This window comes from Thalassophryne amazonica, chromosome 3 (assembly GCF_902500255.1).
Source record: "Thalassophryne amazonica chromosome 3, fThaAma1.1, whole genome shotgun sequence".
Taxonomy (NCBI): Eukaryota; Metazoa; Chordata; class Actinopteri; order Batrachoidiformes; family Batrachoididae; genus Thalassophryne; species Thalassophryne amazonica.
In genome coordinates, this window is record NC_047105.1 from 31,369,247 (window position 1) to 31,441,335 (window position 72,089).

Below are 72,089 nucleotides of genomic sequence, written 5' to 3' on the forward strand. Positions count from 1 at the left end.
ACAGCAGCTGAAATGGAGAGTGGCTGGTGTCTCCCTTAGAAATAGGGTGTTAAGCTCGGTCATCCGTGGGGAGCTCAGAGTGGAGCCGCTACTCCATTGTGTTGAAAGGAGACAGCTGACGTGGTTCGGGCATCTGGTAAGGATGCCCCCTGAGCACCTCCCTAGGGAGGTGTTTCAGGCACGTCCACCTGGGAGGAGACCCTGGGGAAGACCCAGGACTACGTGGAGAGATTATATCGCCACACTGGCCTGGGAATGCCTCGGGATCCCCCAGTCAGAGGTGGTTAATGTGGTCCTGGAAAGGGAAGTCCGGGGTCCCCTGCTGGAACTGTTGCCCCTGCGGCCCAATCCCGGATACGCGGTTAAAGATGGGTGATGAGTAATTATATAGATTTTTTTAATACATCTTGTTGACTGTGATGGAAAATTTTTTCTCAAAAATTTTTCATGTTGAAATAGGTTGATTTTAAAGTTGACGTGAACCCGAGAAACATTTGGAAAATGTTTCAGCGCACAAACTTCGCGAACGCTGGTCTTGCTTCAGTGCGACACTGATTCAACCTTTGACCCCAAACATTGGGAACTACCTTAAACGTAGCACATGAGATGTTAGCAGGTCGACCTGCTAACATCTCATGTGCTACGTTTAAGGCAGTTCTCATGGCGGTGCAGTGGTGTTAGGGGTGATGATGTCATAAAGTGCAGATGTGGGGGGGGGGTTGCTTCAGAGGAAACCCATCCTCACGTGTGCTCGTCTTTGACGCACGTGTTGTCCAGACTTGCGACATGCTGCAAAATGTTCTGTGCTTTCTATTAATAATTAGAAAAAGAGGAAGTGGGAGCAGCGAACTCTTCCTCTTCCTACGGTCACGATGATGAATGAGCGGCTTCACCGAATGGAGAAGTTGAGCAATTGTGCAGCATGCATGCTGACTGCGCACACAATGGATCTGCACGTTGGATCCAGAGGCCTGCACCAGGTGAACCGGACAGCACCTTAATCGGATTTATTAACCCTCCAAAGTTCTTACATTTCAGTGGCTGATGTCATTGATCCAAACACGCACATTAACTATGATCTCTATGGAAAGGGTCCCAACATATCCTATGTTGACTGCGGACTTAAAGCTCAGAGGTCAATCTCATTGTTTAGATCCGTTTTACTGTTACTGTCATTGCATTGCGGCTGTGATGCAAGGTTGTCATCTGTCCTGTATGTGTCTGTCGGTCTGTGAACAAGATATTTTTTTTTAAATGGCTGCATGGATTTTCACCAAACTTGGTGGGAATTTGACACGGCAGGTATCTCGAGATGATTAGCTTTGGGATTGGACAAAGGTCAAGGTCAATCAATCAATCAATTTTTTTTATATAGCCCCAAATCACAACAAACAGTTGCCCCAAGGTGCTTTATTGTAAGGCAAGGCCATACAATAATTATGTAAAACCCCAACGGTCAAAACGACCCCCTGTGAGCAAGCACTTGGCTACAGTGGGAGGAAAAACTCCCTTTTAACAGAAGAAACCTCCAGCAGAACCAGGCTCAGGGAAGGCAGTCTTCTGCTGGGACTGGTTGGGGCTGAGGGAGAGAACCAGGAAAAAGACATGCTGTGGAGGGGAGCAGAGATCGATCACTAATGATTAAATGCAGAGTGGTGCATACAGAGCAAAAGAGAAAGAAACAGTGCATCGTGGGAACCCCCCAGCAGTCTACGTCTATAGCAGCATAACTAAGGGATGGTTCAGGGTCACCTGATCCAGCCCTAACTATAAGCTTTAGCAAAAAGGAAAGTTTTAAGCCTAATCTTAAAAGTAGAGAGGGTGTCTGTCTCCCTGATCTGAATGGGAGCTGGTTCCACAGGAGAGGAGCTGAAAGCTGAAGGCTGCCCCCATTCTACTCTTACAAACCCTAGGTGTTGTATGGCTGGGGGGGCCTGGCTCCCGGTTTGTTTGCCTTTTGTGTTTACTCCCAGGTGGCATGCATTTGGGACTGAGTGGCTGTGTTGCTGAGGCTGTTAGGACTTCACCCTGATCACCTGCGACTCGTCAGACTCACAGCTGAGGTGCATCTGGAGGATTGGAGTATGTTGGCATTTAAGACTGAGGTGCCCAGTGTGCATTTGCCAGAGACTCGACCTTGTGACCAGACGGGTGAGATCGTCGTCTTGGGAGCCATCTCATCAGCAGCGGACGCTGAGAATGTCCAGGTTTGATGCACGTCTGTGAAAGAGGAGAGGGTGAGGTCTCACGCTCGTCAGCACACTCCTGAGTACTTGGATTTTGTGACTAACAGTTATACAGTCAGTAAATGTGGTGTCCCTCACACCTTATTGTATTGAGCTGTATGTTAGTCATGTATCAGCTTCCACTGCGGTGTGATTTGTGACGGGATGTTCCATGCCTGCAGGTTGGAAGCTGATCAGTAATCAAGCCAGGAGTGTTTGCTGTTTGTACACCTTTAAGTGTTCTGTGTGTAGAGTGTGGACTCACATAATGGTTCCTTCTTTCACAGACTCGGTTGTTGCGGCCACCTGGGGGGTGTCGGCGGGGCCCTGGGTCCGAAACAGCTTCTGGCTCCGGACCGTTAGCGCTGCGGAGCGCACCACGCCAGACCGCACCTTTTATATTATTATGATCACTGTTATGTATTAAATTCAGTTAGCCTTTGTACCGTGCTCTGCTTATTTCATACTGGGTCCTTCAAACGCTGGTCGGTCTCCGAGCTGCGTCCGACACATAACACTAGGAACTACAAGTACCGCAGTCTGAGAGCGAAGCGCTCTATTGGGGATATGGTACTACAAGGTCCCTAAGATAAGATGGGCAAAAGCCATCATTAACACCTAACACAGAAAAAAAAACAAGGTTACAATGGGCTAAGGAAAAGCAATTGTGGACTGTGGATGACTGGATGAAAGTCATATTCAGTGATGAATCTCGAATCTGCATTGGTCAAGGTGATGATGCTGGAACCTTTGTTTGGTGCCATTCCAATGAGATTTATAAAGATGACTGCCTGAAGAGAACATGTAAATTTCCACAGTCATTGATGATATGGGGCTGCATGTCAGGTAAAGGCACTGGGGAGATGGCTGTCATTACATCATCAATAAATGCACAAGTGTACGTTGATATTTTGGACACTTTTCTTATCCCATCAATTGAAAGGATGTTTGGGTATGATGATCATTTTTCAAGATGATAAGCATCTTGCCATAGAGCAAAAACTGAAAACATTCCTTGCAAAAAGACACATAGGGTCAATGTCATGGCCTGCAAATAGTCCGGATCTTAATCCAATTGAAAATCTTTGGTGGAAGTTGAAGAAAATGGTCCATGACAAGGCTCTAACCTGCAAAGCTGATCTGGCAACAGCAATCAGAGAAAGTTGGAGCCAGATTGATGAAGAGTACTGTTTGTCACTCATTAAGTCCATGCCTCAGAGACTGCAAGCTGTTATAAAGCCAGAGGTGGTGCAACAAAATACTAGTGATGTGTTGGAGCGTTCTTTTGTTTTTCATGATTCCATAATTTTTTCCTCAGAATTGAGTGATTCCATATTTTTTTCCCTCTGCTTGGTCTAAAAAGTAACCGTTACTGACTGCCACAATTTTTTTTTTTTCCTGATTTCTTATAGTGTTTCTTAAAGCCACGAAGTTGCCATTTAAAATGACTTTAGTTTTGTGTCATGTCTGTGATCTGCTTTTTTTCTACAAAATTAAACACCTGAATGAACATCCTCCGAGGCCGGTGATTCCATAATTATTGCCAGGGGTTGTATATATATATATATATATATATATATACATTAAGGGTTGCGGGGGGCTGGAACCTATCCCAGCAGTCACAGAGCACGAGGAGGGGTGCACGACAGGACGCCAGTCTGTCACAGGGCCACAAACAGACAAAAAACATAGTCGCACCCACTCGCACACCTATGGACAATTTAAAGATTCCAATCCACCTAACCCGCATGTCTTTGGTGGGAGGAAACTGGAGCACCCAGAGGAAACCCACGCAAGCACACGGAGAACATGCAAACTCCACACAGAAAAGCCACAGGCGGGAATTGAACCCATGACCTTCTCGCTGTGAGGCAACAGTGCTAAACACTAAGCCACCATGCTGCTCCATATCTCTCTCTCTCTCTCTCTCTCTCTCTCTCTCTCTCTCTCTCTCTATATATATATATATATAATATGTACGAGGTCTGTTAGAAAGGTATCCGACCTTATTATTTTTTTCAAAAACCATATGGATTTGAATCACGTGTGATTGCGTCAGCCAAGCTTGAACCCTCGTGCGCATGCGTGAGTTTTTTCATGCCTGTCGGTTGCTTCATTCGCCTGTGAGCAGGCTTTGAGTGAGGTGTGGTCCACCCTCTCATCTATTTTTTATTGCGAATAAATGTCTGAACGATTTGGATCTTTGCTGCATCATTTTTTTCCAGAAACTGTAAGAGACCTCCAGGTGGACACCGTTCGAAAAATTAATATGGCTTTCAGGGACGATTTTATGGGGATTAAACAGATTAAGGAGTGTTACTGCCCCTTTAAGGACGGCCCACAACTGCGCGCTCCCAGCGCCGATGTACAGGCTGACACCCCTCACAAACAACCAGATCATTTCCAACGTGAAAGCTTTGTTCATCCGGGACCTCATCTGACTTTCACAAAAGTGAGGCTTCATCACAGCGTTTCTTTGCGCCGAGCGGCTGCACCACAACGCGCCGATCTCCTCAGCACATCTGTCTTATTGTGCCGAAAAAGTGCTGATGTCCACGTCTTTTCACAATTCCTGTGCTAGTCAGAGGACATACCGGATCAAGACAGCGTCCAGTTTAGAAATGAACGGCACATTTCACTGTTACAGGAGATTTTGTCATGGAAAGAGGAACAAAGGCGGAGGAATTCCGCGCGTTGTGGCAGAGCTGCATGCTTTTTACACCCTTCAGAAAACCATACAACATTTATTATTTATAGGTATACATAAAATCGTTATCAAGTTGTTTTACCAATGAATATAGCTTTTTACACCCTTCAGAAAATCATACAACATTTATCATTTATAGGTATACGATAAAATCGTTATCAAGTTGTTCACCAATGAATATGGCTTTTTACACCCTTCAGGAAACCATACACCCTGAGGCTTCACATCGCTCCGCCACCTGATCTCGGATAAGCGGTTGAAGATGTGTGTATGCTTCATATCATACAATCGTATCATAATATATCAGTGTTGCATCATGTAATAGTATCGCATTAAAATATAGGGCAGGGGTGGTGGCCAAGTGGTTAGTGCAATTGGTTGTAGTGCGGAAGGTTTCCTGGTTCAAACCCCCACCCCTGCCACATTTCTCCATGGTAATGTAGCGTTGTGTCGGAAGGACATCCAGTGTAAATTTGTGCCAAATCAACATGCAGATCCTCAATGGATCTTGCTGTGACAATCCACGTGAAAAAACAAGGGACCAGGCAAAGGGACTTACAACATATAATATCGTGTCATGATATCATAGTATTGTATCATAATCTCACATCATAGTATCGGATCATAGTACTGTGTCAGACTGGTGTCTGTCTAGGCTTGTACCCACGCCTTGCAATACATGACTCCGAGATAGGCTCCAGCCCACCACGACCCTTAATTGGACTAAGCTGGTTGAAGCTGAGGTGTGTAGTGTGTGATCATAGTTTTGTACCATAATACTCACATCATATATTGTACCATAAATCACATCTTAGTATCATAGCATAATATATCATTGCATCACATAATATCATATCATGATATCATAGTATTGTATCATAGAATTGTATAATAATATAACATCATCTTATTCATATTACCGTATTGTATCACAATATCACATTAGTAGTTCGTATCAGGGCAGCACGGTGGCTTTAGCGGATTAGCACTGTTGCCTCACAGTGAGAGGTTTTTGGGTCATCAATTCCAACCTGTGGCCTTTCTGTGTGGAGGAGTTCAGCCATGTTCTTCCCTGTCTTGCTGGGTTTCTCCGGGTGTTGTGCCGGGTTTCTCCCTACGTCCAAAGACTGCGGGTTAGGTGGATTGGAAACTTTAAATTTGCCCATAGGTGTGCGAAGTGGGTGTGACTGTGTCTGTTTGTTTGTGGGACCTGCGACAGACTGGGCGTCCTGTCCTGGGTGTACCCCGCCTCACGCTCTATGACTGCTGGGATAGGCTCCAGCACCCCCACAACCCCTTGATTGAACTAAGCGGTTGAAGATGAGTGTGAGTGGTGAGTATCGTATCACAGTACTGTATTCATAATATATACTTTTCCATCATATCATAGAATCATCTAATATTGATGAGCATCGCTCATTTGCATCTTTTATTTCCTGGTGACAAAAACCAACTATAGTAAAAAACAAAATTTAAAAATATGAAAATCACGTTTTATTTCCAGGGTTCATGATGAACCATGGAAATAAGACATGATTTTCATGTGCTCATAAAGCTTCAGCCTTCGTTTAGTTCTGTGTGCATTATTGAAGTACTTTTCTGGTTGTTGTAAAGAGATGTTTTTTACATTATTAGAACACAGAGTGATGGGTTCCAAACTCACCTCGTCTGTGATTCACGGTGAATCAAATCTCAGCCAACTCATTTCGCTGGGTTTATTTTGATAGTTTCCATTTTGTTGAGGAGGAAATGAAACGGCTTCAGACCGTGCGGTGACTCAGACTCAGCTGCCGGATCGCTGAGGGAACTTAGAGAGGGTCTGCACAAAACACAAGCCAGCCCAGCAACGTGCTGCATTCAAGTGCTGCAGGTAGAAAACGGACATCAGACTTACAATCAGCTGAACAATAATCAGAATAAGAATCAAAAAAATAAATAATATTAAAGGGTTAAATCTGTGAATAAACATTTAAAGTCCAACAGTTTTATAACTTTGAATGTAGATACTCCCCAAACAGGCAAAAAATTAGACATAAAATGGCTTGTTTTACTCTTTTGTAACATACGTCACAGAACTCTACACCTCAGCTAAAGAAGCACTCAGCAACGTGGAGACATGTAACCAGCCACAGATCAAATTCCAACAATAGTGGACCACCCCCAGCTCCACCTGTGCACAGACAATCGTGGAACATATACGAGGTCTATTAGAAAAGTATCCGACCTTATTATTTTTTTCAAAAACCATATGGATTTGAATCACGTGTGATTGCGTCAGCCAAGCTTGAACCCTCGTGCGCATGCGTGAGTTTTTTCCACGCCTGTCGGTTGCGTCATTCGCCTGTGAGCAGGCTTTGAGTGAGGAGTGGTCCACCCCCTCGGCGGATTTTCATTGTCAGGAAATGGTGGAATGATTTGGGCTTTTTTTCCATCACAATTTTTTCAGAAGCTGTTAGAGACTGGCAGCTGTAAACCATTCGAAAATTTATCTGGCTTTCGGTGAAAATTTTACGGGCTTCACAGAGAATAAGGACTGTTACTACAGCTTTAAGGACAGCTTTAAGGACACTCGGCGCGCCGCGCTCTATGCCGCCATCGAGAGCCACAAACCTCCGGATCATTTCTAAACGGATGGCTCTGTGGATCCGAGACCGTCGTGTGCACTTTCTCTGGTTATCACAAGAGCTGGACATCAACCATTTCCGGCAGATTTCACTTTTAACAAGAGATTTTGTCATGGAAAGCCGAGCAGAGGCTTCGCACGTCACGATGGATTCGCTACTGGAGCGAGACAAAGGAACACCTCCGTTTTTGGTCTCACAGGATGGCTTTGAGATGGCGTTCAGACAGCTGTCGGTGGTTTTTCCATCGAGTGATTATCCGAGAAATTGTGGATGTGCCTGGACATGCCAGAACATGTCCCATGAGGCTTCATCACGGCGTTGCTGTGTGCCATGTGGCACCACCGCGACGCGCGAAATTTACATGTTCTTTTCAGGCAGTCATCTTTATAAATCTCATTGGAACGGCACCAAACAAACGTTCATCACCTTGCCCAATGCAGATTCGAGATTCATCACTGAATATGACTTTCATCCAGTCATCCACAGTCCACAATTGCTTTTCCTTAGCCCATTGTAACCTTGTTTTTTCTGTTTAGGTGTTAATGATGGCTTTCGTTTAGGTTTTCTGTATGTAAATCCCATTTCCTTTAGGCGGTTTCTTACAGTTCGGTCACAGACGTTGACTCTAGTTTCCTCCCATTCGTTCCTCATTTGTTTTGTTGTGCATTTTCGATTTTTGAGACATATTGCTTTAAGTGTTCTGTCTTGACGCTTTGATGTCTTCCTTGGTCTATACCAGTATGTTTGCCTTTAACAACCTTCCCATGTTGTTTGTATTTGGTCCAGAGTTTAGACACAGCTGACTGTGAACAAACCAACATCTTTTGCAACATTGCGTGATGATTTACCCTCTTTTAAGAGTTTGATAATCCTCTCCTTTGTTTCCATTGACATCGCTAGTGTTGGCGCCATGATTCATGTCAGTCCACTTGGTGCAACAGCTCTCCAAGGTGTGATCACTCCTTTTTAGATGCAGACTAACGAGCAGATCTGATTTGATGCAGGTGTTAGAAGCCTCCGCTCCTCTTTCCATGACAAAAACTCCTGTAACAGTGGAATGTGCCATTCATTTCCAAACTGGACGCTGTGTTTTATCCGGGACGTCGTCTGACTAGCACAGGAATTGTGAAAAGACGTGGACATCAGCACTTTTCCGGCACATTGAGACAGACGTGCGGAGGAATTCCGCGCGTCGCAGCAGTGCTGCATGGCACATAGCAACGCCATGATGAAGCCTCACGGGACATGTTCTGGCATGTCCAGGCACATCCACAATTTCTCGGATAATCACTCGATGGAAAAACCACCGACAGCTGTCTGAATGCCATCGCAAAGCCGTCCTGTGAGACCAAAACGGAGGTGGTTTTGTCTCGCTCCAGTAGCGAATCCATCCATCCATCTGCTCCTCCATCACGGTGTGGTACGCCGGGGCCACAGCCAGGGACAGACACAGACTGCAGCGCATTGTGGCCTCTGCTGAGAAGGTGATCGGCTATAGCCTTCCATCTCTCCATGACCTGCACGTCTCCAGGACGCTGGGCCAACCAGATCGGATCACAGCTGACCCTTCTCACCCTGCTCACGGTCTGTTCAAACCACTACCCTCGGGCAGGAGGCTACGGTCCATCCGGACCAGAACCTCCCGCCATAAGAACGTTTATTCCCCTCTGCCGTTAGACTCATGAACTCCTCATAACTCAGTCACCTCAAGCTTAACTCTGTCACTTTATCATTTTATCACGGGTCACTTTAGACAATGTACTTTGGTTTTTAATTGCTCCTCCCACTGCACTGTTTTTTTCTGTTTCTCTGTTTTTCTGTTGCACACAGCCTTTCATATTTCATATTTCTTTTTTTTATCTTATATTTTATCTTATTTTGACACATATGTTATATTTTATCCTAGTATTTTATCTCTTCTTGATGCTGCACCATTGTACCGAAGCAAATTCCTAGTCTGTGAATCCTGTCCACTAGCAATGGCAATAACTTCTTCTGATTCTGATTCTGATCGTGACGCGCGAAGCCTCCGCTCGGCTTTCCATGACAAAATCTCTTGTTAAAAGTGAAATCTGTGGGAAAATGGTTGATGTCCAGCTCTTGTGATAACCAGAGAAAGTGAACATGACGGTCCAGCTCCACAGAGCCATCCGTTTAGAAATTATCCGGTGGTTTGTGGCTCTCGATGGCGGCACAGAGCGCAGCGCGCCGAGCGTCCTAAAGCCGTCCTTAAAGCTGTAGTAACAGTCCTTATTCTCTGTGAAGCCCGTAAAATTTTCACCGAAAGCCACATAAATTTTTCGAATGGTTTCCAGCTGCCAGTCTCTAACAGTTTCTGAAAAAATTCTGATGGAAAAAAAGCCCAAATCATTCCTCCATTTCCTGGCAATGAAACAACGACGAGGGGGTGGACCACTCCTCAATCAAAGCCTGCCCACAGGCGAATGACAGCCATGGAAAACTCATGCATGCCCACGAGGGTTCAAGCTTGTCTGACGCAATCACACGTGATTCAAATCCATATGGTTTTTAAAAAAAATAATAAGGTTGGATACTTTTCTAATAGACCTCGTATGTTGTATTTTCTGGAGTATAAGTCGCATTTTGCTTTGCTTTTTTTTTTTACTAGTTTGGGAGGCCCTGCGACTTATTCTCCGGTGTGACTTACAACCAAAACAAAAAAATCATATGTTTACAATTAATAATAATAATTATTATTATTACTATTATTATTATTATTATGACTAGTTATATTGAACTTTCCCAGGAATCAACACACAACAAAATATACTCTAGTAATAAAAGAATACATGCTGATAATATAAAATACACGACAGCTGTGCACAAAATTCCCAAAATAAAGAGCCAGTAATACAGAGAAATGGTGTGACTTATACTCCAGTGTAACTTGGATATGTTTTTTCCTCTTCAATAGGCATTTTTTTAACAGGTGCGATTTATGCTCTAGAAAGTATGGTATATGCTTTTCTCATGAAGACTGAAGTATTCATTTTGGAAAAATTAATCAAAATGTGAAAAACAAAATGCAATATTTTAAAGTAAGTAAATAAATACAATAATATCCTGAGATCTCCTCCTTGAGGAAGATCCAGAACAAAATGTAACATATCCTTCACCGGTACGTGCTGCACCGCTCCACCAGCTTTTATTACACTTGGTTCTTTTGACTTTGTATTACACAAAGTCTGAGCAGCAACAAAGAGATGCGGGTAAAAACATTCACGTCTCGGAGATCTGTGAGACACACCCAGAGGATCCTCAGTTCAAATCCCTGTCAGATGACGGAAATAACACTGATCAAAAAAAAAAAAAAAAAAAAGAATTTCTTGCATGGACTTTGAAAGCTGATTTAGGGTAATTCTGGGGTGCTGAGTCTGAGCTCAGATTTCTTCTATCACATCACATTTTTGCAATCTGCATGTTGCATATTGATGGATTACACAAAGGTTGCTCATTTACTCACGGGTTTGTCACCACTAATCGTGCAAAAGCAGCTTCAAAAGCATAGTTTTTAAACCGGGTTCATGAAATGTGAACAAGAGCAGTAATATCATATACGAGGTCTATTAGAAAAGTATCCGACCTTATTATTTTTTTCAAAAACCATATGGATTTGAATCACGTGTGATCACATCAGATATGCTTGAACCCTCGTGGGCATGCGAGAGTTTTTTTCATGCCTGTCGGTTACGTCATTCGCCTGTGGGCAGTCATTGAGTGAGGAGTCGCCCACCCTCTCGTCGATTTTTTCATTGTTTAGGAATGGCTCAGAGACTGCTGCTTTGTTTGATCAAAATTTTTTTCAAAACTGTAAGGCACAACTGAGTGGACACCATTCGATAAATTCAGTTGGTTTCGGTAAAAATTTTAACGGCTGATGAGAGATTTTGGTCTGGTAGTGTCGCTGTAAGCACGGCCCACGGCGCCTGACGGCGATCTGCACTTCGAGGCGGCAGCGTCTCACCGTTTCAAGTTGAAAACTTCCACATTTCAGGCTCTGTTGACCCAGTAAGTCGTCAGAGAACAGAGAACTTTCAGAAGAAGTCGGCATGAGGAGTTTATTCGGACATTCCATTGTTAACAGACATTTTGTAATGAAAGAACGTGGGGGAAGTGTTGGGAAAGTGTAGGTACACGGACCCACAACAGGGGGCGCAAATGAACGGACAATGGAGGAAGTCAAATAACAACACTTTACTGTTGTGAATGGGCACAACAAACACAACAGATTAAAACAATAGACAACAAGTCAAATCACAGAAGGTGTCGTGTGGGCAGGCTCGAAGATAGAAGACGTCTGTCCAAAGCAGAACCGGAACCACACGATTTCCTCCGCCACCAGACCCCGGGAATACTGGAGCCGCCAAGTCCCGAACTCCCAGGTGGCCACTGCCTCCGCGTGTCGGACCTGGTACTGCTGGCGAGGAACAAAAAACAATTAAATGTGGGCGCGTTTACACCCAGCAATCCACACGGCAGGAAAACTACCTCCACCTCTCGTTGGAAAGAGTCTGCTATATAATGCACAAAAGTCACAAAAGGTTACTGTCGAAAAGATCTCACGGTCAGCTGAGAACGTTACCTTCCAGGTAGAACGATATCTCGGCAAAGAGGTGGAGACGTCGTCCTGCTGATGTACCCCTGCTGATCAGGTGATTGGTAACAGCTGTTGCAGGTGATGCGTGACAGCTGTCACCCTGGCTGCTCCTGTGAGGCGGCTGCGCCCTCTGGTGCCTGGAGCCCGCACTCCAGACAGGGCGCCCTCTGGTGGTGGGCCAGCAGTACCTCCTCTTCTGGCAGCCCACACAACAGGACCCCCCCCTCAACGGGCGCCTCCTGGCGCCCGACCAGGCTTGTCCGGGTGGCGGCGGTAGAAATCGGCCAGGAGGGCCGGGTCCAGGATGAAGCTCCTCTTCACCCAGGAGCGTTCTTCGGGACCGTACCCCTCCCAGTCCACCAAATACTGGAAGCCCCGGCCCATCCTACGGACATCCAAGAGCCGGCGTACAGTCCAAGCCGGCTCGCCATCGATGATCCGGGCAGGAGGCGGTGCCGGACCCGGAGTACAGAGGGGTGAGGTGTGATGCGGTTTAACACGGGATACATGAAACACAGGATGGATCCGCAGTGAGGCCGGAAGCTGAAGCCTCACTGTGGCTGGACTGATGACCTTAAGGATTTTGAATGGGCCGATATAACGGTCCTGTAGCTTGGGGGAGTCCACTTTGAGGGGAATGTCCTTTGTGGATAACCACACCTCCTGCCCTGGCCGATACGCAGGGGCCGGGGTCCGCCGACGGTCTGCATGGGCTTTTGCCCTCGTCTGGGCCTTTAGCAAAGCAGAACGGGCGGCACGCCACACCCGACGGCACTTCCGTAGGTGGGCCTGGACCGAGGGCACACCGACCTCTCCCTCAACCACCGGAAACAACGGGGGCTGATACCCCAGACACACCTCAAAAGGGGAGAGGCCGGTGGCTGAAGACACCTGGCTGTTATGGGCATACTCGATCCAGGCCAAATGGGTACTCCAGGCCGCCGGGTGTGCGGCAGTCACGCAGCGCAAGGCCTGCTCCACCTCCTGGTTTACCCGTTTTGCTTGCCCGTTGGTCTGAGGGTGGTACCCGGACGAGAGACTCACCGTGGCCCCCAGTTCCCGGCAGAAGCTCCTCCAGACTTGCGAGGAGAACTGGGGACCGCGATCGGAGACGATGTCTGTTGGAATCCCATGCAGCCGGACGACATGGTGGACCAGGAGGTCCGCTGTCTCCTGGGCTGTTGGGAGCTTTGGGAGGGCCACGAAGTGGGCCGCCTTGGAGAATCGGTCCACTATCGTGAGGATGGTGGTGTTACCCTGGGACGGCGGGAGGCCCGTGACAAAATCCAGGCCGATGTGGGACCAGGGGCGATGAGGCACAGGCAGCGGCTGGAGTAGTCCTGATGCCCTGCGATGGTCAGCCTTGCCCCTGGCGCAGGTGGTGCAGGCCTGGATATAATCCCGGACGTCGGCCTCTAGGGACGCCCACCAGAAGCACTGCCGGACAACTGCCACGGTTCTTCGCACCCCTGGATGACAGGAGAGCTTGGAGCCGTGACAGAAGTCCAGGACTGCAGCCCTAGCTTCTGGTGGGACGTATAGTTTGTTCTTCGGCCCAGTTCCGGGGTCCGGGCTTCGTGCCAGGGCCTCCCGGACGAATCTCTCTACGTCCCAGGTGAGGGTGGCCACGATAGTGGACTCCGGGATGATGGGTTCCGGTGGATCCGACAACTCCGCTTTGACTTCATCTTCATGTACCCGGGACAAGGCATCCGATCTCTGGTTTTTGGTCCCGGGACGGTAGGTGATCCGGAAGTCAAAACGGCCGAAGAACAGTGACCAGCGGGCTTGCCTGGGGTTCAGCCGCTTGGCGGTCCTGATATACTCCAGGTTCCGGTGGTCAGTGAAAACCGTGAATGGCACGGACGTTCCCTCCAACAGACGTCTCCACTCTTCAAGAGCCTCTTTCACCGCAAGGAGTTCTCGATTGCCGACGTCATAGTTCCGTTCGGCCGGGGTCAACCTGCGGGAAAAATAGGCACACGGGTGAAGGACCTTATCGGTCTTCCCGCTCTGGGAAAGCACAGCTCCTATCCCTGAGTCCGAGGCGTCCACTTCAACCACTAACTGGCGACTAGGATCGGGCTGCACCAGAACGGGTGCAGACGAGAAGCGCCGTTTCAACTCCTTGAACGCGGCATCGCAACGATCCATCCGACCAGGTGAAGGGGACTTTTGGTGAGGTCAGGGCTGTCAGGGGGCTAACTACCTGACTGTAGCCCTTGATGAACCTCCTGTAGAAATTTGCAAAGCCGAGGAACTGTTGCAGCTTCCTACGGCTAGTGGGTTGGGGCCGGCAACCTTGGCCGGATCAGGAGTGACGGAGTTGGGGGAGATGATAAACCCCAGGAAGGACAAAGATGTGCGGTGAAACTCACACTTCTCGCCCTTCACAAACAGCCGGTTCTCCAACAACCGCTGCAGGACCTGACGTACATGCCGGACATGAGTCTCAGGATCCGGAGAAAAGATGAGTATATCGTCTAGATATACGAAGACGAATCGGTGCAGGAAATCTCGCAAGACATCATTAACTAATGCTTGGAACGTCGCGGGGGCGTTTGTGAGGCCGAACGGCATGACCAGGTACTCAAAGTGACCTAATGGGGTGTTGAATGCCGTCTTCCATTCGTCTCCCTTCCGGATCCGAACCAGGTGATACGCATTTCTAAGATCCAGCTTAGTAAAGATTTTGGCTCCATGCAGGGGGGTGAACACGGAATCTAATAATGGCAACGGGTATCGGTTGCGAACCGTAATCTCATTCAGCCCCCTGTAATCAATACATGGACGAAGTCCGCCATCTTCTTGCCCACAAAAAAGAAACCTGCCCCCATCGGGGAGGTGGAGTTCCGGATCAGCCCGGCAGCTAATGAGTCCCGGATGTAGGTCTCCATTGATTCGCGCTCAGGTCGTGAGAGGTTGTGCAGCCTGCTGGACGGGAACTCAGTGCCTGGAACCAAATCAATGGCACAATCGTACGGACGGTGCGGGGGAAGGGTGAGTGCCAGATCCTTGCTGAAGACGTCAGCAAGATCGTGGTACTCAACCGGCACTGCCGTCAGATTGGGAGGGACTTTGACCTCCTCCTTAGCCTGGGAACCGGGAGGAACCGAGGATCCTAAACACACCCGATGGCAGGTTTCGCTCCACTGAACCACCACCCCAGACGGCCAATCGATCCGGGGATTGTGCTTTAACATCCATGGGATGCCCAAAATCATGCGGGAGGTAGAAGGAGTTGCAGAAAACTCAGTCTCCTCCCGGTGGTTTCCAGACACCACCAGAGTTACTGGTTGTGTCTTGTGTGTGAGTAAAGGGAGGAGGGTGCCATCTAGTGCCCGCACCTGCAATGGCGAAGGAAGCGCCACCAGAGGGAGCCCTACCTCCTTTGCCCATCTGCTGTCTAGCAGATTCCCTTCTGACCCCGTGTCCACCAGTGCTCGGGCTTGAAGGGTTAAATCCCCGCTCAGGATTGTGACTGGGAGTCGTGTGGCAATTTGTGTGTGTCTCACTTGAATGTCTTGACCCCCCCTTAGCCCAGTCTCTAAGGGCGAGTGTTGACGTTTTGGCCGTTTGGGGCAGTCTCTGTGTGTGTGCTCTGTTGAGCTGCAGAGAAAACACTCTCCACGGATCAGCCTCCCCATTTTGGCCCTGTGCGTTTCCCTAACAACGTCAACAGGGGGAGCTGTTGCCCCACAAAGCGCTGCGGCTGTGGAGCGTGGGGAGGGCGGCCCCTTTTCGAACCCGGAAGGGAGAGGGGCGGCGCGTATCCGGTCACGTCCTTCGCCTCGCTCCCGACGGCATTCCTCTAACCGATTGTCTAATCGTATAACGAGATCAATAAGCCCGTCCAAATCCCGCGGTTCGTCCTTAGCCACCAGGTGCTCCTTCAGGACCAACGATAGTCCGTTTACGAAGGCGGCGCGGAGGGCAGTGCTATTCCAGCCGGACCTCGCAGCCGCGATGTGGAAGTCGACTGCATAAGCAGCTGCGCTCCGGCGCCCCTGTCTCATTGACAGCAGCACGGCTGAAGCGGTCTCTCCTCTATTTGGGTGATCGAACACTGTTCTGAACTCCCTCACAAACCCATCATATGTCAGAAGGAGCCGTGAATTTTGCTCCCAGAGCGCTGTAGCCCAAGTGCGTGCCTTGCCGCGAAGCAGATTAATCACATAAGCTATCTTACTAGCATCAGTCGCGTACATGACGGGACGTTGTGCGAAGACGAGCGAACACTGCATAAGAAAGTCCGCGCATGTCTCCACACAACCCCCGTACGGTTCTGGAGGGCTTATGTATGCTTCAGGGGAAGGTGGGAGGGGTCGTTGGACGACCTGTGGAACATCACTATTGCGCACAGGATCGACAGGAGGGGGAGCCGCAGCAGCGCCCTGAGGGCGCGCTTCCACCTGCGCGGCGAGAGCGTCCACCCTGCGGTTAAGGAGGACGTTCTGCTCGGTCATCAGATCCAGCCGAGCCGTAAAAGCGGTGAGGATTCGCTGCAACTCACCGATCATTCCTCCTGCAGACGCCTGTGCGCCCTGCTCTTCCATTCCATCGCTGAGTTGTCACAGAAACGACTTGGCGAATTTGCGCGCACATCTTTCATTACAAAATGTCCTTAAACAGTGGAATGTCCACATAAAGTCCTCATGCCGGCCTCTTCTGAATCTTCTCTGTTCTCTCACGACGTCCTGGGTGAATTAAGCCTTAAATTAGGATGTTTTCAGCTCGAAACAGGCCGACGACGGCGCCTGGAAGCGCGGCGCGACGTCCCGCTCCGTGGGAAGTCCTTACAGCGACAGAAACATCCCATAATCTCTCATCAGCTGTTAAACTTTTCACCGAAAACCAGCTGAATTTCTCCAATAGTGTCCACTCGGATATTCCTCACAGGTCCAGAAAAAATTTTGATAAAGCAACACGCGCCGTCTCGAGCAGCGTGTGAAACAAAGGAATTCAGCCGAGAGGGCGGGACCACATCTCACTCAAGGCCTGCCCACAGGGAAATGACGTCACCGACAAGTGTGAAAAAACTCACGCATGCGCACGAGGGTTCAAGCATGATTGGTGTAATCGCACGTCATTCAAATCCATATAGTTTTTAAAAAAAAATAAAAAGGTAGGATACTTTTCTGATACACCTCGTATGGTGCTGAAGAGGTGTGTGAGACTGCAGCTTTTACTTTAGTGCTTGATACGAGAAATATGCTTTCATATCTCAAAAACATGATGTTATTGGCAAAAACTAACACCAGATTCAGATTCAGCACCCCCAAATTACCCAAAATCCACTGAACAACTCCATGCAAAGAAAATCGAGTTGAGCAGTGTAACTAATGCTACGGTCACATTCGCTACAAACGACGGCGACAAGCAGTTAGATTTGTTGCTTGATGGGCAGTCCCAGTGCGTGCACGCTAACATTTCTCTAAGACATCTGTAAATCACTTCAGAGGTTTAATCTGGTTACAAAAACAGCATTTTCAGGTTTACAAGTGTTTATTTCTTGCTAATTGTTACAAAACATATGAGAAACATATTCGATTTATACAGAAATAAACTGCTTTGGAGCGTATTCCGTCATCTTGGATTATTTTGTTTGGGCGAAAAGCCAGTTGACGTCACACTGACTACTCACCGTCGCCGAGTTGCGTGACTCTGTATTTGCATAAAATAGACTTCTGATCTATTTTGGCCCCGCCTAGCTGGTGGCAGAGCAACCGTTATCTCTTGTCACTACAAAACACCTGCTCTGATTGAAAATGCTGTTTTGTCTCTGCCGCTTGCTGTCGGTTGTAGCTAACTTGGCCGTAGCTTGAGGGTCCTTGGGCAAGGTCCTTAATACCCAAATTGCTCCCAGTGTGCAAATGAGTGCCGCACGGTGCACACAGCAGCATGCTCACATTCATGTGTGCATGAATGGGTGAATGTGAGGAGTCACTGTAAAGTGTGTTGCGCATGAACACGCTGTAGCGCTGCCGTCCATTTAGATGTTGTATTTTTTAAGAAACCTGCTGATGTATTTCAGCTTTTTGAAAGATCATAAATTGACCCCTTTAACAGAAATCAGTTCACATGGGGTCCAAGTGAAGCCCAGGAGAATATTTTTATATACAATTTTTTGAACCATTATAACTTATTCAAGCTGAAATTTGGTGTAATTTTCACCAGTTCAGTTGTCTTCAGTTTTTCTTCTTTTGATCATATTTGATTAAATACATTTGGACCCGAGTTTGATGACGCCTGGTCCGATTCTACAGTAAGGTTTTTGAGATTTGTGTCAGTTTTATTAAGTTTATGAGTCGAGTACTTAGTAGTCATTTTTCAGCATCCTTGCTTGTGACTGGTTATATTACAAATAGCACTAAGAATATTAGAAGTTCTGATGGGGCCTACTTGACCGTATTGTATGTACTGATTAGTAAGTTTAACAATGTCTACTGATGAGGTTGAAGCAAAAAATATGAAATGAATCGTGAGCCTTTAACGTTATTTATTTATTTGCTTGTTTGTTTTTACTGAATTAACGTTTCATTAAGATTTCAACAAACATGTTCATGTCACTGATATCAGACAACACCTGAATGCATCACACATTCCAGCACTCACTGAAACTCTGACTGTTGTTTGTGCGTATGCACCAAACAGCAGTTTGGAGTATTCGACCTTCTTGGAGTCCCTGAATGGAGTCCTGTATGGGGCTCGAGTGGGGGGACTCCATTGTTCTGCTGGGAGACTTCAACACACATGTGGGCAATGACAGAGACACCTAGACTGGCGTGATTGGGAGGAACGGCCTCTCCGATTTAAAGCCGAACGGTCCTTTGTTGTTGGACTTCTGTACTAGTCATGGACTGTCCATAATGAACACCACGTTCGAACATAAGGATACTCATAAGTATATATGGTACCAGAGCACCCTAAGCCGAATATTGATGATCGATTTTGTGATCGTATCATCTGATCTGAGGCCGCATGTTCTGGACACTCGGGTGAAGAGAGGAGCAGAGCTGTCAACTGATCACCATCTGGTGGTGAGTTGGATCAGAGGGTGGGGGAGGACTTTGGACAGACCTGGGAAACCCAAACAGATAGTGCAGGTGAACTGGGAACGTCTGGAGGAGCCCACTGTCCGACAGATCTTCAACTCACACCTCCGGTGGAGCTTTCTAACATCCCTATAGAAGTTGGGGGCATTGAACCAAATCAAATCAAATCAAATCAATTTTATTTATATAGCGCCAAATCACAACAAACAGTTGCCCCAAGGCACTTTATATTGTAAGGCAAGGCCATACAATAATTACGGAAAAACCCCAACGGTCAAAACGACCCCCTGTGAGCAAGCACTTGGCGACAGTGGGAAGGAAAAACTCCCTTTTAACAGGAAGAAACCTCCAGCAGAACCAGGCTCAGGGAGGGGCAGTCTTCTGCTGGGACTGGTTGGGGCTGAGGGAGAGAACCAAGAAAAAGACATGCTGTGGAGGGGAGCAGAGATCAATCACTAATGATTAAATGCAGAGTGGTGCATACAGAGCAAAAAGAGAAAGAAACACTCAGTGCATCATGGGAACCCCCCAGCAGTCTAAGTCTATAGCAGCATAACTAAGGGATGGTTCAGGGTCACCTGATCCAGCCCTAACTATAAGCTTTAGCAAAAAGAAAAGTTTTAAGCCTAATCTTAAAAGTAGAGAGGGTGTCTGTCTCCCTGATCTGAATTGGGAGCTGGTTCCACAGGAGAGGAGCCTGAAAGCTGAAGGCTCTGCCTCCCATTCTACTCTTACAAACCCTAGGAACTACAAGTAAGCCTGCAGTCTGAGAGCGAAGCGCTCTATTGGGTGATATGGTACTATGAGGTCCCTAAGATAAGATGGGACCTGATTATTCAAACCTTATAAGTAAGAAGAAGAATTTTAAATTCTATTCTAGAATTAACAGGAAGCCAATGAAGAGAGGCCAATATGGGTGAGATATGCTCTCTCCTTCTAGTCCCTGTCAGTACTCTAGCTGCAGCATTTTGAATTAACTGAAGGCTTTTCAGGGAACTTTTAGGACAACCTGATAATAATGAATTACAATAGTCCAGCCTAGAGGAAATAAATGCATGAATTAGTTTTTCAGCATCACTCTGAGACAAGACCTTTCTAATTTTAGAGATATTGCGCAAATGCAAAAAAGCAGTCCTACATATTTGTTTAATATGCACATTGAATGACATATCCTGATCAAAAATGACTCCAAGATTTCTCACAGTATTACTAGAGGTCAGGGTAATGCCATCCAGAGTAAGGATCTGGTTAGACACCAGGTTTTCTAAGATTTGTGGGGCCAAGTACAATAACTTCAGTTTTATCTGAGTTTAAAAGCAGGAAATTAGAGGTCATCCATGTCTTTATGTCTGTAAGACAATCCTGCAGTTTAGCTAATTGGTGTGTGTCCTCTGGCTTCATGGATAGATAAAGCTGGGTATCATCTACGTAACAATGAAAATTTAAGCAATGCTGTCTAATAATACTGCCTAAGGGAAACATGTATAAAGTGAATAAAATTGGTCCTAGCACAGAACCTTGTGGAACTCCATAATTAACCTTAGTCTGTGAAGAAGATTCCCCATTTACATGAACAAATTGTAATCTATTAGATAAATATGATTCAAACCACCACAGTGCAGTGCCTTTAATACCTATGGCATGCTATAATCTCTGTAATAAAATTTTATGGTCAACAGTATCAAAAGCAGTACTGAGGTCTAACAGAACAAGCACAGAGATGAGTCCACTGTCTGAAGCCATAAGATCATTTGTAACCTTCACTAATGCTGTTTCTGTACTATGATGAATTCTAAAACCTGACTGAAACTCTTCAAATAGACCATTCCTCTGCAAATGATCAGTTAGCTGTTTTACAACTACCCTTTCAAGAATTTTTGAGAGAAAAGGAAGGTTGGAGATTGGCCTATAATTAGCTAAGATAGCTGGGTCAAGTGATGGCTTATTAAGTAATGGTTTAATTACTGCCACCTTAAAAGCCTGTGGTACATAGCCAACTAATAAAGATAGATTGATCATATTTAAGATCGAAGCATTAATTAATGGTAGGGCTTCCTTGAGCAGCCTGGTAGGAATGGGGTCTAATATACATGTTGATGGTTTGGAGGAAGTAACTAATGAAAATAACTCAGACAGAACAATCGAAGAGAAAGAGTCTAACCAAATACCGGCATCACTGAAAGCAGCCAAAGATAACGATATGTCTTTGGGATGGTTATGAGTAATTTTTTCTCTAATAGTTAAAATTTTATTAGCAAAGAAAGTCATGAAGTCATTACTAGTTAAAGTTAAAGGAATACTCGGCTCAATAGAGCTCTGACTCTTTGTCAGCCTGGCTACAGTGCTGAAAAGAAACCTGGGTTGTTCTTATTTTCTTCAATTAGTGATGAGTAGTAAGATGTCCTAGCTTTACAGAGGGCTTTTTATAGAGCAACAGACTCTTTTTTCCAGGCTAAGTGAAGATCTTCTAAATTAGTGAGATGCCATTTCCTCTCCAACTTACGGGTTATCTGCTTTAAGCTGCGAGTTTGTAAGTTATACCACGGAGTCAGGCACTTCTGATTTAAGGCTCTCTTTTTCAGAGGAGCTACAGCATCCAAAGTTGTCTTCAATGAGGATGTAAAACTATTGACGAGATACTCTATCTCACTTACAGAGTTTAGGTAGCTACTCTGCACTGTGTTGGTATATGGCATTAGAGAACATAAAGAAGGAATCATATCCTTAAACCTAGTTACAGCGCTTTCTGAAAGACTTCTAGTGTAATGAAACTTATTCCCCACTGCTGGGTAGTCCATCAGAGTAAATGTAAATGTTATTAAGAAATGATCAGAATGAAATGACCAGAATGGGCAATGTTCAAAGCGTCCATTGCTGAAGCCACTGTGGTAAGCTGTGGCCTGAAGGACTTAGGTGCCTCAAGGGGCGGCAACCCTCAAATACCGTTGTGGGCACTGGTGGTTATGGAAGCCGTCCGACTGAGGAAGGAATCCTTATGTTATATATGTTATCTCGGAGGACTCCAGAGGCAGTTGCAAGGTACCGACAGGCCCAAAGGGCAGCAGCCTCTGCTGTGGGGGAGGCAAAGCAGCGGGTGTGGGAGGAGTTCAGAGCAACCATGGAGAAGGAATTTTGGTTGGCACCAAGTTGCTTCTGGTGGACCGTGAGGCACCTCAGGAAGGGAAAACAGGGAACCATTCAAGCTGTCTACAGTCAATCAATCAATTTTTTTTTTATATAGCGCCAAATCACAACAAACAGTTGCCCCAAGGCGCTTTATATTGTAAGGCAAGGCCATACAATAATGATGTAAAACCCCAACGGTCAAAACGACCCCCTGTGAGCAAGCACTTGGCTACAGTGGGAAGGAAAAACTCCCTTTAACAGGAAGAAACCTCCAGCAGAACCAGGCTCAGGGAGGGGCAGTCTTCTGCTGGGACTGGTTGGGGCTGAGGGAGAGAACCAGGAAAAAGACATGCTGTGGAGGGGAGCAGAGATCGATCACTAATGATTAAATGCAGAGTGGTGCATACAGAGCAAAAAGAGAAAGAACAGTGCATCATGGGAACCCCCCAGCAGTCTACGTCTATAGCAGCATAACTAAGGGATGGTTCAGGGTCACCTGATCCAGCCCTAACTTACTGTCTACAGTAAGGATGGAACTCTGTTGACCTCAACTGAGGATATAATCCAGCACTGAAAGGAACACTTTGAGGAACTCCTGCATCAGACCGGAGCATCCTCTATAGTAGGGGGAGAGCTGGAAGCTGATGGAGGATTATCATCAATTTCCCTGATGGAAGTGAGGTATTCAAACAACTTCGCAGTGGCAAGGCCCCGGGGGTTGATGAGATCCGTCCAGAAATGCTGAAGGCTCTGGGTGTGGAGGGACTGTCTTGGATAAGACGTCTCTTCATCATTGCATTTAGGTCTGGGACAGTGCCTAAGGAGTGACAAACTGGGGTGGTGGTCCCCATATTTAAAAAAAAAAAAGGGGACCAGACAGTGTGTGCCAATTACAGTAAAGTCTACTCCAGGGTGCTGGAAAGGAGGGTTTGGCCAAATGTTGAACCTCTGATTGAAGAGGAACAATTCAATTCAGTTCAATCTAATAAGCTTATACGAGTAAAGTGTCAAATCACAACAAAAGCCGTCTCAAGGCACCTCACACAAAACAGTTCAACATAAAAATTAACATAAATAAATAAAAATTAAAAAATTAAAATACACAATTAAAAACAGAAGTAAAATAATAAAACAGACTAAAAAAAAAACCATTCATAAGAAAGAGAATTAAAATAATTTTTAAGTCTTTACTTAAAAAAATGTCCACGGACTCCGACTGCCTCACGGTCGCAGGAAGACCATTCTACAGAACCGGTGCATGATAACAAAAGGCTCTTTGACCCACTAACGTCTTCTTCACCCTGGGAACACAGAGAAGTCCCGCATCCTGTGACCGCAAAGCCCGGGCCGGCACACAGGGTTCCACTAGATCGGCCAGATAAGATGGCGCCAGTCCATGAACAACCTTATAAGTCAATAATGAAACCATAAAATCTGCTCTCATAGAGACAAGGAGCCAGTGTAAAGATGCCAAAATGGATGTGATATGTTCAAACCTTCTGCTTTGTGCAGAAGGTTTGAAGGAATGCGGGTTCTGTCCTGGTCGTGAAACAACTGACCAGCTCTTCACTCTCACAAGAATCCTGGAGGGTGCCTGAGAATATGCCCATCCTGTCTATGTTAGTTTTGTGGACTTGGAAAAAGTCTATGATTGGGTACCCCAGGAGATAATGTGGGAGGTACTGTGGGAGTATGGAGTGAGGGGGTCCCTTCTCAGGGCCATGCAATCTCTGTACTCACAAAGCGAGAGCTGTGTTCAGGTGCTTGGCAGTAAGTCGGACTCGTTTCCAGTGGGGGTTGGCCTCCACCAGGGCTGCGCCTTGTTACCAATCCTGTTTGTGATATTCATGGACAGGATATGGAGGCGTAGTCGGGGGAGAAGGGTTTCCAGTTTGGTGGGCTCAGGGTCTCATCACTGCCTTTGCAGATGACGTGGTCTTGTTAGCTTCGTCAGCCTGTGACCTCCAACACTCACTGGATCGGTTGGCCGCTGAGTGTGAAGCGGCTGGGATGAGGATCAGCACCTTTAAGTCTGAGGCCATGGTTCTCAGGTGGAAACTGATGGATTGCCTACTCGGGGTAGGGAATGATGTCTTGCCCCAAGTGAAGGAGTTCAAGTACCTCAGGCTCTTGTTCACGAGTGAGGGGACAATGGAGCATGAGATTGGCTGGACAATCGGTGCAGCAGGGGCAGTGTTGCATTCTCTCTACCGGACTGTTGTGACGAAAAGGAAGCTCTCGATCTACTGGTCAATCTTCATTCCTACTCTCACCTATGGTCATGAGGATTGGGTCATGACTGGAAGAACTAGATCGTGGGTACAAGCAGCTGAAATGGAGAGTGGCTGGTGTCTCCCTTAGAAATAGGGTGTTAAGCTCGGTCATCCGTGGGGAGCTCAGAGTGGAGCCGCTACTCCATTGTGTTGAAAGGAGACAGCTGACGTGGTTCGGGCATCTGGTAAGGATGCCCCCTGAGCACCTCCCTAGGGAGGTGTTTCAGGCACGTCCACCTGGGAGGAGACCCTGGGGAAGACCCAGGACTACGTGGAGAGATTATATCGCCACACTGGCCTGGGAATGCCTCGGGATCCCCCAGTCAGAGGTGGTTAATGTGGTCCTGGAAAGGGAAGTCCGGGGTCCCCTGCTGGAACTGTTGCCCCTGCGGCCCAATCCCGGATACGCGGTTAAAGATGGGTGATGAGTAATTATATAGATTTTTTTAATACATCTTGTTGACTGTGATGGAAAATTTTTTCTCAAAAATTTTTCATGTTGAAATAGGTTGATTTTAAAGTTGACGTGAACCCGAGAAACATTTGGAAAATGTTTCAGCGCACAAACTTCGCGAACGCTGGTCTTGCTTCAGTGCGACACTGATTCAACCTTTGACCCCAAACATTGGGAACTACCTTAAACGTAGCACATGAGATGTTAGCAGGTCGACCTGCTAACATCTCATGTGCTACGTTTAAGGCAGTTCTCATACATGGCGGTGCAGTGGTGTTACGGGGTGATGATGTCATAAAGTGCAGATGTGGGGGGGGGTTGCTTCAGAGGAAACCCATCCTCACGTGTGCTCGTCTTTGACGCACGTGTTGTCCAGACTTGCGACATGCTGCAAAATGTTCTGTGCTTTCTATTAATAATTAGAAAAAGAGGAAGTGGGAGCAGCGAACTCTTCCTCTTCCTACGGTCACAGACTGATGAATGAGCGGCTTCACACCGAATGGAGAAGTTGAGCAATTGTGCAGCATGCATGCTGACTGCGCACACAATGGATCTGCACGTTGGATCCAGAGGCCTGCACCAGGTGAACCGGACAGCACCTTAATCGGATTTATTAACCCTCCAAAAGTTCTTACATTTCAGTGGCTGATGTCATTGATCCAAACACCGCACATTAACTATGATCTCTATGGAAACGGGTCCCAACATATCCATATGTTGACTGCTGGGACTTAAAAGTCCTCAGAGGTCAAATCTCATTGTTTAGATCCGTTTTACTGTTACTGTCATTGCATTGCGCGCCTGTGATGCAAGGTATTGTCATCTGTCCTGTATGTGTCTGTCGGTCTGTGAACAAGATATTTTTTTTAAATGGCTGCATGGATTTTCACCAAACTTGGTGGGAATTTGACACGGGCAGGTATCTCGAGATGATTAGCTTTGGGATTGGACAAAGGTCAAGGTCAATCAATCAATCAATTTTTTTTATATAGCCCCAAATCACAACAAACAGTTGCCCCAAGGTGCTTTATATTGTAAGGCAAGGCCATACAATAATTATGTAAAACCCCAACGGTCAAAACGACCCCCTGTGAGCAAGCACTTGGCTACAGTGGGAAGGAAAAACTCCCTTTTAACAGGAAGAAACCTCCAGCAGAACCAGGCTCAGGGAGGGGCAGTCTTCTGCTGGGACTGGTTGGGGCTGAGGGAGAGAACCAGGAAAAAGACATGCTGTGGAGGGGAGCAGAGATCGATCACTAATGATTAAATGCAGAGTGGTGCATACAGAGCAAAAAGAGAAAGAAACAGTGCATCATGGGAACCCCCCAGCAGTCTACGTCTATAGCAGCATAACTAAGGGATGGTTCAGGGTCACCTGATCCAGCCCTAACTATAAGCTTTAGCAAAAAGGAAAGTTTTAAGCCTAATCTTAAAAGTAGAGAGGGTGTCTGTCTCCCTGATCTGAATTGGGAGCTGGTTCCACAGGAGAGGAGCCTGAAAGCTGAAGGCTCTGCCTCCCATTCTACTCTTACAAACCCTAGGTGTTGTATGGCTGGGGGGGCCTGGCTGCCGGTTTGTTTGCCTTTTGTGTTTCCTCCCAGGTGGCATGCATTTGGGACTGAGTGGCTGTGTTGCTGAGGCTGTTAGGACTTCACCCTGATCACCTGCGACTCGTCAGGACTCACAGCTGAGGTGCATCTGGAGGGATTGGAGTATGTTGGCATTTAAGACTGAGGTGCCCAGTGTGCATTTGCCAGAGACTCGACCTTGTGACCAGACGGGTGAGATCGTCGTCTTGGGAGCCATCTCATCAGCAGCGGACGCTGAGAATGTCCAGGTTTGATGCACGGTCTGTGAAAGAGGAGAGGGTGAGGTCTCACGCTCGTCAGCACACTTCCTGAGGTACGTTGGATTTTGTGACTAACAGTTATACAGTCAGTAAATGTGGTGTCCCTCACACCTTATTGTATTGAGCTGTATGTTAGTCATGTATCAGCTTCCACTGCGGTGGTGATTTGTGAACGGGATGTTCCATGCCTGCAGGTTGGAAGCTGATCAGTAATCAAGCCAGGAAGTGTTTGCTGTTTGTACACCTTTAAGTGTTCTGTGTGTAGAGTGTGGACTCACATAATGGTTCCTTCTTTCACAGACTCGGTTGTTGCGGCCACCTGGGGGGTGTCGGCGGGGTCCTTGGGTCCGAAACAGCTTCTGGCTCCGGACCGTTAGCGCTGCTGGGAGCGCACCACGCCAGACCGCACCTTTTATTATTATTATGATCACTGTTATGTATTAAATTCAGTTAGCCTTTGTACCGTGCTCTGCTTATTTCATACTGGGTCCTTCAAACGCTGGTCGGTTCTCCGAGCTGCGTCCGACACATAACACTAGGAACTACAAGTAAGCCTGCAGTCTGAGAGCGAAGCGCTCTATTGGGGTGATATGGTACTACAAGGTCCCTAAGATAAGATGGGACCTGATTATTCAAAACCTTATAAGTAAGAAGAAGAATTTTAAATTCTATTCTAGAATTAACAGGAAGCCAATGAAGAGAGGCCAATATGGGTGAGATATGCTCTCTCCTTCTAGTCCCCGTCAGTACTCTAGCTGCAGCATTTTGAATTAACTGAAGGCTTTTTAGGGAACTTTTAGGACAACCTGATAATAATGAATTGCAATAGTCCAGCCTAGAGGAAATAAATGCATGAATTAGTTTTTCAGCATCACTCTGAGACAAGACCTTTCTGATTTTAGAGATATTGCGTAAATGCAAAAAAGCAGTCCTACATATTTGTTTAATATGCGCTTTGAATGACATATCCTGATCAAAAATGACTCCAAGATTTCTGACAGTATTACTAGAGGTCAGGGTAATGCCATCCAGAGTAAGGATCTGGTTAGACACCATGTTTCTAAGATTTGTGGGGCCAAGTACAATAACTTCAGTTTTATCTGAGTTTAAAAGCAGGAAATTAGAGGTCATCCATGTCTTTATGTCTGTAAGACAATCCTGCAGTTTAGCTAATTGGTGTGTGTCCTCTGGCTTCATGGATAGATAAAGCTGGGTATCATCTGCGTAACAATGAAAATTTAAGCAATACCGTCTAATAATACTGCCTAAGGGAAGCATGTATAAAGTGAATAAAATTGGTCCTAGCACAGAACCTTGTGGAACTCCATAATTAACTTTAGTCTGTGAAGAAGATTCCCCATTTACATGAACAAATTGTAATCTATTAGACAAATATGATTCAAACCACCGCAGCGCAGTGCCTTTAATACCTATGGCATGCTCTAATCTTTGTAATAAAATTTTATGGTCAACAGTATCAAAAGCAGCACTGAGGTCTAACAGAACAAGCACAGAGATGAGTCCACTGTCCGAGGACATAAGAAGATCATTTGTAACCTTCACTAATGCTGTTTCTGTACTATGATGAATTCTAAAACCTGACTGAAACTCTTCAAATAGACCATTCCTCTGCAGATGATCAGTTAGCTGTTTTACAACTACCCTTTCAAGAATTTTTGAGAGAAAAGGAAGGTTGGAGATTGGCCTATAATTAGCTAAGATAGCTGGGTCAAGTGATGGCTTTTTAAGTAATGGTTTAATTACTGCCACCTTAAAAGCCTGTGGTACATAGCCAACTAACAAAGATAGATTGATCATATTTAAGATCGAAGCATTAAATAATGGTAGGGCTTCCTTGAGCAACCTGGTAGGAATGGGGTCTAATAAACATGTTGATGGTTTGGATGAAGTAACTAATGAAAATAACTCAGACAGAACAATCGAAGAGAAAGAGTCTAACCAAATACCGGCATCACTGAAAGCAGCCAAAGATAACGATACGTCTTTGGGATGGTTATGAGTAATTTTTTCTCTAATAGTTCAAATTTTGTTAGCAAAGAAAGTCATGAAGTCATTACTAGTTAAAGTTAATGGAATACTCAGCTCAATAGAGCTCTGACTCTTTGTCAGCCTGGCTACAGTGCTGAAAAGAAACCTGGGGTTGTTCTTATTTTCTTCAATTAGTGATGAGTAGAAAGATGTCCTAGCTTTACAGAGGGCTTTTTTATAGAGCAACAGACTCTTTTTCCAGGCTAAGTGAAGATCTTCTAAATTAGTGAGACGCCATTTCCTCTCCAACTTACGGGTTATCTGCTTTAAGCTATGAGTTTGTGAGTTATACCACGGAGTCAGGCACTTCTGATTTAAAGCTCTCTTTTTTAGAGGAGCTACAGCATCCAAAGTTGTCTTCAATGAGGATGTAAAACTATTGACGAGATACTCTATCTCACTTACAGAGTTTAGGTAGCTACTCTGCACTGTGTTGGTATATGGCATTAGAGAACATAAAGAAGGAATCATATCCTTAAACCTAGTTACAGCGCTTTCTGAAAGACTTCTAGTGTAATGAAACTTATTCCCCACTGCTGGGTAGTCCATCAGAGTAAATGTAAATGTTATTAAGAAATGATCAGACAGAAGGGAGTTTTCAGGGAATACTGTTAAGTCTTCTATTTCCATACCATAAGTCAGAACAAGATCTAAGATATGATTAGGTCAAGAAAAAATGGTGAAAAAACGTATTTTCTGCAATATATCCACAACCCATAGGGCAAGAGAAATGATCTAAAGTTTATATTCATATATTTTCTATACCCATTTATTCCAATCAAGGGTCACAGGGGGGTGGAGCATATCCCAGAGTTCATAGGACGAGAGTCAGACACACCCTGAACAGGACGCCAGCCTACCACATACTAGACGGACCAAGACATTCACACTTAGGGTCAATTTAATGATTCCAGTTCACTTAAACTGCATGTCTTTGAAAGTGGGAGGAGCCAGAGCACCAACATGGGAAGAACATGCAAACACCACAGAAAAAGGATGAGGCAGGAAACGATCCCATGACCTTTTCGCTGAGGCAACAGTGCTAACCACTAATACACCGTGCCGCTCTACAGATTATACTGATCAGTAAAATATTTGTGACTGACGGTGTAATTAGTGTCATGATGATGTCACAAAGAAGTCATAAAAGGAGGTCATGTTTGTTAAAAAAAATACATTGTTCAAGATTGCACATTCTCTTTGAGATTATTATGTTTCCTACTTATAAGTGACTACAGCTCTTCTATTGTACCTGCATGAATGGTAAATGTCCACCAGGTAGAAATATTGCTCCATTTCAAGAACCATGGGACACACAACGACCAACCCGTTGTTTTTAGTCGTATCTTCTGCTTTGGCAGTATGAAAATTATAAACACAGGAGGCTGTGTTATCCTTCAACTAAATGTTAGCGGATTCTCAGAAACAAATGATCGCGGGCTTTTGGACTCAAAACACTGCACGCTCACTATTAATTTTAATTTGATTTTGTTTCCTTCTGCAGAATAAATGTTCTGAGTGAAAAAAATGGTGATATTTGTTTGTCTGCATAGATAAATGAAGTTAAGGATAATAATGAAAACATGAAAAAAGTTCATTTAAATTCTTATTCTCCACCAGCGACAGTACAACGTATTTTCTGGAGTTATAATTCAGTGGTGCAACTTGTACTCTGATGCAACTTATGCACCCCAAAAATCATACATTCATTGTTATTATTATGATTTTTTATGATTGTTGTTATTGTTAATATGATTTATCATTATTGTTATTATAAATATTTATATCAGCCTTTCCCAGGAATCAAATCACTAAACAAAATAAACTCTAATAATAAAAGAAAAAAAATGCTAATAATAAAAGAAACACTCCAACAATGTACAAAAGTCCCACAGTGAAGAGCTGATAATAAAGAAAAAAGTGTGATTCATCTTGTGGTGTGGTGTACACTCTGAATAATATGGTCATTTTATCTGATTGGACAAGTAAAAAAGTGAAAGTTGGTGTTAGATGTGGACGTAGAGTTAAATTAACTTCATGTTTGATCATATTTGTTTGTTAAACGTGTGAACATGAATGTGGTTCTGATCTGGTCCCTGTTGGTTCTGGAGCATGCGGCTGTTACAGGATATGCTTCTGAGGAAAACTGTTTTCTAACGTTCCTCCACTTACCCAGAAGTCGTGAGTTTGCGTAACGTGTGTTTGGGTGCAGGAGGAAGTGCGGCGTGTGTGCGGCGAGTGATAGTGTGTGTAATCTCACACTTTTATCAATGGTGCGATGCATGAGCGTGTGCGTGCACGTGAGTTTGAAGACACTTGTCACCACAAATGTTCTTGCACTCTCACTCATGTTTGCCAGTCGGCTGCAGTTTGGCGTCCGACCCGTACGGACATGCGTCACGGGGGCGAGCGCTTTCATTCACTGTCTTGACGTTCTTGTCAGAGCTGGTGCACAGGATGACCTTTGACCCCTGGGTTTCTTCTGTGCTGTGACATCACGGCGTCTCTGACAGCGTCCAACCACTTTCTGCCCTCTGACCTTTGGCCTGCTCAGCCTGGCGTCATAGAATGTGCATGTGAATGTTGAAGTTGTGATACATTGTGAACGCTGTCAGAGACAAATATGCAAGATCAGAAGGTCAGGAAGCTGCAGCAGCAGGACACCCCCCCCCCCCCCCCCCAAAAAAAAAACGACACGTGCACTGCATGTGTGCGTTCAGGTGACTGTGTGCCAGTGATAACTGAGTGAGGATGGTGAGTGAGATTCTGTTTGTCACTGATTGTGAATCCACTAATCTGACCTGAAACAGTCAACAACAGATTACAGCCCCCCCCCCCCCCCCCCCCCACACACACACACAAAAATAACACACACACAACACAAGCACATGCACACTGTAGCAGGAGGTTAAAATTCAATTGTCCAATCAATCAGCTGATATCCGATGATGTCATCACTGTGATTATGGCTGAGTTCATGCATCGAGTCTGACTCACTGATTGGTTGATTAGTGCAGCTTAACTGACAAAAACAAACAAAACAGACAAAGACAATTTTGTTATTAGAACTTTTAAATGAAGAAATCAACCAGAATGTGAGATCACGGGGGGGGGGGGGGGGGGCTCTGTTATAACTCTGTTATAGACGAGTTCTACGTAACATATCCCACTGTTAAAGTAGCCTGATCATCCGCGCAGCCTCACCATAATCAAAAATATTTACATATCAACACACTTTTGAGCCATCAACATCAAATCAAACAATGGGGACACCACTGGAAAAAAATGTTAAACGTGTTCACGTCATTAGTTTGTATTAACATGTTCATGAAGAATAATATTGCCTTATAAACAACAGCACTGCGTGCTAATTGCTAAGACACCACTGTTGTTTTCCATTGCAAAACATGAGGAAAAACCTAAATTACAGTATTGTAACATTTACAAAAACAGTATCTCATTTATTGAATTAACATATTAAATTGTATTTTTTTTTCCTGTGAAATTATAGAACATGCCTGACAACATGTTCTGTAATTTCACAGGATCAAAATAATACAGAAAATTCAGGGAAAAATGCAGGAAATTCCTGGCAAAAGAGTTGCTGAAAGTATACACTAAATAATAAATGACAGCATTTGACTGTAATAAACCACAGATGCCCACTGTATGAATACAGTACTGTACTGGATTATGTTTACAGTAAAATTCCTGCATGTTTCTCACTGTAAATTCACTATAATTAGTTCCAGGAATTTCTCATAAACAGTACAAATTTCTAACAGTGCAAACCTGGAGAGGTGGAGATATGCTCTGGAGAGAAGGGGAATGAAAGTCAGTTGGAACAAGACTGAGTACATGTGTGTGAATGAGAGTGAGCCCAGTGGAATAGTGCAGTTAAGAGTAGAAGTGGTGAAAGTAGTTGAGTTTAAATACTTGGGGTCAACTGTCCAAAGTAATGGAGAGTGTGGTAGAGAGGTGAAGAAGAGAGTGCAGGCAGGATGGAGTGGGTGGAGAAAGACAACAGGAGTGATTTGTGACCAAAGGACTGAAAGGGAAAGTTTATAGATGGTGGTGAGACCAACTATGCTGTACGACTAACAAAAAGACAGGAGGTGGAGCTAAAGATACTGCAATTTTCTTTGGGAGTGACAAGGATGGACAGGATTAGGAATGGATATATCAGAGGGACACCTCAGGTGGGACAGTTTGGAGACAAAGTCAGAAAAGTGAGACTGAGATGAACGACCCGACAGAGACGTGTGGAAAAACACACAGAGCTTTAAAAATTAAAAAAAAAACACTATGCAGTTGTGATTTTAAAAACTTTTAGGATGTTTTATCTTCACGAGGAAAAGAAAAACTGTAAAAGCTGCTCAGATACACGTGGTGCTGGAGAAAGTGCTCCAGGAGGCACTTTACCAGTTCCTGGCAAAGCTGTGGTTCTTAGCTTTGATGCCGACCGCACCAGATGTTTCCAATCGAGACATTTCACGGCTGGCCTCATCTCTCCTCCTCCTCTCTCTTCTTCCTCCTCTTCCTCCTCTCTCCGACTTCCAGCAGCTGACTGAGGTTAAACAGATGCCCGGTTCCATAAAAACTCCACCCAAGAACCATTTAAATTCTAAAAACAACCCGGCTGCTGGTGGTCCATTTCGGCATCCTGGCTCAAGTTCCTGGTTTTGTGTTTTATTGAGCTTCTTCACAAGCAGGATCTGTTCCATCAAAGGAGGAACTTCATCTTGAGTGGTTCAGTTCCTGCTCTGATTCCAGTAGATGGACAGACGAGTCTCAACTGGTTAAACCTTCGTTTCATCTTATTCTGATCTTAACCGTAACTCCTAAAGTCTGTGCAGCGAGTGTTTCCCGATCCTGGTCCTCGGGACCCAGAGTACCACACGTGTTTTGTTTGTCCCTGAACTAATCAGAGCAGATCAGATCAGTCAGCTCTTCTGGTCCCGAGGATCAGGACAGGGAAATGCTGCTCTCGACCATCACCTCCTCACCTGCACCTTTGGTCCCTTGTCCACCCAAATGGACAGTCTTCTAAAGCAAATGTAACAGTTGAGCATGTTGTTCCTCCAGCAGAAAGAGGCCTCATCACTCCAACGCACATCGGGTACCAGTTCAGGATCTGTCTGTGAAGCTTCTCAGTCAAGTAGACAGAAGATATCTAGAAGTTTAACGTAGTTGAATTTTTTGTTTCGTCCTCAAGACGGTTCGCTGCTCATCCATAACTCTTTAATCTGCCACTGGAAAGAGTCCACCAGAATTCATGTTTTATTTCAGCCTCGTGGACTTAAAGACACCAGAATCGGACCTCTGTGTCTCTGTGGGTGTCTAATAAGGAGCTTGCTTGTCCAGCCCTCAGTCCTGAACTTAAAACCAGTTCAACTCTGAACCCACTTGCTTTCTGCTGTGAAACCTGAGACATTATGAACAAAAACATGGGGTAAAACATCACTGTGCCAGCTGTCGTTTGTGTTATTGATCTGGTAACGTGACAGCACTAATAATCAATGCTGGCAGCAGTGACTGATTATTGAAGAAAACAAATAAAATTCAGTGTTTTCAGGTTTGTGTAAAAAATGTTCTAATCTAAATATAAGCCAGTGCTTACAAAAAAATGGTTTTAGAAACAGTTAATGATCACTTCTGTGATTTAAAATAAAAATAAAACAATCTGAATGTGCGAAGGCCCGCCGTCTGTTCGTCAGCCTGTAGGTGGCGCTCTAAGTCCAGGCTGGTCGTGTCTGTGAACACTGAAATACTTTACATGGGTAAAACAGACCGGAATGTTGTGTTTCTGGACATTTATGAGCCAAATGTTCAACATAAATGTGACTACTGTGGCTTCAGTAGTGAACGACAGAGCAAGTTCAATTTTGTTTTTCTTCTTTTGTGTTGTTTTGCTCTTTTTTTCCTTTTTTTTTTTTTGCCGGAAACTCACGTGAGGCGGAAGTGACCAGCATGCTGATTGGCTGACAGACCAGCACGTGGAGCACAGTCTTACATAATACACAGAAACTTTCACCCACTTTCCACCTCTCTGCTTTCACTTATCTGTATCGCTTTTATTTAGTGCTCCCCCCTTTAGTTTCTTTTATTTCATACTTCGGAGTTTTAATTTTTAAGCTTTTTAGTTCCAGAGACTGTACCATCGTTGAAAAGGGATAAAAAAAAAGTGTCAAATTACCCAGAAGGAAACATGTAGGTGACTCACAGGGGACCAATCACTGAGACAGCAGAACACACAGGGGCGGAACCAGAAATTCTCAAGGGGGAAAGGGGACTAATTATTTTTTATTTATTTTTTTATTTATTTTTTTTTGGCATTGAGACTTGATACCCACACACACGTTATTCACCACCTCACCCCACCACACAACCACAGTCATACCCAATCTTGTAAAAAAACATATTTTATCATAAAATTTTATTCAACAAACTAAATCACTATGACATCATTATTTATCAACAGTTATGACTTCAGTCTCCATTAACGTTCAGATTTGACAGGACGGCCTATGACAAGTACCACACTTCATCCACAAGTCTACACAATTTTCTCTGCATATTTATGATTTATCACAAACATAGTCATGCTAAGAGGTCTACCACAGCAGATAGGACCTAAAGTGCCCCTGATATGGTCCAGCACACAGTGGCAGGGTGCAAGATGGAAGCACCAAGAAGCTGAGATAGTGTGCAGGAACATCTGTGCCAGGTGGAGAGTGGAAGAACCAAAGTCCAAGTGGGGAACACCAACAAAGGTTGTGAAGAACAGCAGGGTGAAGGTGCTGTGGGACTTTGAGTTCCAGACAGACGAACAGGTGCTGGTGCCCAACCGACCAGATAAAGTGCAGAAACTGTGGTCAAGTGACTGCAACTTCAGAATAAAAGAGCAGGAGAAGATTGAGAAGTACTAGGTACTGAAGGAAGAACTAGACAAGATATGGAAGGTCACGGCCACAGTGGTCTGTGACCCCCAGTACTAGAAGAGAGGTTCCAGCAGATTCCAGGTGCAATATCTGCAATATTTGTCTCTGTCCAAAAGAGGAACAGCTGAGACACTGAGCAGGATTCACAGACTCCAAAAACGGCACACTGTCCTGTCAACACTGCAAGAGACCATAAACACAGAAAAAGACACATTTAAGCTTGTAGATGCGGTTTTTAGTTTGTCCAATGTTTTTACGTGAAGTTTTGAGATGTTTGTGGCAGCAAGAGGGGGAGGAGGAGGAGGAAGAGGAGAAGGAGGAGGAGGATGGCTGGTGTAATCTCCCTGCAACATTTGGACAACGTGGCTCTGAAAGCTGAGTTCAGCCAGTGTACACTGAACACACCGCAAACATGCCGCCTAAAGCCAAAGACACACGCTCCCGCCTTGCCCCATTAATGACACATTCATTGATTCTCTGCTGTGACTCAGAACAACACAGCGTTATATATAACTCACCTTTTGCTACAACAATCTTAGTGTGCTGTAAAATGCTGTACTGTCCCTGAACACATCACCAAGGTCTTTATAAATACATTAGATATATTTTATGTTGGAATTAACATTACTTTAGTTATGAAACAGCAACTTTATCAACTCATTTGCTATGAAAGAACAACTTAACTGCAGAGTAGCAACTTTGTTATTATTAATGGTGTATGAAACTGTTACGACAGAATCCTGATCCAGATCAACACCAGAATTCCAAAGATTTCTTCTTCTGGATAAGACTGATTATTTAATCAAGTTTTCACTGATAGAATAGAATAGAATAGAATAGAACCTTTAATGTCTTTGTTCATACATACAAAACAACAAAATTTGTCCTCTGCATTTAATGATCCTAATAACAGTTAGACATAATCCACCACTAGGGGCAGTGGGCAGCCACAGTCGGGTGCCTGGGGATTAATGAACAAGCAACCTATCAGATCTGGTGGTAACTTCTTTGTTAAATTTTTTGTGTCTCATGTTTTGAACTGATCATCTGATTGTTATCGGGATTTAATCTCTGTGCCATAGATAAGTATATATCATTTTCTCCACTAGGTGGCAGCAACATGGTTGTCAATCATGAATATTTTGCTTCTTGAATACTTTTCAGATTATTTTATGGATTTTGTGGTGCTGGTTCCAAAAATCATCTTAAAATTCCTTTACTGTTCCTTTTTGCAATATGTCAGTATACTGCCCACAAACCTAGCTAGGTTTGGTCCATCCAAACCTGGGCATGGGTTAGACTTTCTTTAGACTGGAGTTGGCAGGTCAAGATAGATAGTTTTTTTTTTTTCTGAATCTGAACAGCACTACTCAGACTTAAAATGGATTAATTTCTGTCTCTCTGAGGTGGGTTGAGCTGGATTTGAGCGGGATTAGTGTGTGAATGCAAATGTGGCTAGAATCTGGCTAACACTGGGATGATGACATCAAACTTCCTCGCTACCTTTGTGCGCTGACAGCATCCTCTGGACCATGGTGGCGCACAGTGCGGCTGCAGCACCTAGGACAGAAAATAACCTCCTTTCTCTGTGACGCCTTCTCACCAAAAGAATCCAAGGATGCACTCTGACATCCAGATCTCCCCCCCCCCCCCCCCCCCCCCACACACACACACACGCTCACACACCCGTGCTCTCACATCCAGATCCACACGCACACCCGTGCTCTCACGTCCAGTAATAAATTCATTCCTTTTGGCTTCTCCTGGTTCTGCTCTGGGTTGGCACTGTCGAACTGCATGCTGATTCGACACATTTTACGCAGGATGTCCTTCCCGCTGTGTTCAGGAAGAGTGAGGCACAGGGACAACAAACCAACTAACCACAACAGCAAATCTGAAATTATTTCCTGTTCTAATTGATGCTGTAACAGAAAATCATATTTTCTTTGTTCAGGAAGCAGAACTGTCTTAAAAATAAGCTTTAATAATTTTTTTTTTATGATCAAGTAGCCAAAACATAAAAAAAAAAATCAACAAGTAAAATCTTTGTATAAATACGTGTAAATGTTGATGAATTGTTCTAGAATACAAATGCAATTGTATTTTTAAGTAGTATTATCTGAATAGTTACCTTCAGTTTTATTTACAGTTAGTTTATTTATTTTTAATATTCTGCGCTACATGTTGACTTGTGTCTCTTTATCTGTGTAATTGTAATACCAGAAATTTCTTCAGATTAATAGTCTTCTGATTCTGAAATCCAGATTCCAATGGAATTTTTTGTCAGTTAATCCTGTCAGCAGACAAACATTTCTGATCACATGCAGCTCGCTTCTCTCGCGAGATAAGAACACTGACGGCGAGCGACAGACAGCCGGTCGACTTCTCGCGGTCCACGTGTTTCTCTCCCAACTTTTACCCGCCACCATTTTCTGTAACGCGATCCTCCGCCGTATCCCTCCGCTACATAGTCCAACGGTTCACATCGAAATTGATCACCATCCCCGTTTTGCGCGTTTACCCACTCATGCCGAATCGAAGCGGCAGCTGACACTGAATTTAAAACATTTTAGTGGAGTTGTCACTACCAGCCCGTTGTCCGTTTGTAGGTTTTGGCGCGGTTTTGTCCGGCGCGGAGGCATACAGCCGCGCCGCGTACATATATAGGAAGCGAGTCCGGCGGCCGGACCCCACCTACTGTGCGCAAGTCCGCAGAAATCCAACATGCTGCTGCGTTTAAACTTCACACGAAATAACCCAAAGTTCAGCAGATCCTTCTAGACTCCCCGCTTATAAACGGAAGTCGGGTCGTAGTGGATATTTGGAGCGTTTCATCGGTTCTTGCTCCTTTTTCTCTTGAGTATTTCTTCCATAAGGACGCCGGAGGTAAGAAAACTGATTCTGTCAAATGTGAAATACGCATATTATGTTAATGCCACCGAGTATCGACGGTTTTGTGCATTTGTGTGTTGTGCAAGTGCTGTTTCTTTGAGTTTAAATGGGCGACCTTTACGCAAAGGCCGGTTTCACGTGGAGTAGCCGGCGTTGCTCCACCCATGCGGCGTTAAGTGACAGTCACGGCGTGGGAAAGCTCTGCTTTTCTGCTGTTTGTATAGGTGCTTATTTTCCGGGGTGCAGCATCACGGAGGTGCTGAGATGTTGTCATTGGCTTTTTTTGTGTGTGTGCAGACTCACGTTAAAGTGTGAAACGTGAGCAGTGAACCCCACCCGATGTGGAAGAACATTGTGGTCCGTAAAAACATGTGATCGGCGCCGGTTCTTTTTTTTTGTGCAAATGCTTAAATTGAGAGCTTATTTTATTGATATTTCGACCTCTGAGCCGACCAAGTCTTAGTAAGTTTATTTTGTTCAGTTTTTTTTATTCACTTGACGTTTTTTGCTACATCATCAAATTTATATATGTTAATACACACTGCCGGTACATAATATATAATTATGTACAGCTTCCAGTCACTAATTGTGTTGCAATGGACCAACTGATTGTTTGCGAGACCAAAACAAAGACAAATTTTTGGGGTTTAAAGCATCGTAAAACCAGTTTAACTTTCGTTTAGAAGTGTTTAATGAAACTTGTGTTGCATCTCGTGACAAACCAGTTAAAACTTATTTTGGAGCAAGGTTTATATAAAGGGGGATTTGTTGCAGATGCTTATTTTATTAAAATTTTCACCCAGTCTGGCTGCAGGCATTGGTTCCTTTAAATTGTTTTTTTTTTTTTTTTTGGCTGCACACAGTGATGCTTTGTTCTCAGTCTCTCTCTCTCACACACACACACACACACACAAGTTATCTTCAGAATCAGGAACACTGGAGGATTTTCGCTGTTCTTGAGTTGGGTTGGGTTTTGGTTCTGCAGATTGTTCTCATCCCGTCTGAAAGTTTTCTCTGGCAGGCGTCCGGGTTCTTTTACTCGGAACGTTCTCAGAACACTTTCTGAGAACTGTGGGAGGAGGAGTTGGGTTTCTCTGTCCCAGCTGTTCTGTGACGTCATGGGGAGGGGAGAGGGGGATGCTGGGTCTGTGGGTGCTTTGTGGTGGGCGGGGCTACAATGATGTAAACACAGATAAAAGGTGGCACGTTGCCTGCCCTGTTCTGTCTGGAGAAAGTGGCGCTAACTTTCACTACGCTGTCTGCTGCTGGGTTTTTAATCTACGACCCTCGTGCTGCTCCAGACGCCACATTTTCTGGATTTAAAGTCTACCTCCCTTTTTTATTTTTCTCCTCTCTCTGATTCTGCAGGCAGACATGTTGCCGTGTTTCGCTCAGTCTCCGGACTGGTGTCCCTCGGACCCGCTGTTCTTCGACGAGGCGTTCTGCCAGAGTTTGCTGAAGGACCTCCAGTTGCTGCCGACGCCTCCAAATTCCCCGCCAATGAAAGGCGGGGTGGGCGGCACCAAGCCGCTGTCCAATGAGGATCAGCTGAGCTACGTGTCAGACATCCTGCTGGAGGACCAGGACATGCAGCTCGGCTGGAACTACGACTTCTTCCACGACGAGCCGGCTGGACAGAAGGGGACGGCCGTGGAGGCGGAGCGCACTCGGCCCGGGTCCTCTCTGGCGGAGAGCGCCGAGGACTTCCTTTGGAGGTGCCTGACGACAGATAAGAGCATGGAGGAGAAGCTGGTGTCCTCGGTGCTCAGCTCCAGCCCGCTGCTCTCTGACATTGACACCAGCGTCTTCGAGGAGATCGCTGGATCCATGCTGGACTGTCAGGAGCTGCTGGACACCCGCGAACCCAGTGAGTCCACGTCGGACTGTGGCTCCACTGGCGGTGAGCTGTCCACCTATTCGTCCAGTGACTCAGGTTAGTTCAGGTTCTTTGTTTGATGTTTGTGGAACTAAAAAAAAAAAAAACCACTTGCGCTGAATGCTTTGCTGCCTGCTGATTGGCTGCTGATTGTTTGATGATGGGCGGCACGCTGAGGTTTCATGTTATCATCTGGAGTCTTTGTGGTTTCAGGATGTTTTTGAAGTGTGGGCGGGGCTTCAGTTGCACAGCGGGTTGACTGGCAGGAGCCTTGTGTTTGTGGTGACTCATCCATTAACTTAGTGAGTCAGGGTGGCGACTCCCGCCCTGCGGTTTGTTAACTGTAAACCAGGCAGGATGTGGCACACCGGCAGCTTCAGGGGCCACTTATTTTAGGAATTTATTTAATATTCAGATTTTTTTGGGGGGGGCATAAAACTTTAACTGCACCCACCCCCAAAAAATGCAGTGCAGTCTGTAAAGTAGACCATTGTCAGAAACTGACTGTGCTGGAAGGAGACTGATGAGGGAAGCCACCAACTCTGTGACTGGAAAAACTGTGTATAGCGCATAACTTTTTGTTGCATCAAAATTTGCACAGCTTAATGCTGGAGTAGAACAGAAGTATTTTAATACAGATGATGCCATTTCTGCTACAGTTTGCCAGAAGGCGTATGGGACAGTTGAGCCCAGATTTGATATGTTTTCTTGTTCCTTCTCTGTTCCACCATGACGCTGTGACTGGTGCTGCAATAGGCAGAAGTGGCATCATGGACAGTCTCTCCAGTCACAGCCATAGAAGCCTGCCGTTACTTTACAGTTTTCTTGGTGGCTTCCCTCACTAGTCTACTTGTTGAATGGTCACTCTGCTTTTGAGAACTATGTTCAGGGTCGTCTTGGTGGCTTCCTTCGTGAGGTGGCCCAGGTCCCTGTGTCTCAGAAGCCAGATCTCCCCTCCAAGACTGCAGTCTTGGAAGTGTGATTTCAGTTACTAGTCTGACAGTAACACTGCCTTCAGTAACCAGGACTGAATATAAACCGTAACCCTTCTGTCTTTGTTTCCAGAGGAGGAGATCGATGTGGTGACGGTGGTTCGTTGTCCCACCAGGCCGTCCCCTCTGCCCTCACTGGATGACCTGCCAGCCTGTCGGAAGAAGGATGAGGACCACTGCGCTCCCCAGCGCTCCTACTTTGACATCCACCTCCAGCACAACTACGCTGCACCATTTCCCACCTCTCCGCCGCTGTTGTCCTGCTCGTCCACGTCCTCCTCGTCCAGCAAGCGCTCGAGAGGCAGTGACAGCGCCTGGCGCAGGCACCACTCCACTCGCGGCTCTTGCTCATCTTCTTCTTCTTCTTCTTCTTCTTCTTCTTCTTCTTCCTTTTCCTCACTGTACCAAACCCATTCATCTCGGCACTCGACGGAGACCGAGGACGAGGAGGAGCGGCGGCGGACGCACAACGTAATGGAGCGGCAACGGCGCAGTGAGCTAAAGAACTGCTTCCTGCGCTTGCGCGACAACGTGCCTGAGCTGTCGCACAACGACAAGGCGTCCAAAGTAGTGATTCTGAAGAAGGCTAGAGACTGCATCCGCGGCCTGGAGGAGGACAGTCAGAGACTGTACGTCAAGCGGGACAGACTCCGGGCGAGGCAGATGGAGCTGAAGTCACGACTCGAGTTCCTCCATAGATAATGTCCAGCAGCAGCTGGGACTTATAGGGTTTTGTTTTTGTTTGTTTAAATCTTTTGAAAGACTCATGCAAGAGCATGGATGAGACTTTGTACAGAAAATGAGGGATGGGCGGGGCTTAAAAGTCTACTTGCTGCAAATGGACACTTCAAAGTCTAGACTGAGATGTCTCCAAGGACAAAGTTCGCCACTGCCTCAGATAATCGCCGCACCTGCTGACTGTTATTTTAATGTCTTTAAGCGGACGCACGCTGAATTATTGTCCAAATGCTGTTGGTCAAGAAACTCTCGAATCCGTCTTCGGAAAGTGAGATTCTTCCTGCAGAAAGTCGTTTGTCACGTCACTTTCACTTTGTTTCCAGTTTGGACTTTTTTTTTTTTACTATTTATTTCAGTGTGCGTTTAAGCTCAGGTTAACTTATTTCTCTGCATAAGGTTCAGTCCCTCAGAGCAGCGGGATGCTCATATTAGCTGCTGCGCGCGTTAGCATGTCAGTTTGTGTGCTTGAATGTCAATGTAACTCATTAAGTCGTTCTAAGTGGTGCTGTTGGGTTTCCTTTGAGATAAAATATTTGTGAGTTTGAAGACATTTTAAAGTCCAGTCTTGACCGTGTGGGATCCCGCTGACTGGAATTATTCATCAACCCAAGCATGCATAAGTAGAATTTGTTAAAGTTTAGTGATCAGCTTCAGAATTTTCCTCATCACTGTCTGGCTTTGATGTCAGAGGGATGTGTTACCGCCCCCTATCAGTTGGTGGTGGCGATTGCATGCTCGTGGACTGTTTTTTTCCCTCATCTAAAATATTACTCTAAAATAATCAAGTACTTAATCTACAGCCTGAATATTTAACAGTTATTCTTAAAAGATGGTTTATTTATCAAAGAATGAAAACTTAATTCCAGCTGGACTCTGTTTTTTTTTTTTTTTTTTTTTCTTTGTCTTCCTGAGTGACTTGCTGTTAGTTTTAAAAATAGAAAAAAAAAATCTGCATTTATGGGGATGCGAGATGAGAATGGATTTCAAAATGAACAAATTTCAGAATCCAGATCTGGACAGGAGTGAGCGCTCTGTGGCATCACATCACCGAGTCGTTAACTGATGGGCATTGATGCTGTTAACGTCCGTCCCATCCTCTGCTGCGGTAGTTTAATTAATAAAAAAGTGCTGTCCAGCATGGTGGGTACGTTTCATACAAAAATCTGTCTTCAGTGAGGTTTTTTTTATTATTTTGGGTTCTGATCTGAAGTTCTCGGTAATCCGTCTCTAATGTAAAACCCTGTTTTTATTGTAAACATTGTCTGATAGTCATTAAATGCCCTAATCTCATCTTGTTCCAGACTTCTTTGCTCATTTAGGATTTAAAGAAAAGAAAAATTAATTTTTTTTTTTTTTTGACCAGATCATCTGTGAGCTTTTGTTTGACTTTTTTTTTTTCCCTCTTCTGTGAAATATTTGTGCATCGATTTTGAGGTTTTCAATATGGCCGACTTTATCATTTATATAAATATATATATTTTTTAATGGAATTGAAACCTACCTCCATGTGGCTGCGGTTTGGCCTGTGGCTTTATTTTTTGTACAGGTTCTTTATTAAAAAATGTAAATATTTATTGTATTATAAATTATTGTTTTTTTCTCCCCCCTCGGTTTGCATTTGTAAAGTTATTCTTTACCAAGCAGCACTTTTTATTTTTAATACCGATGACCTAATTAAAGGAATTAAGCAGAGGAGCAGTCTGTTTATTTAGATGCTTCAGTGTCTTAAAAGACACGTGAAAGTGGGGAAAATGTTGAACTTGTAATCCTGAACTTAAAAAAAAAACAAAAAAAAAAACAAACAGGCAGTAAACAAAATCTGACCTTAAACAACTTCCTGTTGTATAGAAATTACTTGTGGTTGTCGTCATAATCACATTGTGTGTGTGTGTGTGCGCGCGCGCACATGCTGGAAGAAGTCAAGATTTCGTTTGTGGGAATCTGCCATACTGACTAAGAAAATCCAGTTGATGGTTGTACAAAAAACGGATCAAACTTGTACGTAAAGTGCCTTTTGATGATATAGTTTGCTGTATCTACTATGATGGTGTCCATTTGGCTGCTCCTGTTACGTTTGGGGTGGCCACACTGGATGCAACCAGATCCGCATTGGTATTTGGCACAAGTTTTATGCCGGATGCCCTTCCTGACGCAACGCAACTCCACTGTAATCTGGAGAAATGCACAAAGCTGCTGGCATTCAAAAGAGGTCTCCCTTCCAAGTACTAACCTGGTTCTGCACTGCTTAGCTTCTGAGATCTGACAAGATCAGCTGCACTGTATCTACTATGATAAGCAACAGATTTGTCAGTGTCCACTCAAGGTTGTTGAAATGGAACAATATCCCTCCCTAGTGGACGCTTACTATTAATGCAGAGGTGATATTATTTTGCCAAAAGCTCAAATATGTTTAATAAAATGTTAGACTTTTATAGTTGAAACCGTTTTGAGGTTAACATCAAATTTGAGTTAATAGAATAGAACTTTGTCATTGTGGACACAAACTTAATTTTAGCATCTCTTCAGCACCAAATCATCAAGAAGACAACATATAAACATTAACTACTCTGAGAAATTCACATTACGTCAGCTCTTAAGACAACACACAAGGTGGGTGCAAGTAGAGGAAAATGTTCATCGAACAGCGTGTGCGAGGATAAGCAATACTACTTGTAACAGTACAAGACATAAGAAATGAGGAAGAAATAGAATATATATATATATACACACAACAAAAATATAAACGCAACACTTTGGGTTTTGCTCCCATTTTGTATGAGATGAACTCAAAGATCTAAAACTTTTTCCACATACACAATATCACCATTTCCCTCAAATACTGTTCACAAACCAGTCTAAATCTGTGATAGTGAGCACTTCTCCTTTGCTGAGATAATCCAATGATAATCCAAGATAATGTTTTATTGGGGGGGGGTACCAGTCAGTATCTGGTGTGACCACCATTTGCCTCATGCAGTGCAACACATCTTCGCATAGAGTTGATCAGGTTGTCAATTGTGGCCTGTGGAATGTTGGTCCACTCCTCTTCAATGGCTGTGCGAAGTTGCTGGATATTGGCAGGAACTGGTACACGCTGTCTTATACGCCGGTCCAGAGCATCCCAAACATGCTCAATGGATGACATGTCCAGTGAGTATGCCGGCCATGCAAGAACTGGGACATTTTCAGCTTCCAAGAATTGTGTACAGATCCTTGCAACATGGGGCCGTGCATTATCCTGCTGCAACATGAGGTGATGTTCTTGGATGTATGGCACAATAATGGGCCTCAGGATCTCGTCACGGTATCTCTGTGCATTCAAAATGTCATCAATAAAATGCACCTGTGTTCTTCGTCCATAACAGACGCCTGCCCATACCATAACCCCACCGCCACCATGGGCCACTTGATCCACAACATTGACATCAGAAAACCGCTCACCCACACGACGCCACACACGCTGTCTGCCGTCTGCCCTGGACAGTGTGAACCGGGATTCATCCGTGAAGAGAACGCCTCTCCAACGTGCCAAACGCCAGCGAATGTGAGCATTTGCCCATTCAAGTCGGTTACGACGATGAACTGGAGTCAGGTCGAGACCCCAGTGAGGACGACGAGCATGCAGATGAGCTTCCCTGAGACGGTTTCTGACAGTTTGTGCAGAAATTCTTTGGTTATGCAAACCGATTGTTTCAGCAGCTGTCCGAGTGGCTGGTCTCAGATGATCTTGGAGGTGAACATGCTGGATGTGGAGGTCCTGGGCTGGTGTGGTTACATGTGGTCTGCGGTTGTGAGGCTGGTTGGATGTACTGCCAAATTCTCTGAGACGGCTTATGGTAGAGGAATGAACATTCAATACACGAGCAACAGCTCTGGTTGACATTCCTGCTGTCAGCATGCCAATTGCACGCTCCCTCAAATCTTGCGACATCTGTGGCATTGTGCTGTGTGATAAAACTGCAGCTTTCAGAGTGGCCTTTTATTGTGGGCAGTCTAAGGCACACCTGTGCACTGATCATGGTGTCTAATCAGCATCTTGATATGGCACACCTGTGAGGTGGGATGGGTTATCTCAGCAAAGAAGTGCTCACTATCACAGATTTAGACTGGTTTGTGAACAATATTTGAGGGAAATGGTGATATTATCATCTCATACAAAATGGGAGCAAAACCAAAAGTATTGCGTTTGTATTTTTGTTGAGTGTATATATATGTATATACACATGCACACCCACATACATACCTATATATATGAGGTCTGTTAGAAAAGTATCTGACCTTTTTATTTTTTTTCAAAAACCTGATGGATTTGAATCACGTGTGCTTGCATGAGCCAACCTTGAACCTTCGTGCGCATGCATGAATTTTTTCATGCCTGTCGATTGCGTCATTTGCTTGTAAGCAGCCTTTGTGTGAGGATGGGTGGAGTCTCTCGTCGTTTTTTCTTTGCAAGGAAATGGCGGAACAACTGGAGCAGCGCAACTGCATCTGGTCTTGTTAGGAGAGACGGCATCCATCCCACTTTGGATGGAGCAGCTCTCATTTCTAGAAATCTGGCCAATTTTCTTAAATCCTCCAAACCGTGACTATCCAGGGTTGGGACCAGGAAGCAGAGTTGTAGTCTTACACACCTCTCTGCAGCTTCTCTCCCCCTGCCATCCCCTCATTACCCCATCCCAGTAGAGACGGTGCCTGCTCCCAGACTACCAATAACCAGCAAAAATCTATTTAAGCATAAAAATTTAAAAAGAAAAAATAATATAGCACCTTCAACTGCACCACAGACTAAAACAGTTAAATGTGGTCTATTAAACATTAGGTCTCTCTCTTCTAAGTCCCTGTTGGTAAATGATATAATAATTGATCAACATATTGATTTATTCTGCCTTACAGAAACCTGGTTACAGCAGGATGAATATGTTAATTTAAATGAGTCAACACCCCCGAGTCACACTAACTGTCAGAATGCTCGTAGCACGGGCCGAAGCGGAGGATTAGCAGCAATCTTCCATTCCAGCTTATTAATTAATCAAAAACCCAGACAGAGCTTTAATTCATTTGAAAGCTTGACTCTTAGTCTTGTCCATCCAAATTGGTAGTCCCAAAAACCAATTTTATTTGTTATTATCTATCGTCCACCTGGTCGTTACTGTGAGTTTCTCTGTGACCTTTTGTCTGACTTAGTGCTTAGCTCAGATAAGATAATTATAGTGGGCGATTTTAACATCCACACAGATGCTGAGAATGACAGCCTCAACACTGCATTTAATCTATTATTAGACTCTATTGGCTTTGCTCAAAAAGTAAATGAGTCCACCCACCACTTTAATCATATCTTAGATCTTGTTCTGACTTATGGTATGGAAATAGAAGACTTAACAGTATTCCCTGAAAACTCCCTTCTGTCTGATCATTTCTTAATAACATTTACATTTACTCTGATGGACTACCCAGCAGTGGGGAATAAGTTTCATTACACTAGAAGTCTTTCAGAAAGCGCTGTAACTAGGTTTAAGGATATGATTCCTTCTTTATGTTCTCTAATGCCATATACCAACACAGTGCAGAGTAGCTACCTAAACTCTGTAAGTGAGATAGAGTATCTCGTCAATAGTTTTACATCCTCATTGAAGACACCTTTGGATGCTGTAGCTCCTCTGAAAAAGAGAGCTTTAAATCAGAAGTGCCTGACTCCGTGGTATAACTCACAAACTCGTAGCTTAAAGCAGATAACCCGTAAGTTGGAGAGGAAATGGCGTCTCACTAATTTAGAAGATCTTCACTTAGCCTGGAAAAAGAGTCTGTTGCTCTATAAAAAAGCCCTCCGTAAAGCTAGGACATCTTTCTACTCATCATTAATTGAAGAAAATAAGAACAACCCCAGGTTTCTTTTCAGCACTGTAGCCAGGCTGACAAAGAGTCAGAGCTCTATTGAGCTGAGTATTCCATTAACTTTAACTAGTAATGACTTCATGACTTTCTTTGCTAACAAAATTTTAACTATTAGAGAAAAACTTACTCATAACCATCCCAAAGACGTATCGTTATCTTTGGCTGCTTTCAGTGATGCCGGTATTTGGTTAGACTCTTTCTCTCCGATTGTTCTGTCTGAGTTATTTTCATTAGTTACTTCATCCAAACCATCAACATGTTTATTAGACCCCATTCCTGCCAGGCTGCTCGAGGAAGCCCTACCATTATTTAATGCTTCGATCTTAAATATGATCAATCTATCTTTATTAGTTGGCTATGTACCACAGGCTTTTAAGGTGGCAGTAATTAAACCATTACTTAAAAAGCCATCACTTGACCCAGCTATCTTAGCTAATTATAGGCCAATCTCCAACCTTCCTTTTCTCTCAAAAATTCTTGAAAGGGTAGTTGTAAAACAGCTAACTGATCATCTGCAGAGGAATGGTCTATTTGAAGAGTTTCAGTCAGGTTTTAGAATTCATCATAGTACAGAAACAGCATTAGTGAAGGTTACAAATGATCTTCTTATGGCCTCGGACAGTGGACTCATCTCTGTGCTTGTTCTGTTAGACCTCAGTGCTGCTTTTGATACTGTTGACCATAAAATTTTATTACAGAGATTAGAGCATTCCATAGGTATTAAAGGCACTGCGCTGCGGTGGTTTGAATCATATTTGTATAATAGATTACAATTTGTTCATGTAAATGGGGAATCTTCTTCACAGACTAAAGTTAATTATGGAGTTCCACAAGGTTCTGTGCTAGGACCAATTTTATTCACTTTATATATGCTTCCCTTAGGCAGTATTATTAGACGGTATTGCTTAAATTTTCATTGTTACGCAGATGATACCCAGCTTTATCTATCCATGAAGCCAGAGGACACACACCAATTAGCTAAACTGCAGGATTGTCTTACAGACATAAAGACATGGATGACCTCTAATTTCCTGCTTTTAAACTCAGATAAAACTGAAGTTATTGTACTTGGCCCCACAAATCTTAGAAACATGGTGTCTAACCAGATCCTTACTCTGGATGGCATTACCCTGACCTCTAGTAATACTGTGAGAAATCTTGGAGTCATTTTTGATCAGGATATGTCATTCAAAGCGCATATTAAACAAATATGTAGGACTGCTTTTTTGCATTTACGCAATATCTCTAAAATCAGAAAGGTCTTGTCTCAGAGTGATGCTGAAAAACTAATTCATGCATTTATTTCCTCTAGGCTGGACTATTGTAATTCATTATTATCAGGTTGTCCTAAAAGTTCCCTGAAAAGCCTTCAGTTAATTCAAAATGCTGCAGCTAGAGTACTAACGGGGACTAGAAGGAGAGAGCATATCTCACCCATATTGGCCTCTCTTCATTGGCTTCCTGTTAATTCTAGAATAGAATTTAAAATTCTTCTTCTTACTTATAAGGTTTTGAATAATCAGGTCCCATCTTATCTTAGGGACCTCGTAGTACCATATCACCCCAATAGAGCGCTTCGCTCTCAGACTGCAGGCTTACTTGTAGTTCCTAGGGTTTGTAAGAGTAGAATGGGAGGCAGAGCCTTCAGCTTTCAGGCTCCTCTCCTGTGGAACTAGCTCCCAATTCAGATCAGGGAGACAGACACCCTCTCTACTTTTAAGATTAGGCTTAAAACTTTCCTTTTTGCTAAAGCTTATAGTTAGGGCTGGATCAGGTGACCCTGAACCATCCCTTAGTTATGCTGCTATAGACGTAGACTGCTGGGGGGTTCCCATGATGCATTGTTTCTTTCTCTTTTTGCTCTGTATGCACCACTCTGCATGATCGATCTCTGCTCCCCTCCACAGCATGTCTTTTTCCTGGTTCTCTCCCTCAGCCCCAACCAGTCCCAGCAGAAGACTGCCCCTCCCTGAGCCTGGTTCTGCTGGAGGTTTCTTCCTGTTAAAAGGGAGTTTTTCCTTCCCACTGTAGCCAAGTGCTTGCTCACAGGGGGTCGTTTTGACCGTTGGGGTTTTACATAATTATTGTATGGCCTTGCCTTACAATATAAAGCACCATGGGGCAACTGTTTGTTGTGATTTGGCGCTATATAAAAAAAATTGATTGATTGATTGATTGATCAAATTTTGCCAGAAACTGGGCGACAGACAGGTGAAAACCATTCGGATTATTGAGACGGCTTTCGGTGGCTTTTCAGTCGTGTGACTATCCGAGAAATTGTGGAAGAGGTGGGCATGTCACAGCATGTCCTGTGAGGCTTCAACACAGTGGCACTTTTGTTCCGCCATCAGCTTCGTGCCGAAGCCATCGGCATGAATTTCGCTGCAACTCTTTTCATGGCCAAATCTTCTGTCACAGTAGAATGTGCCGAAAAAGTGCTGATGTCCACCTCTTCCGCAATTTCTTGGATAGTCACACGACGGTCCCGCATCACCACAGCGTTCACTTTGGAAATGATCTGGTCATTTCACCATGTTGATGGCCGACCGGAGCGCGGCGCGCTCTCCACCGTTGTACGGCCGTCTTTAAACCGGTTGTACTGCTCTTTAATCTGTGTGATGTCCATAGGCTCGTCACCAAAAGCCGTCTGAATAATCCGAATGGTTTCCACCTGGCTGTTGCAGTTTCTGGCAAAATTTGATGCAGTCACACTGCTCCAGTTGTTTCACCATTTCCTTGCAAAGAAAAAACGATGAGAGACTCCACCCATCCTCACACAAAGGCTGCTTACAAGCAAATGATGCAATCGACAGGCATGAAAAAATTCACACATGCGCATGAAGGTTCAAGGTTGGCTCATGCAAGCACACGTGATTCAAATCCATCAGGTTTTTGAAAAAATAAAAAGGTCCGATACTTTTCTAACAGACCTCGTGTGTGTGTATATATATATATATATATATATATATATATATATATATATATATATATATATATATATATATATATATATACGAGGTCTGTCAATAAAGTATAGGTCCTTTTTATTTTTGGTGAGCGGTGATGAGTGGAGATGAGTGGTGACGAGCAGAGACAGGCGGTGATGAGCGGAGATGAGCAGAGATGAGCAGCAGTGAGCAGTGATAATCAGAGATGAGTGGTGATGAGTAGAGATGTGCGGTGACAAGTGGAGACGAGCGGCGACTGGTGGTGATGAGTGGAGACAAGCGGTGATGAGTGGAGACAGTCGGTAGTGACAAGCGGAGATGGGTGGTGAGTGGAGATAAGCGGCGGTGAGCAGAGACGAGTGGCGGTGAGCGGAGATGAGCGGCAGTGAGCGGAGATGAGTGGACATGAGCGGCAGTGAGCAGTGACGAGCAGAGACGGGCAGTGATGGGTGGAGATGAGCGGCGATGGGTGGTGATGAGTGGCTGTGATGAGTGGAGACTAGTAGCGGTGGCGAGTGGATACGGGCTGCGGTGACCAGCGGAAGCAAGCTGTGATGATGGTCCGTAGTACAGAAGCAGTTTCCTCTGAGTGGTCTAGTGACTCAAATACTCTGACTCACTCCTTCAGTTTGACAAATCATGACACACAAAGATTGGAGAGACAGAAAAGGAAAACTGAGATAAAGAATGAAGGAAATGACAAGGAAGGAGCAAAGGGGAGAGGAAGGATGAAAGAAAGAGAAAACAAAGTGAGCAGCTGAGTGGACACAGAGGAGAAGTTCTGTTTTACTTTCCAAAAAGGGGGGGGGGCAGACTAGCAAAAGACTGTCAATCACATTATGGTGTCCTGTGAATCAGTCTGTCCACTCAACAAAAAGAATTCAAAATAATAACAATAAAAACGCTCCCATAAAGTTAGACTGAAGACACATCGATTAGTGCGCGCACCTCAGCCAAAGGTCACAATCACCTTCAGTATTACAACATTAATTAGTTTGGAATTTGTTATCTGGTGTCTTGTTGGCTTCCCTCACCCGAGATCATCTGCAGAGGAATGGTCTATTTGAAGAGTTTCAGTCAGGTTTTAGAATTCATCATAGTACAGAAACAGCATTAGTGAAGGTTACAAATGATCTTCTTATGGCCTCGGACAGTGGACTCATCTCTGTGCTTGTTCTGTTAGACCTCAGTGCTGCTTTTGATACTGTTGACCATAAAATTTTATTACAGAGATTAGAGCATGCCATAGGTATTAAAGGCACTGCGCTGCGGTGGTTTGAATCATATTTGTATAATAGATTACAATTTGTTCATGTAAATGGGGAATCTTCTTCACAGACTAAAGTTAATTATGGAGTTCCACAAGGTTCTGTGCTAGGACCAATTTTATTCACTTTATACATGCTTCCCTTAGGCAGTATTATTAGACGGTATTGCTTAAATTTTCATTGTTACGCAGATGATACTCAGCTTTATCTATCCATGAAGCCAGAGGACACACACCAATTAGCTAAACTGCAGGATTGTCTTACAGACATAAAGACATGGATGACCTCTAATTTCCTGCTTTTAAACTCAGATAAAACTGAAGTTATTGTACTTGGCCCCACAAATCTTAGAAACATGGTGTCTAACCAGATCCTTACTCTGGATGGCATTACCCTGACCTCTAGTAATACTGTGAGAAATCTTGGAGTCATTTTTGATCAGGATATGTCATTCAAAGCGCATATTAAACAAATATGTAGGACTGCTTTTTTGCATTTACGCAATATCTCTAAAATCAGAAAGGTCTTGTCTCAGAGTGATGCTGAAAAACTAATTCATGCATTTATTTCCTCTAGGCTGGACTATTGTAATTCATTATTATCAGGTTGTCCTAAAAGTTCCCTGAAAAGCCTTCAGTTAATTCAAAATGCTGCAGCTAGAGTACTAACGGGGACTAGAAGGAGAGAGCATATCTCACCCATATTGGCCTCTCTTCATTGGCTTCCTGTTAATTCTAGAATAGAATTTAAAATTCTTCTTCTTACTTATAAGGTTTTGAATAATCAGGTCCCATCTTATCTTAGGGACCTCGTAGTACCATATCACCCCAATAGAGCGCTTCGCTCTCAGACTGCAGGCTTACTTGTAGTTCCTAGGGTTTGTAAGAGTAGAATGGGAGGCAGAGCCTTCAGCTTTCAGGCTCCTCTCCTGTGGAACCAGCTCCCAATTCAGATCAGGGAGACAGACACCCTCTCTACTTTTAAGATTAGGCTTAAAACTTTCCTTTTTGCTAAAGCTTATAGTTAGGGCTGGATCAGGTGACCCTGAACCATCCCTTAGTTATGCTGCTATAGACGTAGACTGCTGGGGGGTTCCCATGATGCATTCTTTCTTTCTCTTTTTGCTCTGTATGCACCACTCTGCATGATCGATCTCTGCTCACCTCCACAGCATGTCTTTTTCCTGGTTCTCTCCCTCAGCCCCAACCAGTCCCAGCAGAAGACTGGCCCTCCCTGAGCCTGGTTCTGCTGGAGGTTTCTTCCTGTTAAAAGGGAGTTTTTCCTTCCCACTGTAGCCAAGTGCTTGCTCACAGGGGGTCGTTTTGACCGTTGGGGTTTTACATAATTATTGTATGGCCTTGCCTTACAATATAAAGCGCCTTGGGGCAACTGTTTGTTGTGATTTGGCGCTATATAAAAAAAATTGATTGATTGATTGATTGATCAAATTTTGCCAGAAACTGGGCGACAGACAGGTGAAAACCATTCGGATTATTGAGACGGCTTTCGGTGGCTTTTCAGTCGTGTGACTATCCGAGAAATTGTGGAAGAGGTGGGCATGTCACAGCATGTCCTGTGAGGCTTCAACACAGTGGCACTTTTGTTCCGCCATCAGCTTCGTGCCGAAGCCATCGGCATGAATTTCGCTGCAACTCTTTTCATGGCCAAATCTTCTGTCACAGTAGAATGTGCCGAAAAAGTGCTGATGTCCACCTCTTCCGCAATTTCTTGGATAGTCACACGACGGTCCCGCATCACCACAGCGTTCACTTTGGAAATGATCTGGTCATTTCACCATGTTGATGGCTGACCGGAGCGCGGCGCGCTCTCCACCGTTGTACGGCCGTCTTTAAACCGGTTGTACTGCTCTTTAATCTGTGTGATGTCCATAGGCTCGTCACCAAAAGCCGTCTGAATAATCCGAATGGTTTCCACCTGGCTGTTGCAGTTTCTGGCAAAATTTGATGCAGTTACACTGCTCCAGTTGTTTCACCATTTCCTTGCAAAGAAAAAACGATGAGAGACTCCACCCATCCTCACACAAAGGCTGCTTACAAGCAAATGATGCAATCGACAGGCATGAAAAAATTCACACATGCACATGAAGGTTCAAGGTTGGCTCATGCAAGCACACGTGATTCAAATCCATCAGGTTTTTGAAAAAATAAAAAGGTCCGATACTTTTCTAACAGACCTCGTGTGTGTATATATATATATATATATATATATATATATATATATATATATATATAAATGTTAAGGATTTTATATATATATATATATATATGTTATCACTGTTAAACATTTGTAGCTTTGTCTTCTTTCTCATGAGAACGGTGTTGTGCTGTTTTGCACTTCACCCTGAGAACGTACGTGTTATTCAACCTTGTTTTAGCTTTGTCTTCTTTCTCATGAGAACGGAGATGTGCTGTTTTGCACCTGTCTTAATGCAATCCTGAGAATTCAATTTTGTTTTAGCACTCTGGGGTCAATCTGAACTGGGAATGAAGGACTGGATGTACTTATTGTTATAACATAACTTTGTTTTCGTAGCCGCTAACGACTGGGAGTAAAAGAACTGAAGGTTGAATTTTGACTGATTGTGATGCTTAGTGTTCCAGGCAGATGCAAAACAGCTGATAACTGCAACAGACGAACGAGATGTGCTGACCTGAAGTGTTCTTCCTTACAGCTGCACTTGACGTATGCGTTTATGTTATGGGAAGAAACTTGTCTTGCGTCATTACCCCCACCCTTAGGACAAGTTTCTTGTTTATGTGATGAGGGCGTCTCTTAATAAAAAGAGCGGAAAAGCAGGCCAGACTTTAGTGTAGCCTTGGTGTACAGCCTGGCCGCACTCCGCGCGTAATATTTGACTTTCTGTCTCACTGGTGTTTCTTGACTCTGTTTGTCTTGTTAAAGGTTTAAAAATGTTTGGAGGAGAAAATACCCAACATTGACTGGGGGCTCGTCCGGGATCTCAACAATACCGGAGGTGTCCAGCGGAGGTCGTCAAGTCCAGACGTAAATCCTTGGCCAAGATCCGATCGATTGATCGTGTCTGCAATTGTCGACCACCGTTGGCATCGTCTGGTTGACGAGATTTTCCCGAAGAAGACAGACAGGAAGTCGAGTCAGTGAGTAGAATTTCTTTGTAAATAGTACTGAGTGAGTGGTGATCAGATCACATAAACAGTTAAATTCCGCAAGCGATGATACAGAATCGTCTGTTAATGCAAAGCAGTTAAACTCTGTAAGGAGGGTGCGGACTCCTCTGTTTATATACGCGTACCGGTAGGGGATAAAAGTGATCACATAAAACAGTTAAACTCCGTAAGCGATGATACAGAATCGTCTGTTAATGCAAAGCAGTTAAACTCTGTAAGGAGGGCGGACTCCTCTACGGTTGCGAGGGACGCAAGTAGTTAAATTCCGGAAGGAGGATACGGACTCCTCTGTTTTAATACGTAAAGGAAATCCCGGGTAGAAATACGTGCACTGTAAAAAGTAGTTAAATTTGGCAGGGACGGCGGAGTCCCCTAATGCAGGACATTAGTTAAATTTCACAGGAGGGCGAGCTCCCCTGGCATAAGAATACGCGTACGATTATTAGGAGTGTTTCTATGTGTAAATAGTGTTTTGCGCAAGTGTAAATAACTGTGTGAAAACTGTGTGTGTGTAATACTTTGGACAACGTTAGTGACAACCGTGCGTGTGGAAGCAGAGGCAAGTGATTCCGCTTCCTACGGGGAGGTGAAAGGAATCAACCACACGACGGCAAATTAATTGTCACGTCCAAAGAAAGTGTGAGAACTTCAGATTTAGAACACCCTAGGTGTGCCCCCGTCTGAAGTCCAAATTATAACAAGGGATAATAAAAATGGGGGGTAAGACGTCTATAAATAAGGGAAATTTATCAACTGACGACTGGAAATTTATGGAAGCAAAAAATCCAAAAACAACAAAAAATTGGAGACCTGGATTAATAAACATGACTGACGGACGACTGAACCTGATCAGTATACAGAAGCTAAAGAAGGAGTTAGAACAGCAACATAAAGGTGATGGGAAAAAGATGCAGAAAGTAGGGGCAGATTTAGTGGCATTTTGGGAGGAAGAAGCAGAGAACAGACAGAAGGGAGCAGAGAAGCGACGATTAGAGAAAGCAAGAAAAAAGAAAGCTGTAGGTAAGGCAGAAGAAGATGTGATAATTCAGCACAGAGAACCAGAACAGCCTCAACAACCACCGCCGGCTGGACCGTCGGTGGCAAAGAGACCTTTATCTCCTCTACCAGAGGATGACGATGTATTGCCACCACAGTATGATTTGGCAGTAAAACCTAAGGTAAAAAGAGAAAAACCAGAAAAACCACAAACACGCAGTCAAGCAAAAGTGCCTACAGCCCCTCCCATGGTGGAACATAGTGATCAGGGAGGTGCCTATCCTATGATAGAAGTACCAAATCCTCGTGCAGAAACAGCAGGACAGCTACCAACCATGCTCGTTTATCGGACATGGAATGCTGATGATATCAAAGCAGCAGTCGACATGATACCATCGCCACATGTCGACATTGAGGGATTTATGCAGGATATAGAAAACATTAGAACATCTTACCACCTTAATGGACCTGAAGTCCAACAGGTGTGGATGAAAGCATGTGGCCCTAAATGGAGTCAGGTACGTGGAGACTGGAATCCTGCAGATCAACAAGGCGTACCACTGACACATGATGATCTAGTCTTGAAAACAAGAGTGGAAGCTACGATTACACGTGCAAAAGGAGTGTTAGGACCAAAGATAAATTATACTGAAATTACCAGGACAACTCAGAAAGAAGGAGAACCATGGATAGAGTTTAGATGCAGATTTGAGAGTGTATTTAGAGTCCATAGTGGCATATTGCCAGGAACACCAGTGTATGAAAACAAATTGAAAAATATTTCACCTGTGAAGCTGATAATGACCGATTTGATTCATGATGGCAACTCAACAGCTGTCATAACAGTAACAGGTGCCACTGAAGATGTTTTAAAATTGAGATTCACAGGTATGCCATTACATGTGTCACTTTGTAAACCATATTTGACAGAATGGCAAGAATTGGGACTGACAGTCATAACAGCTTTGTCAGCCACTGATTGGAGCAGAGTTGGACCACGAACAGAGTTCAGTCCATCAACTAAATTGTATAAAGTGCCAGTTAATGTCTCATTGGTGCTGACAGCTGGAACACAGATTGATGTGTCCACTTCACAATCCTGAGTGTTTCAGTTGAGTCCTGAAGAGGACGATCTTCTCTCTTCTGTACCATCAGGATTGTGGACAACAGGTCCTTCAGACGTAGGACTGATAAAAAAATGCACAACCTGTAGTTATAAGACCAAAAACAGAATACAGACCATGTGTAAGACAGTATCCATTGAAACCTGATGCAATTGATGGAATCAGGCCAGTAATAGAGAATTTATTAACAGCAGGAGTAATAGTGCCATGTCCAGATTCACCATGTAACACACCCATATTTCCTGTAAAAAAAGGCTCCGCCCTCAGTGGGATGGAGAATGATTCAAGATCTGCAGGCAGTAAATGCTGCTGTAGTAAAAAGAGCTCCATGTGTACCAGATCCGCACACACTGTTAAGCTCATTGAGATTAAATTCTAGTTGTTTTTCTGTAATAGATATCAGTAATGCATTTTTTTTTTTTTTCCGTACCAGTACACCCAGATAGTCAATTCTGGTTTGCTTTTACCTTTAAAGGACAACGATATACATTCACCAGATTACCGCAGGGTTACACAGAGAGCCCAACTATTTATTCTCAAGTCATGTCAGCATGTTTAGCTAATTTCGTTCCACCGGCAGATAGCCAACTATTAGTGTATGTTGATGACATTTGATTGCCTCTGACACACGAGAAAACTGCATAACTGACACAGTAGCATTATTATGTTTCTTATTTGATAATGGCCACAAAGTGAGTAAAAACAAAGTTCAGTTGTGTAGGGATAAAGTAAAATATTTAGGACATGAATTATCAGCCACAGGGCGCACAATCCTGTCTGACAGGAAGGAAGCAATTTTGCACGCTCCAAAACCACAAACCAAAAAGCAGATGATGTCATTTTTTGGACTGACTAATTACTGCAGGGCATGGATTCCCTGCTATGCAGAATTGACTAGTCCACTTTCTGATTTGATGTACAAGGATGATATTTCAATGTCAACCGTGTTGGAATGGAACAAAGATGCTGAGGAAGCTTTTGTAAAAGTAAAACAAACAGTGTCATCCACAGTTTTGGCACTACCAGATTATAGTAAACCATTCATTCAAACAGTTGATTGTAAGAATAAGTTCATGACTAGTGTTTTGGTTCAAGTGTATGGCTCAAAATTGAGGCCAGTTGCCTACTACTCATCTAAATTGGATGCAGTAGCAAGTGCTCTACCACCATGTGTACAGGCTGTTGTTGCAGCCTCTATGGCTGTTCAAAGTAGCAGTAATGTTGTTCTATTCCATCAGTTGACACTGAAAGTTCCACATGCAGTCTCTGCACTTCTGTTGCAGACAAACATGAGCCTTTTGTCCCCAGCAAGACATCTTTCGTGTATGTCCTTGCTATTATCACAACCACATCTTACGGTAGAGCGATGTACAACATTGAATCCATCCACATTGATACCCTTACCTGAGGATGGTGAGCCGCACAATTGTCTTGATGTAGCTACGGTCTGTACGAAAGCACGTCCAGACCTCCAGGACACACCCATCCCAAACAGTACAATTGTGTATGTGGATGGTTCTTCCACTAAAAACGCTTATGGACAAACACAATCTGGATATGCTGTTGTCACAAATTCAGAAGTATTGGATTCTGCTTCATTGCCATCCTCATTTTCAGCACAAGCAGCTGAATTAGTTGCTTTAACTGCAGCTTGCTATCTGTTTAAAGGTACGGCTGTATCAATTTATACAGACAGCCAGTACGCTTTCAGTACGCTGTGAAATTGCCTAACCAAATTGCTATATGCAAATGTGCGGCTCACACCAAAGGCTCTGACAGTGTTTCAAAAGGAAATGACGTTGCTGACAAAACCGCAAAGGCGGCAACAGCTCTTTCTATTTTTCTCCTATATGACACCCCTCCGGATATGACCACAAAAGAAACCCATATTGCCAAAAAAAAATATGTTTAAATGGGCAGCTATTATGAGCCATGGCGTGACGCATGTCTCATCAGGGGGTATGATATCGCAATTGCAATCTATTTTTTGTCTTTATGGGTTCGATGCATATGCAAAACAGCATTGTAGAGCATGCATGACATGTGCAAAACACAACTCACAAGGCAATTTGAGACCCCAAAGAGGTAAATTTCCAACACCACAATATCCCTTTCAAGTGATTCATATGGATTATATACAGCTGAGTAAACATGAAGGGAAGGAATTTTGTTTAGTCATAATTGATGCCTTCTCAAAATGGGTAGAATTGTTCCCTACAAAACATGCAGATGCACTTACAGTGGCTAAGGCATTGTGCAAAGACATCATTCCATGATTTGGAATACCAGAAACAGTCTATTCAGATAATGGAGCGCATTTTGTTAATACAATAGTGCAATACGTAGGAGAAGCGCTACAGGTCAATCTCAAAACTCATTGCGCTTATCATCCACACAGTGCCGGATTAGTGGAAAGGACAAAGGGCACAATAAAAATAAGATTAAGGAAATGTATAGAAGAGACAAAACGAACCTGGATTGAATGTTGGACCTAGTAAAATTGTATATGAGAATAACACCAACACCATCAGGGTTAACACCATTTGAGATACTTTATGGACGACCATATCGTCTACCAATTTTGACATGGATACTAAAACAGCAGATGAGGAACAAACATTAGCAAATTTTATGAAAAAGACATTAACACAGAAAGAGATAACTTAAACACATTTACTGCCGAATAATTTTGATCTTCCACAGGACGGCCTTCCAGTAGTCTAGCCAGGAGACTGGGTGTTCATCAGAGTGATTAAGAGGAAGAACTGGTCCAGTCCTCGTTGGGAAGGTCTATACCGAGTGCTGTTAACAACACCAACTGCAGTAAAGATAGCGGAGAGATCAACGTGGATACATCACTGTAAGATACAGCGTGTGTTGGCGGCCTCCACAGTGTAAGGGGAAGTCTGGCTACAAAGGGAGTCTATTTAATTAGCAATAGATTGTCTCAATGCCAGTGAAGCAGGGAGATCCTTGCACTATTAGGTGAGGTGGTTAACAACACTGTATCCTAGCAATCATGACTGAACTACAGCAGACCCCGGAGCGGCGTGCTCAGCGCCGCCGCTGCCGGACTGTTGGTAGGGCAGCCGGTTGTGTTGTGATCTTAGTGTGTTTCGTGCTCCTCGGATTCCTGGCCTGGTGGTTGACCCAAGAATTGCAGCTCACTGTGGACCGAGCCAGAGAACAACGCAAGCAACATCAGAAGAGGTTTATTCATAATGTGAACGAGACAGATGGACACCCTCATATATACCATACTAATATGTGGTACAGATATGTTCATTTATTGGCTATGGAATTACGTTACTAATTATTATGTTTGTTCGCAAATACCTATATCCTCAACACACCCAGCTCTGACGGCTAAACCGTACCCTGCTAGGGTGACAGAATGTCTTATCATACGGATGCATAATCAAACTGTATTTCGGGGGCAGCAGTTCTCAGCAAATCTGATAAGATGTAACACCACTTGCCTCAGTGCAACCACTTATATGATAGGGATTTCAACAGAGGACGTACAAGCGTGCCCAAGTGCTGCTCCATTGACTAGACTGAAGGGAAACGCAAAAATATCATCACGTTAAATTGTCATCACAACGGCCATTCCCAATTTGCTTTTACGGGACAGGGAATAAAAATGTAGGTAAAATTAAGAAACGTCTGTGTACCCAAACGTATGTTTTATCAAATAATTTAAGCCTAACCAAAACATAATATGTGGATGGTACTTATCTTCATCACATTGGACGGGGATGTAATTATACAGGCTCCTGTCCATGGGGAACGGATGAATCATGTGCTTATGTTAGTAAGTTTTGCTACCACCTGTAAATGGTACTCCGGTGTATGATGACATCTATTGGCTTTATGGTTCCAGACTGTACATGAGTCTCCCACCAAATTGGGGTGGTGTGTGTGCACCTACCCAGGTGACTGACCATACATATGTGGTAAGACCTCCACAGAGAAGAATGGCAGCACCAGACGGAGGAGATTGATATACCCAGATGTGTTACCACATAATCACATGTGGGGCTCGGATGTACTAAAGGACCAAAAAATTGTGGTCTGTAGGAGATAAAATAGCACATTCATTGTTCCCCTGGATAGGAGTGGGAAAAAATTCATTAATGATTGAAACTCTGAATTATTGATTGGGTCTGTTCATGAATGTAACAAAAAAAATAGTAGCAGCTCAAAACACTGAAATAGATGCTTTACGTACCATGGTGATGCAAAATCGCATGGTTTTAGACTTGCTTACTGGTTCACAGGGAGGAGTTTGTGTTCTGCTGAACACAACATGCTGTACTTTCATCCCAGACTCCATTCATTCAGTGGATATGCAGGACGCATTGGAGGAGCTGAATGAACTTCGTGATGCAATGCATAAAGACACCCTAGCCGTGAACCGGTGGAATCCCTGGTCCTGGTTGACTTCAGGACCATGTTGGCAGTTACTATTGAAAATGGTGTCAAATACATTTGTACAGCGTAATCTGGCCTTCCAACAAACTATGCCAAAATATCAAGCATTGAAACAGTCAGACCTTAGTGGAGAAAACTGTAATGACTGTACTGAGAATTATGATGATATTGAAAAGCTCACAACTCCAGTTCAAGCTTGAACTGTTGACGTGATGAGTTAACACACTCTTAGCCTATGAAGCTTTAGCTGAAAAAGTAATAAGACAAGTGGTGTAGTCGAATAATACAGAAAAACGGTTCATTTATACCAGTCGGTAGGAGTGATGTATGGTGGTGGTGTGGTGATAACAGAATCTTTGATAGACTGCCACGAAATGTGTCAGGTTATTGTGCATTAATATCATTATTGTTACCCATGACCCCTGAAGACGTTACGACATATGCAGCCTCTTATTCCTGAGGATTGGCAGAAAGGCATAGCCAGACATAGAGTAAAAAGAGATTGGAAAGGAGTAGGAAATCCAACATATATTGACGCAATAGGAGTCCCCAGAGGAGTGCCTGACGAGTATAAACTGGTTGATCAAATAGCAGCTGGATTCAAATCTTCCATCTGTTGGTGGTGTTCAATTAATAAAAACGTGGACAGAATAAACTAAGTTAATAAACTAACTAACTAAGCTGGGTGATGCCTGCTATACGTTTAACAGGTGATAAACAGGTGGGAAATGTTAAGGATTTTATATATATATATATATATGTTATCACTGTTAAACATTTGTAGCTTTGTCTTCTTTCTCATGAGAACGGTGTTGTGCTGTTTTGCACTTCACCCTGAGAACGTACGTGTTATTCAACCTTGTTTTAGCTTTGTCTTCTTTCTCATGAGAACGGAGATGTGCTGTTTTGCACCTGTCTTAATGCAATCCTGAGAATTCAATTTTGTTTTAGCACTCTGGGGTCAATCTGAACTGGGAATGAAGGACTGGATGTACTTATTGTTATAACATAACTTTGTTTTCGTAGCCGCTAACGACTGGGAGTAAAAGAACTGAAGGTTGAATTTTGACTGATTGTGATGCTTAGTGTTCCAGGCAGATGCAAAACAGCTGATAACTGCAACAGACGAACGAGATGTGCTGACCTGAAGTGTTCTTCCTTACAGCTGCACTTGACGTATGCGTTTATGTTATGGGAAGAAACTTGTCTTGCGTCATTACCCCCACCCTTAGGACAAGTTTCTTGTTTATGTGATGAGGGCGTCTCTTAATAAAAAGAGCGGAAAAGCAGGCCAGACTTTAGTGTAGCCTTGGTGTACAGCCTGGCCGCACTCCGCGCGTAATATTTGACTTTCTGTCTCACTGGTGTTTCTTGACTCTGTTTGTCTTGTTAAAGGTTTAAAAATGTTTGGAGGAGAAAATACCCAACAATATATACGAGGTCTGTCAATAAAGTATAGGTCCTTTTTATTTTTGGTGAGCGGTGATGAGTGGAGATGAGTGGTGACGAGCAGAGACAGGCGGTGATGAGCGGAGATGAGCAGAGATGAGCAGCAGTGAGCAGTGATAATCAGAGATGAGTGGTGATGAGTAGAGATGTGCGGTGACAAGTGGAGACGAGCGGCGACTGGTGGTGATGAGTGGAGACAAGCGGTGATGAGTGGAGACAGTCGGTAGTGACAAGCGGAGATGGGTGGTGAGTGGAGATAAGCGGCGGTGAGCAGAGACGAGTGGCGGTGAGCGGAGATGAGCGGCAGTGAGCGGAGATGAGTGGACATGAGCGGCGGTGAGCGGTGACGAGTGGAAACAAGCGATGGTGAGCAGAGATGAGCGGCAGTGAGCAGTGACGAGCAGAGACGGGCAGTGATGGGTGGAGATGAGCGGCGATGGGTGGTGATGAGTGGCTGTGATGAGTGGAGACTAGTAGTGGTGGCGAGTGGATACGGGCGGCGGTGATCAGCGGAAGCAAGCTGTGATGATGGTCCGTAGTACAGAAGCAGTTTCCTCTGAGTGGTCTAGTGACTCAAATACTCTGACTCACTCCTTCAGTTTGACAAATCATGACACACAAAGATTGGAGAGACAGAAAAAGGAAAACAGTGAGATAAAGAATGAAGGAAATGACAAGGAAGGAGCAAAGGGGAGAGGAAGGATGAAAGAAAGAGAAAACAAAGTGAGCAGCTGAGTGGACACAGAGGAGAAGTTCTGTTTTACTTTCCAAAAAGGGGGGGGGGGCAGACTAGCAAAAGACTGTCAATCACATTATGGTGTCCTGTGAATCAGTCTGTCCACTCAACAAAAAGAATTCAAAATAATAACAATAAAAACGCTCCCATAAAGTTAGACTGAAGACACATCGATTAGAGCGCGCACCTCAGCCAAAGGTCACAATCACCTTCAGTATTACAACATTAATTAGTTTGGAATTTGTTATCTGGTGTCTTGTTGGCTTCCCTCACCCGAGTCACTCAGGTGTTGAGGTTGGTATACTCTAGACACTTTCTCCTACTCTTGGCATTTCTTAGTGATTGAACAGTATAAATCGGTCCAAATATATGCGGACTAAGTTGTGCTGTAAAATTCATTAAGAATGTTTTTTGGCTCCGCCCCTTAACTGAATGTGCCCCAGTATTTTCATGGAATCTGTTCGTGCCAGTGGAACTCTGTTGGAGCTGTCAGTCGTTTCTCGTTCTTGAAAGTATCAGATGTGATTAAAAACATGAGTTGATGTTTCAGACATCAAAAACGCGTCTGTGGCGCTCACTCATCAGCTTCATCATCATGCGTTCATACGGGGATTTTAAATCCACTCTCAGTCCTGATGTGAGTCAGCAGTCTGGAGGCTGACGGGCAGCTGGTCTCTGCTGACCTACATTCCCCTCATCTGGAAGCCATTACCCAGAATTCAAAGCACTGGAGCCTGGCCAGGAGCGCTGATGATGTGTATCCTGCCTGCATGTCACTCGTAATGAGTGTTCACGTTAGAATAAACAGATGATTATATCAGAGCCGCGTCACGAGCACGGAACCCTGAGCCGGGTCGAGTCCAGTCAGGTCGGGCCGCACACTGTGGATCTTTGTAGTTGGTGCAAAAATAAAGAAATAAAGAAATGAAATCTGCTGTCAGACAGCAGCTGATTCACATCTGCAGACCAAAAGCCAAACGTCAGAGCGGCGAGCCGACAATCAAACGCTCAGACGAACAAACGCCAGCGAGCAAACACAAGGTGCCAAAAACTACCCGTAAAACACCAAAGACCCCAACAGTTGTCGCGGTTACAAAACCGTGACGCGCTTTAACTCCGGAGTTGCAGACCGAACGGCTCCCCCACCTAGAAATTGGTCCGCCCTGCCTTCACTGCGCATGCGTCATTTGGGAGCTCAGCAGCTCGTCTGAGTCTGAGTCTCTACACCCAAAGCGATCAAAGGGAATAATGTGATTATTAACCATCAGATGACAAAGTAAAACCTTTTAAATCATTCTAAAGTCAGTTTTAAGCAGAAACAAGGCTGTTTAAAACACAAATGAGGTGATAATCGGTCACGCTTTGAAATGACGGCGGTGCAGCTGCTGTGCGCTCTGATCTGTCTTTTATGATGAAATAATGCTGAATTTATGTGGAAATGATTGTTGTACAAAAGCTTCAGATATCTGTCACTGAGATAGATCATGACTGGAGGCAGTTTGAGGCAGAAACGAGGTGATAATCGGTGAATCGCGGCTGTTGACGCGTGCGCATAAGGCAGGGCGGACCGATTTTAGGGAAGCTGTTCAGTTGGCGGCACTGGTTTTTATTTCCACCATAATGCACATCTGGGACACGTCTGGCTGACACAGAGTAGAGCATTGTGGGGAATAAAATGACATAGAGCTTTTAGTTGCCCTGACGTGCACCCCTGCAACTCGTCACGGCGCGTCACTGCTGATGTACGACAAGTTTGAAGCACAACACAAAACAACAGAGAAGATTGACGGGTTCAGTGTTGATATGGAGAATCAGCTTTTTATAACATCAACTCTGATACAAAACACCCGGCTGCTCCTTCTTCTTCTATGCTGCACTTTCTGGTACTGTACGCAGCACTGCCCCCCAGTGGCAAACCATAAAGGCAACATGCAACCACCTGCAAACATCAGTCGAGATGACATGCAGATGCACAACAGGAAACAACAGGAAGAGACATGAAAAATACAGAAAAAAAAATGTACAAGTTTCCATGTTATTTAATTTGTCTAAAAATAAATGTCCAAAGTTCCTTATGTTAAACAAGAAATGATCTAATCTGAAATAACAGGTGGTTTTAATTTACAGATGAAAGGTTTCTAAAGAACCATTTATTGATTTAGCTATTTTAATTACAAGTGTTCTAAACTTTTTTAAACAGTAATCAGAAATTTTGAGGTAACAAACAACAACAACAAAAAAACATTTCCAAGGACTTTTCTTCAGAAAACTGCGACAGTCTTGTGACACTATTCTGTTTTGTACAGATCAGTGGTTTCTGCACCGATCTGTTTTCAAGGGATCAGTGGTTTCTGAGAGTCTTCCGTGTTTTGGCCTGACGCTGTTGTGAAAGTGTAGGAACACGGACCCACAACGGGGGCATAAAAGAACGGGCAATGGATAAGCCAAACAGTAACAATTTAATGTTGTAAATTGTGCACAATGGAATACAGACAACAACAAGTTTGGAACTACAGTCAATTACACATTGGGTGACGTGTGGGCAGGCTTGAGGATAGGAGACGCCCGTCCAGAACCGAGCCAGATCCCACACGGCCCTCACCGCCAACGGATCTGAAGAACACCGGAGCCGCCAAGTCCTGAGTCCCCAGGTGGTCACCATCTCCAGCTGTCAGACCTGGCACTGCTGGCAGAGAACAGAAACAGCACAGGTGAGTGTGAGTACGCACACTCAGTAATCCCACAGTCTGTGTTCTTTTGGGAGGGAGCACCTCCACCTCCAGTCACACACTCGTGCAGCTCCTGTCTAACCACTTATCTGGTTGGGGTGTGAAGCGAAGCCGTTGCTGATCACACCAAATGCCAATCCCTCAGATAAGGCACACCACAGGAAAACGGCTGCAAAGAAGTTCAGACTCTAAGTCAGAGTTAAGTGTAGCAGAGAAATTACCTCCAAGGTAGCTGATTTCTCGGCGGGGAGGTGGAGTTGCAGTCCGGCCTTTAAGGTGGTGGTGATGTGGATGAGTGACAGCTGGTGCTGATGACGAGTGACAGCTGTCACTCCCGGTTGCTATGACGCCCTCTCGTGCTTGAAGCCCGCACTTCAAGCAGGGCGCCATCTGGTGGTGGTGGGCCAGCAGTACCTCCTCTTCAGCGGCCCACACAACAGGACCCTCCCCTCAACAGGCGCCTCCTGGCACCCGACCAGGCTTGTCCGGGTGCCGCCGGTAGAAGTCAGCCAGGAGGGCCGGGTCCAGGATGAAGCTCCTCTTCACCCAGGAGCGTTCTTCGGGTCCATACCCCTCCCAGTCCACCAAATACTGGAACCCCCAGCCCTTCCGACGGACGTCCAGGAGCCGGCACACGGTCCAAGCCGGCTCCCCGTCGATGATTCGGGTAGGAGGCGGCGCTGGTCCGGGGGTACAGAGGGGTGCATGACACATGGAAAACCGGGTGGATCCGCAGCGAAGCTGGCAGCTTCAGCTTCACTGCGGCTGGACTGAGGATTTTGAGTATGGTGAAAGGTCCAATGTATCTGTCCTTTAATTTCTGGGATTCCACTTGCAAGGGAATGTCTTTTGTGGAAAGCCAAACCTCCTGCCCAGGCTGATACATAGGGGCCAGGGCACGCTGGCGGTCTGCATGACGCACGACGTGGTGGACCAGGAAGTCTGCAGTCTCCTGGGCCGTCGGGAGCTTCGGGAGGGCCACGAAGTGGACCGCCTTGGAGAACCGGTCCACTATCGTGAGGATGGCAGTCATGCACTTCTCGCCCTTCACAAACAGCCGGTTCTCCAACAACCGCTGTAGGACCTGACGTACATGCTTGACATGGGTCTCAGGATTCGGAGAAAAGATGAGTATATCGTCTAGATATACGAAGACAAACCGATGCAGGAAGTCCCGCAAGACGTCATTAACCAACGCTTGGAACGTCGCGGGCGCATTGGTGAGGCCGAACGGCATGACCAGGTACTCAAAGTGACCTAACGGGGTGTTAAATGCCGTCTTCCACTCGTCTCCCTCCCAGATCCGAACCAGGTGATAAGCATTCCTAAGATCCAATTTTGTGAAAATTTGGGCTCCATGCAAGGGCGTGAACACTGAATCCAACAGAGGTAACGGGTTTCGGTTCCGAACCGTGATCTCGTTCAGCCCTCTGTAATCAATGCATGGACGGAGTCCGCCGTCCTTCTTGCCCACAAAAAAGAAACCAGCACCCATCGGGGAGGTGGAGTTCCGGATCAACCCGGCAGCTAACGAGTCCCGGATGTAGGTCTCCATTGATTCGCGTTCCGGATGTGAGAGGTTGTACAACCTGCTGGACGGGTACTCAGCGCCCGGTATCAAATCAATGGCACAATCGTACGGATGGTGCGGAGGCAGCGTGAGTGCCAGATCCTTGCTGAAAACGTCAGCAAGGTCATGGTACTCGGCTGGCACCGCCGCCAGATTGGGGGGAACTAAAACCTCCTCCTTAGCTGTCACACCGGCTGGAACCGAGGATCCTAAACACTCCCGGTGGCAGGTTTCGCTCCACTGAACCACAACCCCAGATGGCCAATCAATCCGGGGATTGTGTTTTAACACCCATGGAAAACCCAAAATCACTCGGGAGGTAGAAGGTGTTACATAAAACACAATCTCCTCCCTGTGATTTCCAGACGCAACCAATGTCACTGGCTGTGTCTGGTGTGTGATTAGTGGAAGAAGGGTGCCATCTAGTGCCCGCACTGACAATGGTGATGGTAAGGCCACTAGAGGGAGCCCAACCTCCTTTGCCCATTTGCTATCCAGCAGATTCCCCTCCGACCCCGTGTCCACCAGTGCTGGGGCGTGAAGGGTTAGATCCCCACTCAGGATCGTGACTGGGATACGTGCAGATTTTTGGGGTCTCCCCGCGTGGGTATTGTGACCCACCCTTAGCCCAGTCTCTAAGGACGAGTGCTGCTGTTTTGACCGTTTGGGGCATTCTTTCTGTGTGAGCTGCAGAGAAAACACTCCCCACGGATCAGCCTCCTTTGTCCCGGTTGCTATGACGCCCTCTCGTGCTTGAAGCCCGAACTTCAAGCAGGGCGCCATCTGGTGGTGGTGGGCCAGCAGTACCTCCTATTCAGCGGCCCACACAACAGACGCGTTGTTCCTATTGGACAGTACGAAGCTACGTCACAGCTCAGAGCATCGAAAGTTGGATTGGGTTGAACTTTGACCATGTCAGCCTGACGACAAGCGGCAATGACGCAACGTGTCTCATTGAAAATAATGCTTTTTAGACCCATTCTTGATGCCTATGACGCTTCTGACACATTCAGTGTGAAAGGCCCAAGAGTCATTTACTTTCAACATGGAACAGCATAGACATGTGGCAAGTTAGTTGGTTGGTTGGTTGGTTGGTTGGTTTTTGGGTCAAAATGCATAGAACACTGAGTCATAATGCATAGAACACTGCCATCTACTGGATGGGAGTGTGAATAGCGACCAACTATCACAAGGTGGCTATTTGTTGCGCTGAATCACACTTAAACAGAATTTTCAGTTTTGCAAATGCCTTTCTTTTTATAAATGAAAAAACTTGACATATTTACAAATACACATTTATTTGGAAAAACCAACACACACACTTCGATAACTGCTAATCCACTAACTAAAAAGTTAACTTTTTTAACGTTAAACCAATAAACTGCTAAAAAATTTAGCAGAAGCTACAGCTAACCACTAATTTTTAGTATTGACTCCTTTATTAAAATCACACCCCGCCCCAAAACACAGTCACCTTGGTTCAGTGACTACTTGCATGACCTCAAGCATAAGGCTAGAGGTCTAGAACAGAAATGGCATAGTTCAAAATCAGACGTATTCCACCTCACGTGGCGTGATGCTATCTTAGACTATAAGCATGCAATACTGGCTACAAAGCGGACCTATTACTCTGATTTGATCAACTAAAACAAGCATAACTCAAAGTTCTTGTTCGGCACAGTGGCAGCACTTATTCATGGACACCCACCTGTAAGTCACTCTCCTTTTATAGCACAAGATTTCTTGGATTACTTCGAGAAGAAAATAGAAGACATTAGGTTAAACATATCCCAGCATGACTTATCCCAGCTACTACACGCTACAAGTGATGAATGATCTTCTGCTTGCAATGGATGATACTCAGTTATACATGCCGATAGCTGCTGGTAATCTCATCCACATAAAATCCTTAGAAGATTGCCTTGCATCAGTGAAAAGCTGGATGTCTAGCAACTTCCTACTTTGAAACTCTGATAAGACTGAAATGATGGTTCTAGATTCAGTGAGACATCGACACGGCATCAATTTTACCATTTAACGCTTGGCCTATAGGCTTGTGTGTCATACATCACACTGACAAAGTGAGGAACCTTAGGGTAATTTTTGATCCTATGTTGTCCTTTGACCTCCACATTAGAGATATTAGTAGTACTGCTTTCTTCCACCTGCGAAATATAGCGAAGATTTGTCCCATCCTGTGCTGAGACCCTGATTCATTTGTTTGTCTCTTCTAGATTGGACTACTGCAATGTTGTATTTTTTGGTTTACTGCAGTCCAACATTGGGGCTCTCCAACTGATTCAAAATGCTGCTGCCAGACATTTGACACAAAGCAGAAACTTTGACCACATTACTCCCATTTTGGCATCTCCACACTGGCTTCCTGTCCCTGTGAGATCAGATTTTAAGGTTCTGCTACTAACTTATAAAATTGTTCACGGACTGCCACCTCCCTACGTAGCTGACCTAATTAAACCCTACGTACCGGCCCAGGCTCTGTGTTCTCAAGGTGCAGGACTACTTTGTGTCCCTAGAGTGAATAAAAATTCTGCGGGTCATAGAGCGTTCTCTTATTGTGCTCCTGTTCTGTAGAATGATCTCCCTGCATCAATAAAACAGTCAGATTCTGTGGAGACTTTCAAGTCCAGACTTAATATGCACTTATTTTCCCTTTCGTATGGCTAGATTACTGGCATAGTATGTTACTATGCTTTTTACTATTTTAAATTCATTTATTAGGAAACGGAGCGTGCCGTGGCCTCAACTTTATCTAAATTTTGGGTCTTTTAGTGAAGCTTAGGGCTAGTTGCCGGCAATCACCTTAGTATTTCTGTTTTACTTGTTGCTTAATGTTGATAAATTATACTGTATTTGTTGTCTTTCTGATGCCTGATTCTTTTTTTCCCTCTGTTTGAGGTGCGGCTCCATCCAGAGATGGGTGTGGTGTCTGTTTCTGTAACCCTCCTATCCTGAACACCGGCAACATTTCCTGTATATTTGTTTTGTGAATTGATTTGTAATTTGTGTCAGTAACATGGCCCAAGCAGAGGGTCAACCCTTTTAGTCTGGTCTGCTTGAGGTTTCTTCCTCAAAGGGACTTTTTCCTTACCACTGTTGCCTGTGTGCTTCCTCTAGGGCAGGGGTGGCCAAGTTCGGTCCTCGAGATCTACCTTCCTGACACTCTTAGTTGTCTCCCTGCTCCAACACACCTGAATCCAATGAAAGACTCGTTAGCAGACTTTTAATGAGCCTTTCATTGGATTCAGGTGTGTTGGAGCAGGGAGACAACTAAGAGTGTCAGGAAGGTGGCTCTCGAGGACCAAACTTGGCCACCCCTGCTCTAGGGGTTAGTAAGGT

The 72,089-nt window shown here is 44.6% G+C and overlaps 1 protein-coding gene across 2 annotated transcripts; it reads left to right on the plus strand.

Annotated features, from left to right (window-relative positions):
* Positions 1–38,483: 38,483 nt before the first annotated feature.
* mych (myelocytomatosis oncogene homolog) lies at positions 38,484–44,114 on the plus strand. Of its 2 annotated transcripts, XM_034165990.1 has the most exons (3): positions 38,484–38,807; positions 40,182–40,746; positions 41,755–44,114. In XM_034165990.1, the coding sequence occupies exons 2-3, from the start codon at positions 40,188–40,190 to the stop codon at positions 42,381–42,383; spliced, it is 1,188 nt and encodes a 395-aa protein (XP_034021881.1). In that variant the 5' UTR covers positions 38,484–38,807; positions 40,182–40,187; the 3' UTR covers positions 42,384–44,114. The 2 variants fall into 2 exon arrangements, with proteins under 2 accessions (XP_034021881.1, XP_034021882.1); XM_034165991.1 differs by lacking the exon at positions 38,484–38,807 and having other exon boundaries at positions 40,019–40,746.
* Positions 44,115–72,089: the final 27,975 nt, after the last annotated feature.

Coding starts and splice junctions, on each gene's coding strand:
- mych (XM_034165990.1), top strand. CDS start 40,188: ATGTTGCCGTGTTTCGCTCAGTCTCCGGACTGGTGTCCCTCGGACCCG. Junction 40,747..41,754: donor CTATTCGTCCAGTGACTCAG/GTTAGTTCAGGT, acceptor CTTTGTTTCCAG/AGGAGGAGATCGATGTGGTG.